The 72,089-nt window shown below is 30.4% G+C and overlaps 3 protein-coding genes and 1 long non-coding RNA gene across 6 annotated transcripts; 2 read left to right on the top strand and 2 right to left on the bottom strand.

The window, feature by feature from the left end:
• The first annotated feature begins 3,591 nt into the window (after window positions 1-3,591).
• Window positions 3,592-7,186, top strand: LOC114177380 (axial regulator YABBY 5). The gene is made up of 7 exons (XM_028062698.1): window positions 3,592-3,890; window positions 4,851-4,970; window positions 5,937-6,057; window positions 6,219-6,267; window positions 6,357-6,432; window positions 6,516-6,584; window positions 6,910-7,186. Exons 1-7 carry the CDS (start codon window positions 3,813-3,815, stop codon window positions 6,955-6,957), a joined length of 561 nt encoding a protein of 186 aa, XP_027918499.1. The 5' UTR covers window positions 3,592-3,812; the 3' UTR covers window positions 6,958-7,186.
• Window positions 7,187-43,838: 36,652 nt separating this feature from the next.
• On the bottom strand, window positions 43,839-49,861 carry LOC114177932. Of its 3 annotated transcripts, none has more exons than XR_003603245.1 (4): window positions 49,584-49,861; window positions 48,357-49,355; window positions 47,906-48,086; window positions 43,839-44,427 (listed from the first exon to the last, which is right to left on the bottom strand). It is a non-coding gene; the product is annotated as an uncharacterized LOC114177932 (long non-coding RNA). The 3 variants fall into 3 exon arrangements; XR_003603246.1 differs by having other exon boundaries at window positions 43,839-44,450; window positions 48,357-49,340; XR_003603244.1 differs by having other exon boundaries at window positions 48,357-49,340; window positions 49,584-49,860.
• Window positions 49,862-55,717: 5,856 nt separating this feature from the next.
• Window positions 55,718-57,711, top strand: LOC114179498 (equilibrative nucleotide transporter 8). The gene is made up of 2 exons (XM_028065855.1): window positions 55,718-56,216; window positions 56,773-57,711. Exons 1-2 carry the CDS (start codon window positions 55,718-55,720, stop codon window positions 57,468-57,470), a joined length of 1,197 nt encoding a protein of 398 aa, XP_027921656.1. The 3' UTR covers window positions 57,471-57,711.
• A 2,584-nt stretch (window positions 57,712-60,295) lies between these two features.
• LOC114178914 lies at window positions 60,296-62,601 on the bottom strand. Its single transcript, XM_028065061.1, has 3 exons — window positions 61,640-62,601; window positions 61,381-61,553; window positions 60,296-60,644 (listed from the first exon to the last, which is right to left on the bottom strand). The coding sequence occupies exons 1-3, from the start codon at window positions 62,120-62,122 to the stop codon at window positions 60,503-60,505; spliced, it is 798 nt and encodes a 265-aa protein (XP_027920862.1). The 5' UTR covers window positions 62,123-62,601; the 3' UTR covers window positions 60,296-60,502.
• Window positions 62,602-72,089: the final 9,488 nt, after the last annotated feature.

Genomic DNA, 72,089 nt, shown 5'->3' with positions numbered 1-72,089 from the left:
TGTCTATCTGTATATGTGAGAGAGAGATTTTAGATTTGATTTTGAAGTTAATAAATCCCGTATTTTTTACCATGAGTGATTTAGAATAGAAAGATACATAAACTAGACAAATATCAAAATTTATTAACTCCTGGGATGAAACAAAAGTCCAAAAGAATGTGTTGACAGTATCAGAAGCTAAATGCCAGAAAAATAAGAGATAAAAAATATGCATTGTAGACAACACTTTGATTAATTGATTTAATTGATTATTACAATAAACATTGAGTTATTTTACAAAAAGAAATTCAAAGTGTTATGAGAATTGGGGCTTTTGGTGACAGAGCTCATGGTACGTTGAGGAAGGAAATATGAACACTCCTATTTATATTAACATGATAAGATCCAGGAGTCAATGGGAAAAGACATTAAGAAAAATGAAAAAGATATATGTAGGTTAGCATTTATCAATAATTACAAAAGGAGGTGATGAAGCAAAGCAAGTTAAGTAGAATTTATTACACCAGACATGGAAAGGGACCGAAGCTAAATGTGCAATGGAACAGCGCTCTTAACATGGCTAAATCGACAAAGAAGAGATCCTAATAATGTTGTGACTTTCTCATCTTCTTCTGTACCTTTATATTTTCCAACACTTTTTCTTAAATCTATATATTAATTGTGTTTTACAATAATTTAGTCTCAAAAGAAGCATTACTTTTTTTATGAATTACCTTATAGCTATCACATTTTAAGTTCTAAAAGTTAAATCATCATATAGGGTCAGAAATCAAAAACAATTTTATGTTACCGATCGATACGAAGCATTCAACTGCAGAATGAGTATGGTTTTATAGCTAAGTCTAATAAGCACTAGTGTAAATCACATATGGTTCATCTTTTTCAATGAAAAAAAAAATAAAAACAAAAAAGCAATAAAAGCTAAAAGCATATGGGGGCAATTTTAGTGGCTCCTAGGGTTTCAACTGTCATATTTGATGTAACTGTTTTGAAGTTTTATGATTGATTTGTTTTGCCCTTGGAAACAAAAGCTGCAAGAAAAAGTCGTTTGGAGAAAATGAAAGACATCCCAGTTAACTTTTTACCACCCAAAATGACAGCAACATTTACTAGATATAGAACATTAAATATAATATGTTCCCAAAGAAAAACCAGTGTGTGCTGTGGAGTATAATCTAAACAGAATAAACACAGATATGTGATTACTATCACTATATTCTTTGACTAATAAATTCCAAATTTTATGTCACCTATCTAATCAAATCTCAAGAATGCATGTATGGACTACAATATTGGAACTTTTCAGTAATTCTTTATATTATAAAATACACTAATATTGTCTGTGTTTTCTTTCAAAGTAACCTATTCATTCAAAATTCACCAGCTGCATTTTATAAATTCAGTGAAAAATTAACATTATATATGTATAGTATACAATTATTCCTTTTTCCCCTAACCCTTTTATATCTTTTCTGCATATATGAGAATGAAGTCAGCTAAAATATGTTTACAATATTGTCAAATTACACCTAAATGATAACTTGTTAATTTATAGAGTTGTATGTAGGATTTCATTAAAAATTTATATACTAACCGTATACTAAAAAAACCTTATTCTAATAATTCTTTTTAAAACAAGAAAAGGACATTTTGTTGTCCACTTGTTACCACTACTCTTAGATTTATATATTACTCATACAATCCTTCTTCTTTTTTTGTGCTTGATGTCACATCAATAATTCTATTATCCTCTTTTCCTCTTATCTTTTGTTTTTTTTTTAAATAGTATAAAATTCACAATAAAAAGTATCATTCCTAAAAAAATTCATGTGCCAAATTCTTCAGTAAAAAAAAAAACATAAACATAAACATGTATTGTTAGAATCTCTGTAGTGTTTAAGAAAGCAGTATAGTATTTAATAGTAAATTTTTGATCGCCCCCCTCGTCCGCTGTGGAGTTGCAGGTTTGTCTGAGAATGGAGTGGTCACTCTCAAGCTATCATAATGATATAATATATCTTATTATATTGTACAGATTTGGTAATGCAGCCAAAGCCTTTGCTTTGTTCTGAACTTTTGATGCTTCAATACACTGGATTTTATAAAGTTCTATATTCAATCAAAATTACTTCAAACATAACTATATGTATGTATGGTTTTTTTTTTCAGCCTCAAAATTATTGTAGTAAAAGTTTATATTCTATATTTAACTGCTTATTTGTGACTCACTACATGATTTTTCTCTTCACAAACCATCACTTATTCTTATTAACATTTATAGATTCTTTTTTGTTTGACCACTAATTTTTATTATACTGCAGAAAAGGTAAACTTAAAAGTAATAGCCTTTTTATATATAGGTGTCACGAGTTACAACAAATCCAGGCCTACACGAATATCGTTAATCTAATTACTCAAAATAGAAGTTCACAAATTACAATTCTATTTTTTATACCCTAATATGTATACTTATTTTACAGTTGTCTCTTTTTTTTTTTTTTTTGTATTACACAGAAAATTAACTTGGTTTGGCTTATCATTCTGAATAGGGTTCCAACTTGAATTAAATTATTTAAAAAAATGTTGTCTCGAGTTCATCACCTATACTTGTATGTTTTAATTTACTCTCTTTAAAGAAAGATATTCGTCACCTATATTTTATCTTGTTTAATTCACCAAAAAGAAAAATTTAGTTTATGTTGGTTGATAACAAATTAGATTTAGAATGTAGTTTGTTTATTCATATTTTGGATATTCAATTTTTTTTTATAAAATTTCTACTCATTATGCCCAATATTAAGCTCTATTATGATGAATACTGTTTAATCCTTTTTCCCCCTTGTATGTACTTGTTACATTTTATACTTCTGAATTGACCATGTATGATGTTGTTTGTCGGAGTAGAGTACCTCTCACTTTAATTCCTAATATAACACTCTTTCTGGTCCTTTCTAGAAAAATCCAATTAACTAATTTATCTAAGTAAACGAGTTAATTTGGTTTATAATATTAAATGTCTTAAATTTATTTATTTTATCCAAAAAAAAAAACCAGTTACGACATTTAAAATTAATGTATTCCACACCAAAGAGGAACACTTTAGTTAAGTGTGTTCTCTAAAAAAAAAAATCACGATATTTTGATTTCGGTTTATTCAAACAGAAACGTCTTTTTTTTTCTTTTAATTTGAATTTTATAAGAAAAAGAAAGTAATATTTTGCCGATAAAAGTATATAATGAAATTATTATATTACATCTTGTTTTTATATTTATCAAATGAGAAACTATGGTGAATCGACATTCTGTGTTTGTAATCAAAGATATAAAAATTTGATGATTTTGAGAAATAATAATAAGTAAAGATTAGTTAATATTTTGTCGATGTGAGAGTTGCAATAAATTGAGTTTTTGCAAGAATGATTATTGGGCAGTTGAGGAAGTTTTCCAATATGAACTAAAAACCAGTTTGTTTTCCTTTGACGGACCCAGCATTCCCTGACTGCCGTGGGCACTACTAAAACTACTTTTTTACTCTCAACTTCTTCACTTTCTTTCTCTTTCCTTCTTCTACCTCTCTCTCTACTCTATTTTATACAATCTCTTCCTTCGCTTTTTACTGTCCTCATATACTTATATATACACACCCCATACACAGCTCACTATCCATCCAAGGGAGAGAGAATAATTAAAAACCCCTTTGCCTTCTTCACCTTTGCTATTGCAAGAGAGAAGGACCAGCTATTCAATTACCTTCATCCATCTTCATCTTCTTCTTCTTCTTCTTCTTTTTCATCCATCTTTTGAGATCAGCCATGACAAGCTGCGGCATCGATGTTGCGCCTGAGCAGCTCTGTTACATCCCCTGCAACTTTTGCAATATTGTTCTTGCGGTATCTTTCATTTCAAAGCTAGCTTTTATGATTTTTACTCGGAGATCTGCTTTTCGCCTCTTGCATGTTACCTAATTCATATAATATCTTCTTGTTTTTTTCAAATGCCAAACTGTTGTATTTTACACCACTCACATATACTTGGTTGCTTTCTTTTGCCTCTTCCAAGGGCAAAACAATTCAATCAGATCCTGAAAAGAAAGCTATTTTCTTTCTGTGTTTGCGCTTTTGTGAACCACTGCCTCTGCTGTTTTAATTCCCTCTTTCTTTCTGGGTTCCTAGTTGTTGTTGTTACAGTCATGTCTCCATCTCCGGACTTTTCTTTTTCTCCTTTTTTTCTTCTTCTTTTACAGTCAAATAAAAGTCATATCTGGAGGACCTCAAGAAGGTTTCACACATACACACAAAAACAAAACCATACACCCACGGCGTTTTCCCTTTCTCGTTCTGAGCAAGTGCGGGTGAGGCTAATTGTGCCAACTGTGCTAGCTAGCTAGCTGTTTTGAGAAATATTGTAGTTTCCTCTTGAAAACGCCAACATAGGCACTATATGTTAAAACTCTTGATAGGACAACTCCTCTCCACCCTTTGATTTCCTATCTCTAACCTAATTCACCTCTCTACCTTCTGCTAAAATCAACTTCTTCTGAACTACACATCCACCTGCTTTCTCAACTTTGTAAAATAGGAAAACAAAAATGTAAATCTCTTCACCACTTCTAACACATGGATCCCAGCATCTTTCAAGTTGACAACTTTTCTTTCTTTTTCAAGTAAAACCAAGCTGCACCCTTTTCTGCAAACCCCACTTTTTTTTTTTTTTTATCTTTAAGGGGACGAGATGATCCCAAATATGAAATAATTGCGTGATCTAGTTTAATTTATTTTGTTTTTCATTCTCTGGGTGTTTAATCAAGTTTCCTCCTTGTATAATGGAATATTATTGTGTTATGGACACAGGTGAGTGTTCCATGCAGCAGCCTGTTTGACATTGTGACCGTTCGATGCGGGCACTGCACCAATCTATGGTCCGTGAACATGGCCGCCGCGTTTCAGTCACTGTCATGGCAAGATGTTCAGGTAAGGTGCAATATAATAACACATAAATGCCACGTTTCCAACTAATTGGTACTTGATTATGATGAATACTCACAAGTACTAACATAACACAAATAAAAAAATAGCGTCTTTGATTTCTGGATCCTAGGGTAGGGTTTGTGGGAGTTATTCCTTTTGACAAAATCGAAGCCCCTCTGGTAGGTTCTGTGTGCTAAATCGAGTATTTCAAAGCAAGCATGTCTGTTATTTCTACCTGAGAAAGAGTACTGAAAGCCCTAGCTACCTGCAGCCGCCATAAGCAAAACCTATTCGTTTTCTTTTTTGCACTTTTAGTAGAGGCGTCAGGTTCTGTCCTAACCCATCAAGGCAACTGAAAAATCTATTTATCTCTCTCTCTTCATGGCTTTTGGGTATCGATTTGATTGACATGTATCTATGTATGTATATGTGGGAAGTATGTTATGTTAGCCTCAGCTAGGTTTAATGATTTCTTTTCAAGATCCTTGTCGTCTCCATGGCAACCACACTCCTGTGGATCAGATGACTCAATTCTCAATTTTTTTTTTAAAAATGGTATCTTGCTCGGTGTAAATCCCTAAAATCTAAGCCCTTCATTTCCACAACTGTCCATCTGGGTTTTCTGTAAGTACTTTCATTCATCTGATTAGTTGCATTTCCTGTCTTATTGCTCAGTGATATTAAAGGCACTTTCGTTTCTCTCTATGAGAGGCCATCATTATTTCTTCACGTCTGAATCACAGTAAACCCACATTTGCTGCTGCCAGATACCTAGTCAGTTTATTTATTCACCCCATTTTATTTCATGCAAACTAACTGGTCCCCGTCTCAGTTTTTTCACTCCAAAATTACTTTTCACATATTTCGATCTATATTTATTTTTATTTTTTTAAATAACATTTTAATGATTAAAAAGTAAACAATTCTTCATGTTTATCTTCCAAGCTTATTAAGACTTTCATTTTGCAGGGACCCGGGCACTGCAACCCAGAGTACAGGATCGACACTGGCTCCACCTCCAAATGCAACAACAGGATTGCAATGCGTCCACCCACCACTAATGTAACTGAGGAAAGGGTTGTGAATAGGCGTGAGTATATATATATATCTGGCTTTAACAAGCTTAATATTCAATTTCAAATTCATCATAGCCACACATATTTACTTAGTTTCCTTAAATAAAATAAAATAAAATATCCACATTGTTATTGACGATATTGATCTCATCTGTGTTGTTATTTTCTTTTCCAGCTCCCGAGAAGAGGCAGCGCGTACCTTCTGCTTATAATCAGTTTATAAAGTAAGTAAAGCTTTACGAATAACTTCACTGTATATATAAGATGTAATTGGTTGCATAAAGCCCTTTGAAACGTCTTTGTTGTCACGCAGGGAAGAGATTCAGAGGATCAAAGCCAATAATCCTGATATCAGTCACAGAGAAGCTTTCAGTACAGCTGCGAAAAACGTTAGTACCAGATAAAATTTGCTGGAATTATTTTACCCTATTTTAGTATATATCTTCTTAATTAGTGAATTTTCTCTTTTTAGTGGGCACATTTTCCCCATATTCACTTCGGGCTCATGCTGGACAGCAACAACCAGGCTAAGATGGAAAATGTAAGTACATACATAGAGGCAGATATTTCTCTTTACATGACTTATTTCAAGAGATAATAATTGTGATCCTCCATAGCAACATTTATTTGATCCTGTGTACATTAATAAAAAACCTTGTTCCTTTTCAATTTTTCTATTAAAGAACATAACACTTAGCAAAAAAGTATATCAAGAGAATTAATATTAGTTTTTAATATAGCATCAATTTTTTAACTGGAGGAACAGAAAAGGAGTGAATCTGAAGAAGATAAATAAATAAATAAAAAGAAACTGTTAAGGATCATTGCTACAAAACATTGTTTGATGAGATGATATTTGATTTCAGGTTTCTGAGAAGCATTTAATGTCGAGGGCTGCGCTAATGAATAAATGAAAGCTATCTTCATCATCATATCATACTATGGGACCTGAGTTTCGTTTGAGTCTGTCAAGAAAAAAATGTCCAACCTATAATGAGTTTTAAGGACAATCTGCACTTTTCTTTGTTAATGTACTTGTCACTACTTAATTACTACTTGTTCAATGGATGCTTTTAATTTCAAGCAAGAACGTTAATTTCCCTTGTCATCTTTTATAATAACTTCTATTTTCTACCTGTTTAAGATCAAGTATATAATGTCTTCTTGAGCTTAATAATCTATATGTATAATCCTTTATTTGGAGCACAATATATTGACATTTTCTTTAAATTATCATAGGGTAACTATTCATATAAACATAAAATTATTTTTTAAACGTATTAGTCTATTGCATCATTATTTTATTGCGAAATCTACGTTCAACAATTATATTTTAACACCTTTACCACTTAACTTTATTTGAATAATATATATATATATATATATATATATATATGCATGTATTTATTCAATTTAAAAAATAAAAGTATGATTAAAATATTAATATAATTAATTAGTAAATGATATTTTATGGATTGTTAAATTATTATTGCTGTAACTATTACATGTATTCAATTGTTAGTCATAAATTTGTTTAATTTATTTGTTAAAAAAATTGAATAATAGAATTAAGAGTGATGAAGTTAGTGTCACTAACTAAAATATACATAAATGTCATTAGGCCCTCATATTACGTCATAGTACCCGCACAATTCAATTCAAAAAATCTCTACCCTATACCCTTCAAATAAACTTGTCAAATTCAAACAAATCAGACTAAAAACATGTAAGTACTCATAACATTTTTGTTGTGGTCCTCATCGGATATTCTTGACTTCATAACATAAAATGTGTTTTTGTATTACTATAATGAATTAATTGTTTCTTTGTCACAATAGAAAGACAAAGAGTATCATTACCTAAGGTTGTTTATTAGCAAATTAAGAATGCATATGTCTTAATCTTCTTTAGTCAAATGAAATCAAGAAATTATCTCTAGTAAGTTGAGTTCTGTTGGAACAAGAGTTTCACAAAGAACACATACCCATGTATTAAATACATCTCCCACATAATTTAGTTCAATTAATTTCACATACCATTTGGGACTATGACCCTTAAAATTAACTAAATGACTTGTTGGTCAAACCCCAAATATTATATAGTTAACTATATTTATTTGCGAAGCTTATTTTAGATATAGAGAGTAGATAAACTAAGAACTCATAAAACTATGCACTATTTATAAATTAAGGAAACTTAATTAATATCTTAATAATATATATCATTCTCTCCTTTTAAATCTTAACAATCAAGAAAAAGGAATGTGTTTAAAAGTGAACTAATAACCTTTCTCATTAAATAATTTATATTCAAAACACGGTCTCATTTATCTAGAATTTGTAGTATCTCTTTTTTAAAGTCCTCTATTAACTAACTAAAAAACCACTAAAGATTTGCTTGGTAAATTGAAAAATCATAAAGGTATAAGTTTTGACATTTGTTTGTGAAATCCGCAAATATTGCTTATTGATTTCTCTTAATTTCGGAGTTTACTAATGTTAATTAAGGTATCAATATAGTAATTAAGGAAGGAGAAAAATTAAGTTCTATATAGAGATTCAACTCTGGAAGGATTACTAAACATCAGTCAATGGTGGTTTTTTGTGCAACTATTTTTATGTTTTAGCACCAATTGTCTAATTTTTGTATGTCACTCTCTCATTACAATTGAGTATCATTACCTAAAAAGTATTTTTAACTTTTTTCCGATTCGCTTATTAATTATAACATATCATATGTGCTTTAAGAGCATTAATCAGTTCCTTTCGAAATTAATTTTTCCTTTATAAATATTACTGTTGGATAATTAATAACACTGACCTACCCTAACAAATCAAAGCATCTGTTTGTTTTGGATTCATTTGAATGTCAAATAATGTTAAAAGAAAGGTGGAATGCACTTTTTTTAGTAGCCAACTTGCCATCTTGGGACAACAAAATTCTAACGTTCACGGTCTTTAAAATCGAAACAAACATTTAGTAGCAAACGAGAGAGTTGAGGGAAAAAAAAAGCTTTTTTTCTGTCTTTTTTTTTTTTCTCTTTAGGTTATATATAACGTAATTCTGTGAGTGTGAGATGTTTTATGAAATGGACGGGTAAGACTACAAAATATATGTTTCTTTTTACTTTTGAAAGTAAAATATCTAAGACAAGATTTGGTCCAGTACCAAGCACATCCAACTCATAAATTAACAAAGGCCTTTTCGAAAAGGAATTTTTGGACCACCATTTTGGCATTATGGCATCCCCATCAAAAACACACAGGAATCTCCATGAAAGCACTAAAAATGAAGCAGCTACTTTTGCAGGCTGCTTCAAAAATTTGGCTACAATTTTTATCACTATTGAGTATTGACCAGCTCGTGTGTTGTCCCACTTAGAAACTACTCACGGACAAAGGAAAAAACAGATAACACAAAATAAGATCGCCATTCACGGTCCCAAAAATCACTTAAAACTAGTGCAAGAAAAGCTGTGAAAAAGTTAAAATTAACCCCATTGGCGGAATAGAAGAAACATGCTTCACACTAGGATAAGTTCTACAAGCATCTTATGTATATAGATTCTATGGTATACTAGGAAAAAGTTTGACAACTATAGAGTTTCTTTTACAAGAGTTGTTTGTTGTAGAGTCTATGGTGGTCGATATGAGAAAAATACAAAATTAGATGTTTATTTGAAAAAGTAAGGTAGGTTAGGTATAGGAGTTGAGAGGGAGAGGGAGAGGGAGAGTGAAGTGAGATAATGTTGTTAGAGTAAGAAATGAGAATATTAGGGTAGACATATATATAGTTTTAAATTTGATTATAGTATTTGGAGAGTTGGAGTATTATAGTATTATAGTATTAAGTTATGTCTGACAATGAGAATCTGAAACGTCAAAGTCATGTCTGTTAAGCATTGATTTCTTTTGAATGTCATTTCATGTCTGACTTTCTCAGCCCACCACTTACTGCCATAGAGAGCCACAGCAGAAGCAGAACCCTTCCTTTTCGCACTCGCCCTTGCCTTGAAGTTAATGCCATTTTTGTCTTTCACTATTTGCTTCGCATCAACTTCAAACCCATCTTAATTCATACCATTTAATGCTTCATGCCTATTTATTATCGTATTTAATCATCAATTCTAAATCTATGTATTTACTGTGAGACATGGTAAGGAATATAATAAAACAAATGTTACTGTCTTCCGTTCCAAATCTACATAGTTTTACTTTTATAAAAGTTAAACCAGTTCATAATTTTTTTAATGAAACAGCAACTTACTATTTTTATTTTTAACATAAATTACATCATTGTTTATGTTTACAACAAATAAAAGTAATAAACTGATTTGGAGAACAAAGTTGTTTGGAGTAATTATTTAAATAAATGATATACTTTTGTTGCTGTTTGAAATATGTAAGAAAAACCTTAAACTACATTCCACTCACTTTTACGACAACGTAAGTTTTGTTTTTTACATATATTAAGAAACAAGTTTTAACGTTTACTAAACTATTCTCTCTTTCAAAAAAAAAGTGTATTACTTTAATTAAGACAGAGGAAGTAATTTATTTGAAAATAAATTAGAATTAAAAAAGGAATTTGCGAAAGATGAACAAGTCAATCGATTTGAAATTTTCTAAAAGACTAAAATGACTAGTGTTTAAAGTTACTTTTCTATTTATTTCATAAAGATGTATAAATTTAAACTAATCATTTTAAATAGAAAAAATTAAAAATATATTACATATAAGTTTAAATTAATCATTCTAACGATGGAAAGATTTGATATTCAACATATTGCAAAAATATTTTGGAATCAAAGATTTTTAGTAGCACCAGAAATAATGAAAATATACTGTGTGTGCTATATTATGAGATAGAATGAAAAGGATTGATTGAAATTTTTTGAATGGCAAAAATTTTATTTTTCAATATGTTATGCATTATCAATTTAGTTTAATATATATAAATGTAAAATAATTTTATTTTATCTTCCAAAGTTTAAGTCATTATTAGGCATGTGACCATTTTATTAAATGTTTACTTAAATTAAAAAAATACCCATTACAATTTTTTTGTCTCGTATTTCAATTTGTCGTTCTTGAGACGAGAGATCAGGCAGAGAAAGACTACATGGACCCAAAGCCTAGCCCATAGGGGCAACAACCTACAATCCATGGTTAGAATGATCTATTTAATAAACATGGTTGTGGTAAAAGAAATTGTGTTCTTTTTTTATAGATATGTTAAAAATCACTATCTCTTAAAATATTATGTATATAACTTCAAAAGTTTTCTTAAATTTAAAATAAGTTTTAATGATCAAATTAATGTAACTAAAATTATTTATGTGAGTAAAAAAGTTATACGAACAATCATTCATCATTTTCTTTTTCTTTTTTTAACACATTTTTTTTAAAAATGCTTGCAAGTAAGACAGACTACTAACCTAAGAATGAAGTGCTTAGATAGTTTAATAAAATTCTAATTTGTTAAGTATTCAATATATCATAAAAATATAAAAAAAAATGAAAGATTTCAAAATTATCACATACTTGAAACTTAATTAAGTCTAAAATTATTATTAAGTTATTTAAGTTCTTATTTATGTAAAGAATCTTTGTGAGGAGATTAACTTTTCGGATAAATCTTATCTGTACAGTAAAATTAATTTTTAACTCGGTGAAATGATACCATTGATAACGAAAGAAAATATTATTAGCTTATAGCATATTTTATTAATACAATTGTGTATGCATTGTTTTAGTGAATTTATAGTAAAAATATTTATTTTCATTTTTCGAAACTAAACAAATTTTAATATACAATTATATGACAATTAAATTTTCTAGTAAAATAATATATATTTAGAATCTATAGACTATTTTTTTAGATATTTATAAAAGCTTTTTAAACAATGATTTAATGTTATTATTTTTAACTATTGATATTTTTTAAATATTGAGATTGAGTTTAAACAATTACAAATTTAGGTTGTGTTCTTTCGGAAGGGAGGATTAAAAGGATTGAGAGGAAGGATTAGAAGGTGAAGTTAGTATTGTTTCCTTTAAGAAAATTGAAGATGATTTTAGAGTAGATTAGAGAGTAAAATTTGTAAAAATTTGTAACTGACTTGACTGATGTGACATATTAAAAAAAAATTTAATAGATAAAAAAATTAAATTATCAAAATGTTCCTAGTATTACAAGTACTATAAAATTATATATAAATGATTTATAATTATTTTTATAAATTTTATTGAATGATTGAAGATATAAAAGAATTATTTATAAAAAAATGAATGATACAATATATTTTGAATGAAAATAAATTTAATATATAAGGTGAAAAATAATTTATTTACATGGAGATTTTTTTTTCTTTTTAATAATAATTTTAGAAGTAATAAATTTTTATTATAACCATAATAAATTATTATTTGCATTACTAATTTTTACTATGTTATTTTTTCATAATAAGAAGAATGAATATAAGCAAAGGGATAATTTTGGTAAATCCGATAATATCGTCCTCGAATCTCATTATGGATAATGGAATTGGATTTTCAGTGAATCCCTCTAATCATCTCTTTTCATCATTTTGTATCACTTTCAAAAGAACATGTTACTTATCTTCTAATCATCGCTTCATATTTTTTGTGAAAAGTACATCCATCCAAAACAACACATTATTAAAGAGACAAGTAACGAAGAATATCAAAGATATGCATTCAAAAGAATAATAGTTGAAGGATGTTTAATTGTGAAATTTTTTGGGATTAATTACTTTGTGACTAATTACTGGAAGAGTGTAAGAATTACATCTTTATAATCAACGAATAGAGAAAATATTTACTTTTGTCGTTAAGAAAATTAACCCTTCTCCCCCATTTCTTTCCTGTATAAATTTTTAAAATACATTTGCATCATGTGGGAACATGAGAATTATTACTTCCAAAATTATTGTCCAATTCTTTTTTCCCGCTATAGATAGGTATGGATAACTAGATTTGTATAACATGATTTTAATAATATTTAAAAAGGAATAATGCATATAAAAAAGTGCATCTTCTAGAAGATAAGACATGCAAAATAAGGTATCTACTAGAAGCCATGATAATATTTTATATTTTCGAATTTTTGAGAGCAAAATTTGAATTAGTCTCATCATGAACAAATATAGGTCCCTTATGAATGGGGCATCCCTTATCTCGGGCAGTTCCGGGCATGGGAACATGCCATTCAGTCTGTTTTTTATCAAGAAAAAGAAACTTCTGCCCTACATTTTTGTTTCCTTCACTTTATCCGATCTAACATTAGAAAATAATGCATATCGCTGTGTACTATAAGAGAAGTACATTGTAAAGCAATTATAAATTGGTGCAATTGATTTTTATATTACGTAGTGATTATCGAGGGCATGACAAAACTATTAAATATTTAAAATAATCAGATTTAATTGAAAATTGATTTAGAAACTGATAATCAATTAAAAATATTTTATTTAATTAATTTAGAAACTCCCTGACATAGGATTTAATTAGTAAGTTCATACTCGATCAATGAATATGCATAATTCTATAGAAAGTCTAGTTTATGCATTCCAATAGTATTATAGATGTTAGAAACATACTAAACTAAATTTAAATATCATCATCAATACTAATTGATTTCAAATGATTAAACACAGATTTAACGTACTAGAATTATACACATCAATAATTTACCACACAAATAATTTAAACCATCAAATTAAGATAACCACAAACATGTAACGTCAAACTTATTCATTCTAGAAAATCATTAGTTTCCCTTACCTAAAACATTACTCCAAATGTTCAAGGAGTATCAAATTTCCCTTCAAGCTATTACCTGAAATATTTATCGGTAAGTTTTTGTTCTTTATAGTTTTTTTTTTTTATCTTGATAGTGCATAAAAATAAAAAAAATAAAAAAAGGAAAGTGTTTACAATGTATTTTTTTAGTTATCGTTAGAGATTGGCTCGTTAGATAAATTCATTTTGAACTGATAATTAGACTATCTCCTTCAAAAATATTAAAGAAGTTGAGGACTTAAAAGGTGACTAGCCTATTGCAATAATGATCATAAAGTCTTCCGCTTGGTGTTAATTAGTTAATTTATAAAATCTCATATTTGTTAACTTGTAGGTTATTTATCTTGTATTTTTCATGTCAAATATATTTCAAAGTTATGGCAATGTAGAGTGTGTACCAGGCGATGTGTGTTCTTACAATTTAGGTTAAGTCAAAGTAAATCTACTTGAAAGATTGGAGGAAGTATTTAGAAGCAAGGACTTAAAAATTCTAGAAGGATTTGTTAGTTAAGAAAACATAATAGACTTGTGTTGAGATTTTCCAAATATTACCACAACATAATCATTGATTACAAGTTACTCAATTGCCAAAAATAGACCAAAAATAGCATTAGTTTTAAGTTTGACTAAGTGACAATGACTAATAAACTTGTTTGTGTTACTCAAAATTTATGAAGTTTTTGAATGATTTGAACTGTCACAGGATGGTAAAAATATGAAAAAATAAAGTGACTATCATTATTGACAGTTCAATTTTTTCTTTTTCCTAAATCATTGTCACTTATACGCAATCTCATCATTGCATATAAAGTAACCATACAAAAACGAGAAAAATAAATCAAAAAGGGTAGGGAAAATCATTACGACAGATCAATCGATACTATAACATTGCCACCAATCATCATTGTACAACTATTTAAAAAAAAAAAATGAGAAAGAGAAAAGGGATAAACAGAAGATTTTAATTTAACTAATTAAAAAGTCTTTATAACCGGATACAGTGGAGCATTGTTTTAGTTTTGAATTAAGTTATATGCAAAAATTAGGTAGTCGTTATATATATTTTAAGCATGTGCTTAATATATTTTAAGTTATATGCAAAATTTAGAATGATAAGATGGGCTACTCCGTATGATTTATTTATTAGATGAGTTCCTGAGTTGTTGTAAAAAAAACATTTCCATCCCTTATTTTTTTTAAATACTTTTTAATATATATTTTCAAAATGTACTTAACTTTATAAATTTTTTAAGTTTTCAATTTATAGTTATTTATTATCTTAAATATTATTGTACATGTATATTTTTAAATAACACATAAAAAATATAACAATTTAAATAATTGTTTTTGTAATAAACAGAAAAAGCATATAAGTCCATCTAACTTCACCTATGAACTTTTGACCTAGCAAGTCAAACATATTTATGTTTAGGAAAAAATCAATAGCATCACACAATAAATTTAATGTATTTAAATAACATCGCAAAATAAATTTAATGTGGTTTGTTGCTCAACACAAAAATGTTATTATTCAATTTTTTTTTTAAAAGTCGCAAATCTTCGTACAATTTTTTTTAGACAAATTTGCAACTTTTTTTTTTGAGAAACCGGTAAATTATTCTCATGTGATTTTTTTAGATAAAATTACAAACTCTCCTGAGACAATTTCTCTGGAAAAAAGATGTAAACCTTTTGATGACAGACAATTACTACCAAGTCCTCCATATACTTAAAAGAGATATGTTGAGTCGTGGTGAAACTTCAAAAAATAAATTCTTTATTTGTATAGTACTTCTTTGTTGTTCTCTTTTACATATTATTTGATGTGAGACTTTGGTGAACATCCACTAAAAGAATCAGTGTATCTCCTTTTACCAAAAGTCTCGATGCTCTAAAACAAATATTTGGCATGCTAACAATAGATTTTCTTGAATCACTCTTACCATTGGTAATCTACATAGACTCATTGATGATGACAATCTTTCTCCATGATCAACCCTCACTGCCTTGCACATCAAATTTATTGTCGGCTACTCCTACAAAATTGTCACTAACAACTCACTAATACTCAAGGTGAAACTCAACACAAAAAATTGGATAATGACCAATTTTAGTGTCAAAAAATAATGGGTTACATATGTTTTTGGTCATTCAACTTTTAGTGAAAATTGAAATTAGTCCCTTTTGAAAACCTTGAACCAATTTAGTCCCTTATTTTTAGAAATGTGTGGATTTAATCCTTTAAACCAAATTTTGTTTAAGTTTATTTGATATTTCAAGCACGTTTCTCAGCTAACATTGAAGCAAACATGTGTTAAACGGTGTAAACAAACTAAAATACTATAATAATATGTGTTTGAAACATCAAATAAACTTAATAAAATTTGGTTAAAATGACTAAATCCACGCATTTGCTGAGTCGAGGGACTAAATTGGTTCAAGGCTTCCAAGAGTGACTAGTTCCAATTTTTACTAAAAATTGAAGGACGAAAAACATATTTAACCCAAAAATAATTAGTAATTAGTTATTATAGTGACCAATTTAGATACTAATTTATAAACTAAAAATCATTGGCAACTAAAATAGTTCTAAAAAATTATAATTTGTCCCTAAATTGGTAACTGAAATAATTTATATTATGAATTGGTCTATACATTGGTCACTAACATTAGTTACCGAGGTTTTGGCTACCAAAGAAATTGGTCTCTAAATTAATCTCTAATTAGGAAATTGGTCTCTAAACATTTTTTTTCACTAAAATTCGTCATTATGTAAGAGTTTTCTAGTAGTGAAAAGTCATTGCACAAAAAAATGATTAAAATTATTGTCTCTCCAAAGGTTCAATAAGAAAGGAAATCACGTAATAATAAAATAATCTCTTCAAGCGGACAAATAAGAGCATAAATTTAAATAAAATTGCACAAAAAATTTAATGTGGTTTAACACCTTAAGACTTACATTCACGAATACTCAACAAAAATATTATTACTCAACATACAATTTTTTTTGGCAATCATCGCAAACCTTCATACAATTTTTTTGCAAAACAAAATTGAAACTCTTATCCTATATTGGACAAAACTACAAACCCTTCTCATACAATTTTTTGTAGACAAAATTGCAAACCCTTTTTTACAATCTATTATGGACAAAACTACAATTCTTTCTTAACGATTTTTTTGAAATAAAATAAAATATTTGATTTAATATCTATAATAAAAAAATCAAAATACCTAATATTTGAAAAAAAATTAAAATACCTATTATAAAAAAATTCAAAATTTTTGGGGACCATGTCCCCTGTCACCATTATCCTCCTCCATTGTCAATGTGAGACTTTGATAAAAACCCATTAAAATACCAAACAGGTTTGTGATGCCTAATAAAATTTAGGATAACAATAATTATGAAACTAATAAAATTAAAAAATAACTAAAATAAAAACTACAATTTTGAAGAATAAATTTAATTACCATAAAATTATTACATAATTGACTTGGTATTCTTTTTCACATGTTTCTATGGTTTTTAGATGATATAAGTATTTCAAGTAGTTAATAGTTGCTAAGTCTGAAGTCCTTAACAAGTATAGTTCTATATAGTGAACTCTAAATCTCTCTAAGGTAATTTGCTAAATTTGATAAAATTATTAAAATCAACAAAATTTCAAATTAAAACTAATCAAAGATGTTAATTTCCTAATTGTGATAAAATTTATTTTATTTTATCACTAATCACAAACAATTTTTAATTTTCAAGTGTCAAACTATCCTTAAATGAATAAATGTTAGCCGAAATAAAATATTGGGATAATTGAAACAATTTAGTTGTAATAAAAAATTTTTAGAACATACCATTTAAAATACTACATCAATCTTCTAACTACAAAATATTTAGTACTACATGATGTAAAAAATATAATTCAGTAATATTAGCCTTGACCTTTTTATCTAATGTGTATTATAATGTACACGAAACAAGAAAGGGAAACTTTATTTAGAAATGGACCAATTTCATTATCCAGTTTACAAAGTAAAAGGAATTATAATCTAATTGTCTTACATATATCAAAGATAAAAAAACCAATGTATATTAAAGGGAACTAGAAAGATAAAAACAGAACAAGGGTAAAAAAACTACTATTTAACAAAACAACTAACACTTAACCTATAAGGCCTTTATAAATATTTGGTTCAGGTGAAGGATCTCCTGGATTTGAATGAAGTTTAGCATTTGGCATCATAGAAATAGAATAGGGTTTGCAACCCACCATACCACAATCAGCAAGAATAGATAAAACATAATGGTTTTGGCACATAAAAATGCCATGCTTTGATCTAGAAAGCTCTAATCCAATAAAAAACTTTAGATTTCCAAGATCTTTTAATTTAAAATGAATGTGAAGCGTATTAGTAATAAAATGAGTAAGAAGATATTGGGACTCACAAGCACAATGTCATCAACATAAACCATAACAGCTATAAAATTGCAATCAGTCCCTTTAGTAAACAGAAAATAATCATACCTGGATTGAGTGAAACCTTGAGAGGTGAGAGTAGAACAAAATTTGTTAAACCAGCTTCTACAGGCTTGTTTAAATATAGACTTATTCAATCTATAGACAAAAGGTTAATTAGTGGGAAAATAACAATTATGATGATAACCTTGAGGAATATGCATAAAGATTTCTTCACTAAGATTACCATATTAAAAAAGCTTTGTTGATTTCAAGTTGAGTAAGATTTCAATTTTCAAAGATGGCAATAGAAGAAGCTTAAAGGTAGTAATCTTGGCAACAGGTTAAAAGGTTTCTTGCAAATCAATTCCAAATTGTTGAGAAAAACCAGGAGAGACAGACCTAGATTTATGTTTTGCAAGAGTCCCATTAGAATTTAATTTTAATTTGAACAACTATTAGTTCTATTCAATCAGGTTTGGTGTTGTCACTATTGTTGAATTTATGATGTCACTCCTATCTACTATTTATCTTTTTAGAAAGAAATGGGGTAATTATGTAGAAAGGTTGTAGTTGGTAATTGGGAAATTTGGAGAGAGCTAAATAGCGAGATGGAGTATAGGAGGAAGAAGAAGGAAAGGAAGCAATGGAAAATGAAGAGGAGTGTGGCAGTGGCACGTGATTCCTTAGCTTTGGGGTATGGCATCCCGTTCCTATCGCAGGATTGCTTCCTACCTTTAATCCAAATTCTCCATTTTGTGATAATCACACCAACGCGTGGATGCTGTCTGTCAGGACCACTCAGATGCTTCTCAACCGGAATCTGCCTCCTCCACATTTCATTCTTTCTCATACTATTATTACACTTCTAATTGCTTTCTATACATCTAACACATTTTAATTCTTTATATAATACTTCCATGTATTACATTTTTATATGTATATAATTATTGTTGGACATAACTTTGTGTAATCACTGATTCTGACAATGACAATCAATCATGTGACTCCAAATAACAGTTTTCTAACGGGAGTTTCTTGCAAGAGGCTCGTAAACCATTTATCTGTCATCCCTGCACAACTTTTTCTCGTCTCCAATGTTATGTCATTGTTGATAAATTCACTCTCAATCTTTATGTCATGCTTAAAATTTTCAACTGTTACTTTTTTTTACTAAGTTATATTTCAAATAATTTTTTTTTTAGATTTTGTTTAATTTGTCCAGCTGGAAATTTGTGTTCTACTTTTAAGGAATTATTTTTATATGATTTTTTCTTAATTTGAAAAAAACTGGATGTGTTAAATGGGAGCTCTTTTAATGATAGAATTATTTTTTCAAGATAAGAAACTCATTATTAAAAAAAACATAGACATGTTATTAATTGTTCTGTGTACTAGAGAATTCTAGAGGACTTTCCTACAAATACCTCTCATTTGAGTTATTTTGAAATTTTAACAAGTTGGCTTATGTAAATACTAAAATAAAAAGGATAATGAGATATTTATGGTCCATGCATCTTATTCAGCTCAACCCATATTTTTTTTCAAATGTGTGATATAAATAAATATTAAAACTATATTTAATTATATAAATATTATTTAATTCAATAATTAATATTTTTAATTAAATAAATTAAAATAATAATTCATTTACATGCTAAATTATTATATTATAACTAAAAATTTAAGTTTAATTTATAAATATTAATAATTTAAATTTAAATTATCATATTATTTATACATTTTAAAAAATATAATATAAAAAGATAAATTTTTTAAATTATTTTAATTTTAATTTTTAAATTAAAAGAAAAAGACTATCGGACTAGTCTGTCCTCTAACCCACAAATTTAACAAATTATGCGAGTCGAGTCAAAATGGATTAAGTAGTTTAAAATTTTAATCCAGCCCACTTTTTTTTGCGACATAACAGACTGATCCGTAGACATGATCCATTTTGACATTATATAAAATACTGACAACTCAACATTCCAAAGAAAACATATAGATGATTAAAAAAACTGTATAGTATTTAAAAATAATAAATACGTCTGAAAGAAGAAAACAGATAGGTGATTAAAAAAAACTATATAGTATTTAAAAATTTATAAATACGGGAGCTTTTTTAAAAGACACAATTAAATTAAAAGAAATAAGTAAAGCCGTAACAAAAAAAGGAGTAAGATTTAAAAAATATCAATGATTTAAGATTATAATCTGCTGAGTTTCGAAACGGTGAAATAAGAAATCTTAATATAAAAGCGTATAAATCTTGAATTAAACAAAGACGACATGTGATATTATGAGTAGATTTTGTATTATAATCTCCTTTTCTAACGCCTGTTTTGGTACAGTTTGTTGTTTTAAGTGGTCGTGTTTTATCCCAGTTGAATGTTCCATTTCTAATAAACGAAATGGAAAAGATGAGTCAGCAGTTCACACAGAAACTACGATTTCTGTCTTCTCTGTTCGGCTTTGGCCACAACCTAATAACGAAGCTTGAAAACCTGCGACTTCATCACGCCCACAACGCACTAACGTTAGTGTCAAATGTGATTGATTGATACCAATTGCACGTGAGTTCATCTTTCAATGGAGGGAATTCATAACATTCCACTTCATTCATACTCTAAATAGTACTATGTGAACAAAAAAAAAATCACCCATTAAAATTCACTTTTCCATATTGTCAATGCAATAACTTTTTGCTCTCGAAATGCAAAATTTTGCTGTTTACATCGTTGTAAACCCTCACCGTACTGTTGCAAATATTTAAAAATCACAAAAGATGAATAAAAGCCCAGTATGAAATTGGACCATCATAAAGTATTATCACACCTAGAACAAAGTTTTATTGGACCATTCATTCAAAAACTAATTTAGTATAAATTTGCACTTCACACTATTCACACTATAGGACTGTCACTTACCCATAAATGTCAACCACAAAAAAAAAAAAAAGCAATTGCTTCTTTCACCTCATCAAATTTCTTCTCCCACCCCTCAAAACGTCCGGAAAATGCTTTCCGTAAAGAAGGGAATGTTTGACTTCCAAAAATAAAATTTCAGAACTGTTTATTGTGTTCCGGAAAATAAATTCCAGAAATGATGGAGTGCCGGAAGTAATTACCTAAAAATATACTAAGCTGCAAGCTCATCATTATCAGACCTAAATTTGTTGAGTTTTCCATATGCTCCGTTCTATTCGACCCTGATTTTTTTTTTCTTCCTACATTCCATTGTCTTTGTTCATTGGATATTTTTGGAAGCCCCTGTGCAGCTCCATACCATTTGTGAATTATGATATTTCCCAACAGGCTACAGCATAGCTTTCAACATTAGGAAACTTTTCATTGAATTAGTTTAATAACTCCGCTAATCGTTTAGGCATGGTCACATCTGTTATCTGCACAGTAAATGCTTTTCTTCAAGACTAACACGACTAATAAAAGCATGTTGCACTTGAAGCTATTCCTACACCCAAGTTAGGAGAAAACGAAAAAGAACGATAGCAAACAACTTATCACATCAACAGAAAAGCATTCAGAACTGCTCCGGGGTTACAGGGTATCGCCGATCTCATTAGTGCGTGTCGTTTAAGACTACTTAGATGCCTCAAGAGGCCAAAGGATAAGCACAATCAAATGTAAATATTTTATATGCAGAGGAAGAAAGAGGGCCAAGTCCTTCTCTCAACAACTAAAAAAGCTTAAATATACATTTATTCCTATTTTCATTATTTTTATTCAATTTGATTTTTATTTATGTTTTGTATTTAATCAGATCCTTATTTTCGCCAAATTTTGGTCAATTTGATCCTTGTTAGTAACGTGGTTAAATAGTTAACGTTTTTGAAAAGTACATACCACCAATCAGTTCCTTTTTTTCTTCTTTTTTTAATTTTTTTAATTTTTGTTTTAATTTTTTAATTTTAAAAAAAATATCCACGTGTCAAGTCATAATTGTGTCACGTGTCAATTGTGGTTGTGTTATTTTTTTTCTCAATTTAGTCCTTATATTCATTTTTGTTCAGATTAGTCCCAGTTTTAATTAAAATAAATCAATTTTGTCTCTTTCAAATTGACACAAAATTTAATATCTTTTATAAAAATTATACTAATATTTTTTCTAAAATTGACATTTTTATTAATTATTTCTAAAATCAGTTGGGCATAATAAACAAATAAGTACGGATTTGTGTATTACTTCTCGTACAATGTTTTACAATTTATTAATCAATCTTTTTTATCATCCAATGGGATGTATCTACCTTATTGCTTGCATTAGGTGGTTGGTTTGAAGAAAAAAAAAAGCAAATAAAAGGGGCACAAGAAACAAATAGGTGGAAAGATTTGTATTGTTTTTCGTACAATATTTTAAAATTTACAAATCAATTTTTTTTTATAATCATATGGGAGGTACCTCTTATGTACCCTGAATTTGATTATAAGTTATAGAAATCAACACTTATATTATTTGCACTAGGTGCGTGGCTTGAAGAAAAAAAACATGCCAAACTTGATAGGCAAATAAAAAAGGCACAAAAAACAAATAGGTGGGCAGCTTTGTATTATTTTTCGTACAATATTTTAAAATTAGCAAAACAATCTTTTTTTATCATCACATGCGATGTACCTCTTATGTACCCCGAATTTGAATATCAGTTACAAAAATTAACCCTTATTGTTTGCACTAGGTGGGTGGCTTGAAGAAAAAAATAGGCCAAACCTGATAGGTAAATAAAAAGGACAAAGAACAAATAGGTGGGTAGCTTTGTATTATTTATCGTACAATATTTATAATCTTACAAATCAATCTTTTTTTTATCATCATATGAAAAATACCTCTTATGTACCCCGAATTTGTTTGTAAGTTATAAAAATAACCCTCATTACCCGCACTAGGTGGATGGCTTGAAGAAAAAAATTGGCCAAATTTGATAGGCAAACAAAAGGGCCCCAAAGAACAAATAGGTGGGGAGTTTTGTATTGTTTTTCGTACAACATTGTAAAATTTGCAAATTAATCTTTTTTATATCATCATATAAGATATACCTCTAATGTATCCCGGATTTGATTATAAGTTACAAAAACTAACCCTTATTGCTTGCACTAGGTGGCTGGTTTGAGGAAAAAGTTAAGCCAAACCTGATAAGCAACTAAAAGGGGCACAAAGAACAAATAGTTGAGGAGCTTTGTATTATTTTTCGTACAATATTTTAAAATTTACAAATTAATCTTTTTTTTATCATCATATGGGATGTATATGTATGCCGAATTTGATTATAAGTTAAAAAAAAATCAACCCTTATTGCTTGCACTAGGTGGGTGGCTTGAAGAAAAAAATAAGCCAAAGTTGATAGGCAAATAAAAGGGGTACAAAGAACAAATAGGTAGGGAGCTTTGTATTGTTTTTCGTACAATATTTTAAAATTTACAAATCAATCTTTTTTTTATCAACATATGGGATGTACTTCTTATGTACCCCGAATTTGATCATAACTTATAAAAATCAACCCTTATTATTTGCACTAGGTGGTTGGCTTGAAGAAAAAAAATAGGTCAAACGTGATAGACAAATAAAAGGGACACAAAGAACAAATAGGTGGGGAGCTTTGTATTGTTTTTCGTACAATATTTTAAAATTTGCAAATCAATAAGTTTTTATCATCATATACCTTATGTACCCCGAATTTGAATATAAGTTACAAAAATCAATCCTTATTTCTTGCACTAGATGGGTGGCTTTAAGAAAAAAATAGGTCAAACCTAATAGGCAAGTAAAAGGGGCACAAAGGTGGAGAGTTTTGTATTGTTTTTCGTACAATATTTTAAATCTTACAAATAAATCATTTTTTTATCATCATATGAGATATACCTCTTATGTACCCCGAATTTGTTTATAAGTTATAAAAATAACCCTTATTACTTGCACTAGGTGGCTGGCTTGAAGAAAATAATTGGTCAAACCTGACAGGCAAATAAAAGGCGCACAAAGAAGAAATTGGTGGGGAGCTTTGTATTGTTTTTCTTACAATATTTTAAAATTTGCAAATCAATCTTTTTTTTATCATCATATGGGATGTATCTCTATGTCCCCGAATTTGATTATAAGTTAAAAAAATCAACCTTTATTGTTTGAACTAGGTGGGTAGCTTGAAGAGAAAAAAAAGGCAAAGCTGATAGGCAAATAAAAGGAGGACAAAGAACAAATAGGTGCGCAGCTTTGTATTATTTTTCGTACAACATTTTAAAATTTACAAATCAATATTTTTTTTATCATCATTTGGGATGTACCTCTTATGTACCTCGAATTTGATTATAATTTATAAAAATCAACCCTTATTATTTGCACTAGGTGACTGACTTGAATAAAAAAATAGGCCAAACATGATATGCAAATAAAAGAGACACAAAGAACAAAAGGTGGGGGAGCTTTGTATTGTTTTTTGTACAATATTTTAAAATTTGCAAATCAATCTTTTTTTTATCATCATATGGGATGTACCTCTTATGTACCCCGAATTTGATTATAAGTTTAAAAAATCAAACCTTATTGCTTGCACTGGGTGGCTGGTTTGAAGAAAAAAATAAGCCAAACCTGATAGTATAATAAAAGGGGCACAAAGAACAAATATGTGGGGAGCTTTGTATTGTGTTTTGTACAATATTTTGAAAATTACAAATCACTCTTTTTATTATCATCATATGGGATGTACCTCTTATGTTGCCCGAATTTGATTATAATTTATAAAAATCAACCCTTATTATTTGCACTAGGTGGCTGGCTTGAAGAAAAAAAAAAGTCAAACATGATATGCAAAGAAAAGGGCACAAGGAAGTAGCTTTGTATTGGTTTTCGTACAATATTTTAAAATTTACAAATCAATCTTTTTTTTATGTAGCCCGAATTTGATTATAGTTTCTAAAAATAACCATTATTATTTATACTAGGTGGCTGGCTTGAAGAAAAAAAAAAAAGGCCGAACATGATATGCAAATAAAAGGGGCACAAGGAACAAATAGGTGGGGAGCTTTCTATTGTTTTTTGTACAATATTTTAAAGTTTGAAAATCAATCTTTTTTTTATCATCATATGGCATATACCTCGAATTTTATTATGAGTTAAAAACCAACCCTTATTCTTTGCACTAGGTGGCTGACTTGAAGAAAACAAATAAGTAAAACCTGATATGCTAGTAAAAGGGGCACAAAGAACAAATTGGTGGGCAACTTTGGATTGTTTTTCGTACAATATTTTAAAATTTACAAATCAATATTTTTTTTATCATCATATGGGATGTATCTCTTATGTTCTACGAATATGATTATAAGTTAAAAAAATTAACTCTTATTGTTTGAACTAGGTGGGTGGCTTAAAGAAAAAAATAGACAAAAGCTGATAGGCAAATAAAAGGTGAACAAACAACAAATAGGTGGGGAGCTTTGTATTGTTTTTCGTACAATATTTTAAAATTTACAAATCAAACTTTTTTTTATCATCATATGGCATGAACCTGTAGCCCGAATTTGATTATAATTTATAAAATCAACCTTTATTATTTGTATTAGGTGGTTGGTTTGAAGAAAAAACCACGCCAGTGATATGCAAATAAATGGGACACAAGGAACAAATAGGTGGGGAGCTTTGTATTGTTTTTCGTACAATATTTTAAAATTTGCAAATCAATCTTTTTTTTATCATCATATGCGATGTACCTGGAATTTTATTATAAGTTAAAAACCAACCCTTATTGTTTGTACTAAGTGACTAGCTTGAATAAAAAAATAAGTAAAACCTGATAGAATAGTAAAAGGGGCACAAAAATCAAATTGGTGGGGAGCTTTGTATTGTTTTTCGTACAATATTTTAAAATTTGCAAATCAATCTTTTTTTATCATCATATAGGATGTACCTCTTATGTAGCCCGAATTTGATTATAATTTATAAAAATGAACCTTATTATTTATACTAGGTGGTTGGCTTGAAGAAAAAACATAGGTCAAACGTGATATACAAATAAAAGGGGCACAAGGAACAAATAGGACGGCAACTTTGTATTGTTTTTCGTACAATATTTTATATATTGCAAATCAATCTTTTTTTAACATCATATGGATGTACCTCGAATTTTATTATAAGTTAAAAATCAAACCTTATTGTTTGCACTAGGTGGCTGGCTTCAAGAAAAGAAATAGCCAAACGTGATATGCAAATAAAAGGGGCACAAGGAACAAATAGGTGGGGAGCTTTGTATTGTTTTTTCGTACAATATTTTAAAATTTGCAAATCAATCTTTTTTTTATCATCATGGGGATGTACCTTAAATTTTATTATAAGTTAAAAACCAACCCTTATTGTTTGCACTAGGTGGTTGGCTTGAAGAAAAAAAATAAGTAAAAGCTAATTGGCTAGTAAAAGGGGCACAAAGAACAAATTGGTGGGGAGCTTTGTATTGTTTTTCGTACAATATTTTAAAATTTACAAATCAATCTTTTTTTTATCATATCATATGGGATTTACCTCTCTTATGTAGCCCGAATTTGATTATAATTTATAAAAATCAACCCTTATTATTTGCACTAGGTGGCTCGCTTGAAAAAAAAAAGGCTAAACGTGATATAAAAATAAAAGGGGCACCAGAAACAAATAGTTAGGGAGCTTTGTATTGTTTTTCGTACAATATTTTAAAAGTTTCAAATCAATCTTTTTTTTTATCATCATATGGGATGTACCTCGAATTTTATTATAAGTTAAAAGTAAACCCGTATTGTTTGCATTAGGTGGCTGACTTGAAGATAAAAAATAGGTCAAACATGATATGCAAATAAAAGAGGCACAAGGAACAAATAGAACGGGAACTTTGTATTGTTTTTCGTGTAATATTTTATATATTGCAAATCAATCTTTTTTTTATCATCATATCGGATGTACCTCAAATTTTATTATAAGTTAAAAACGAACCCTTATTGTTTGCACTAGGTGGCTGACTTGAAGAAAAAAATAAGTAAAACCTGATAGGCTAGTAAAAGGGGCACAAAGAATAAATTGGTGGGGAGCTTTGTATTTATTTTCGTACAATATTTTAAAATTTACAAATCAATCTTTTTTTTCATCATATGGGATGTACCTCTTATGCAACCCGAATTTGATTATAATTTATAAAAATCAACCCTTATTATTTGCACTAGGTGACTGGCTTGAATAAAAAAAAAGGCTAAACGTGATATGAACATAAAAGGGGCACCACGAACAAATTGTTAGAATTATGGTGCTTGATTTAGTCCCACATCGCTTAGAATAGTGAGATGTGGTTCTCTATTTTACTATATAAGAGACTCTACGTAAAGCTTTAAGATACACCAGAAATACAAATACTTCCTAGTGTAGTCGTGGACGTAGGCATACACATTGTACACCGAACCACGTTAAATTCTATGTGTCTATTTTTCTCTCCTTTATTCTTTCCTTTATTGCCTTGTTCCTAACAATTGGTATCAGAGCCATTTTTCTTAGTATGCTCTGTGGTTGCAGCATTGTCTGATCTTCCACATCAGAAAAGATTTGGTTTCTATTTTTTTTCTTGGGGATCTCAGTTTAGAGAAGTAGTGGGAGCTTTGGTCAAAAGCCGCAGCAGGAGCTTTGGTCAAAAGCCGCAGCAGGAGCTTTGGTCAAAAGCTGCAGCAGGAGCTTTGGTCAAAGGCAGCAGGAGCTTTGGTCAAAAGCAGCAGGAGCTTTTGTCAAAGCAGCAAGAGCAATGGCATTGGAAGAAGGGAAGGTGAGGATTGAGAAGTTTGATGGCAATGACTTCGGGTTTTGGAAGATGCAGATAGAGGACTACCTGTATCAGAAGAAGTTGTATCTACCCTTAACAGGGCAGAAGTCAACTGACATGGAGCAGGCGGAATGGGATTTGTTAGATCGGCAGACACTCGGTGTGATCCGGTTGACATTAGCCAAGAATGTTGCATTCAACATCATGAACGAGAACACAGCCGTAGATTTGATGAAGGCATTGTCAAATATGTATGAGAAGCCATCTGCAGCCAATAAAGTGTATTTGATTTGCAGACTAGTCAACCTAAAAATGGGTGAAGGTAACTCGATTACTAATCATATTGGTGAATTCAATACAATTATTGCGCAGTTGACATCAGTGCAGATAACATTTGATGATGAGGTGAAAGCATTAATTTTATTATCATCTCTTCCAGAAAGTTGGAGTGCAACTGTTACTGCAGTTAGTAATTCTGTAAGTAATAGTAAGTTGAAGCTTGATAACATCCGTGACCTGATCTTAAGCGAAGATGTTCGCAGGAAAAGTTCAGGGGAATCTTCCAGTTCTAGTTCCGGTTCAGCATTAAGTACTGAAACTAGAGAAAGAAGTAGCCAGAAAGGTCGTAATCAAGGCTGAGGCAGATCAAAGTCTAGAGAGAAATCAAAACCAAAATTCCGGAATGATATCACTTGTTGGAATTGTCAGAAAAGGGGTCACTTTACAAATCAATGTAGGGCTCCAAGGAAGAACAACAAGAGGCAAGATGATGATCAATCAGCAAATGCAGCAACTGATGAAATTGAAGATGCACTATTATGTAGTCTAGATAGTTCTATTGACTCATGGATTATGGATTCAGGTGCGTCATTTCATACTACACCTTCCTTAGAACTATTATCTAACTATGTTCCAGGAAAGTTTGGGAAGGTCTACCTTGCAGATGGGAAATCTCTTGATATTATAGGAAGAGGTGATATCAATATCAGAACCTCTAATGGAAGTGTGTGGACTTTGAATAATGTCAAACATATTCCTGCCTTAAAGAGAAACTTAATATCTATAGGGCAGTTGGATGATGAAGGACATTACACCACCTTTGGAGATGGACACTGGAAAGTAATGAAAGGTAATCTTGTTGTTGTTCGTGGAAAGAAGCGAGGATCTCTTTACATGATTGCAGATGAGGATATGATATCAGTTGCAGAAGTTGGCAACAATTCCTCTTTGTGGCATCAAAGACTTGGGCATATGAGTGAGAAAGGAATGAAGCTCATGGTCTCAAAAGGTAAAATACCTAACTTGAAGCATGTTGACATTGGACCTTGCGAACATTGTATCTTTGGAAAGCAAAAAAAGGTTAGCTTCTCCAAAACAAGTAAGTCGTCTAAAGTTGAAAGACTAGCACTAGTGCATACAGATGTTTGGGGGCCAGCTCCAGTGAAATCTCTTGGAGGTTCACATTATTACGTAACCTTCATTGATGACTCTACAAGAAAGGTATGGGTTTATTTTCTTAAAAATAAATCTGATGTGTTTTCTGTGTTTAAAAGGTGGAAACAGGAGATTGAGACTCAAACAGGTTTAAAGATTAAATGTTTGAAGTCTGATAATGGTGGAGAATATTACAGTAATCAATTCAAGGAGTTTTGTTCAGAGAATGAGATCAGAATGATCAAGACGGTTCCAGGAACACCAGAACAAAACGGTGTGGCAGAAAGAATGAACAGAACCTTGAATGAAAGGGCAAGATGTATGAGAATCCAGTCAGGATTACCCAAGGTATTTTGGGCAGATGCAATAAGCACAACAGCCTATCTCATAAACAGAGGACCATCAGCTCCTTTAGGCTATCAGTTACCTGAAGAAGTATGGTCTGGAAATGAGGTAAACCTTTCACATCTGAAAGTTTTTGGTTGTGCTTCATATATTTTGTTGAACTCTAATAGTAGAGATAAATTGGACCCTAAGGCAAAGCGATGCTATTTCATTGGCTATGGATCTGACATGTATGGCTACAGGTTTTGGAATGACCAAAACAAGAAAATTATCAGAAGTAGAAATGTTACTTTTAATGAAAACATGTTCTATAAGGACGGGACTGCAGAATTTGCAAATGCAAATAAAAAGCTAGAGCAGGTATCATTAGAAGAAGTTTCAGAAAGTGATGTAGCCAACAGAAGGCAGAATACAGAAGTAGAGCCTGAGTCAGAGCCCGAGTCAGAGTTTGGGTCAGAACCTGAACAGATAGTAGAGTCAGTAACTCCTGAATTACCGACTAGAAGGTCTAGCAGAACAATTGTAGCACCACAAAGGTACTCCCCTTCATTGCATTACTTGTTGTTGACTGATGCTGGTGAGCCAGAGCATTTTGCTGAGGCTATGCAAGGAGGTGAATCTATTAAGTGGGAGCTAGCAATGGAAGATGAGATAAAGTCTCTTTAGAAGAATAAGACATGGTCTTTAACCAAGCTTCCAGAAGGAAAGAAGGTTTTACAAAACAGGTGGGTCTATCGGTTAAAAGAAGAACCAGATGACAACAAACGATATAAGGCCAGACTCGTAGTGAAAGGGTTCCAACAGAGACAAGGAATTGACTTCACAGAAATTTTCTCTCCTGTTGTCAAGATGACTACCATCAGAGTTATCTTGAGTATAGTAGCTGCAGAAAATCTTCATCTAGAGCAGTTAGATGTGAAAACTGCATTCCTATATGGAGATCTTAAAGAAGAAATCTTTATGGCACAAACAAAAGGTTTTGAAGTACAAGGCAAAGAGAATCTTCATTGTTGTTATGTGAAGAAATATGTTGACAGTTATATCATTCTTGCCTTGTATGTTGATGACATGTTGATTGCTAGTGCTAATATGACAGAAATTGAAAGGTTGAAGAAACAATTGTCAGAAAATTTTGAAATGAAGGATCTTGGTCCAGCCAAGCGAATTCTTGGTATGAGAATTTCCAGGGATAGATCTAAAGGTATTCTAAATTTATCTCAGGAAAAATATATTGAAAAATTGCTTAGCAGGTTCAATGTTGGAAATGCTAAAATCAGGAATACACCTTTGGAAACTCACTTAAAGTTCTCAAAAAGGCAATCTTCTCAGACAGAGGAAGAAGAAAATCACATGTCTAAAGTGCCATATGCATCTGTAGTAGGGAGCTTGATGTATGCTATGGTTTGCACCAGACCTGATATAGCACATGCAGTGGGAGTTGTGAGCAGGTTTCTATCCAATCCCGGAAAGGAGCATTGGGAAGGAGTGAAGTGGATATTGAGATATTTGAAGGGCACTTCAAAGATGCATTTGTCCTTTAAAAGAAGTAATCTCACTTTACAGGGGTTTTCTGATGCAGATTTGGGAGGTGATTTGGATGGTAGAAAGAGCACAACAGGTTATATTTTTACATTGGGTGGCACAGCTATCAGTTGGAAGTCCAAACTTCAAGGAAGAGTCTCCCTTTCAACCACTGAAGCTGAATATATAGCTATCTCAGAAACAGCAAAAGAGATGATATGGTTGAAGAATCTTCTAAAAGAATTAGGAAAAAGGCAAGATGAACCTTCATTGTTCAGTGACAGTCAAAGTGCCATTTGTCTTGCTAAAAATCCAATTCTTCACTCCAGATGCAAACACATTGAATTGAAGTATCATTTTATCAGAAACTTGATAAATGATGGAGATTTGATTTTATTGAAGATTCCAGGTGCAGAGAATCCAGCTGAGATGTTGACCAAGACTGTCACAACAACTAAGTTGAGGCTTTGCATTGCCTCAACTGGCCTTCGAGAAAATTGATGATGAAGGCACTACACTAGGTGGTAATGTAAATCAAACCCCAAGTGGAAGAATTGTTAGAATTATAGTGCTTGATTTAGTCCCACATTGCTTAGAATAGTGAGATGTGGTTCTCTATTTTACTATATAAGAGACTCTATGTAAAGCTTTAAGATACACCAGAAATACAAATACTTCCTAGTGTAGTCGTGGACGTAGGCATACATATTGTACGCCGAACCACGTTAAATTCTCTGTGTCTATTTTTCTCTCCTTTATTCTTTCCTTTATTGCCTTGTTCCTAACACAAATAGCTAGGGAGCTTTATATTGTTTTTCGTACAATATTATAAAAGTTGCAAATCAATCTTTTTTTATCATATACGATGTACCTCGAATTTTATTATAAGTTAAAAACAAACCCTTATTGTTTGCACTAGGTGGTTGCTTTAAGAAAAGAAATAGCCAAACGTGATATGCAAATAAAAGGGGCACAAGGAACAAATAGGACGGGAACTTTGTATTGTTCTTCGTACAATATTTTATATATTGCAAATCAATCTTTTTTTATCATCATATGGGATGTACCTTGAATTTTATTATAACTTAAAAATCAACCCTTATTGTTTGCACTAGGTGGCTGGCTTGAAGAAAAAAATAAGTAAAACCTGATAGGCTAGTAAAAGGGGCACAAAGAACAAATTGGTGGGGAGCTTTGTATTGTTTTTCGTACAATATTTTAATATTTACAAATCAATCTTTTTTTTATCATCATATGGGTGTACCTCTTATGTAGCCCGAATTTGATTATAATTTATAAAAATCAACTCTTATTATTTGCACTAGGTGGCTCGCTTTAAAGAAAAAAATAGGCTAAACGTGATATGAAAATAAAAGGGGCACCAAAAACAAATAGTTAGGGAGCTTTGTATTGTTTTTCGTACAATATTTTATATATTGCAAATCAATCTTTTTTTTATCATCATATCGAATGTACCTCAAATTTTATTAGGTTAAAAACTAACCCTTATTGTTTGCACTAGCTGGCTGACTTCAAGAAAAGAAATAGTCAAATGTGATAAGCAAATAAAAGGGGCACAAGGAATAATTAGGTCGGGAGCTTTGTATTGTTTTTCGTACAATATTTCAAAATTTGCAAATCAATCTTTTTTTTATCATCATAGGGGATGTAACTCGAATTTTATTATAAGTTAAAAACTAACCCTTATAGTTTGAACTAGGTGGCTGGTTTGAAGAAAAAAATAAGTAAAACCTGATAGGCTAGGAAAAGGGGCACAAAAAAGAAATTGGTGGGGAGCTTTGTATTTATTTTCGTACAATATTTTAAAATTTACAAATCAATCTTTTTTTTATCATATGGGATGTACCTCTTATGTAACCCGAATTTGATTATAATTTATAAAAATCAACCCTTATTATTTGCACTAGGTGACTGACTTGAAGAAAAAAAATAGGACAAACGTGATATGCAAATAAAAGGGGCACAAGTAACAAATAGGTGTGTAGCTTTGTATTGTTTTTCGTACAATATTTGAAAATTTGCAAATCAATCTTTTTTTGTCATCATATGGGATGTACCTCTTATGTACCCCGAATTTGATCATAACTTATAAAAATCAATCCTTATTATTTGCACTAGGTGGCTGGCTTGAAGAAAAAAAATAGCCCAAACATGATATGCAAATAAAAGGGGCACAATGAACAAATAGGTGGGGAGCTTTGCATTGTTTTTCGTACAATATTTTAAAATGTGCAAATCAATCTATTTTTTTATCATCATGTAGGATGTACCTCAAATTTTATTATAAGTTAAAAACCAACCCTTATTGTTTGCACTAGGTCGTTGATAGGCTAGTAAAAGGACACAAAGAACAAATTGGTGGGGAGCTTTGTATTGTTTTTCCTACAATATTTTAAAATTTACAAATCAATCTTTTTTTTATCATCATATGGGATGTACCACTTATGTAACCCGAATTTGTTTATTAGTTACAAAAATCAACCCATATTACTTGCACTTGGTGGCTGGCTTGAAGAAAAAAATAGGTCAAACAGGATAGGCAAATAAAACACCACAAAGAAATAATAGGTGCGGAGCTTTGCATTGTTTTTTGTACAATATTTTAAAAATTGCAAATCAATCTTTTTATTATCATCATATCGGATATATCTCTTATGTACCCGAATTTGACTATAAGTTAAAAAAATCAACCCTTATTGTTTGAACTGGGTGGGTGGCTTGAAGAAAAAAATAGACAATATAAGCAAACAAAAGGGGAACTAAGAACAAATAGGTGGGGAGCTTTGTATTTTTTTTTTGGTACAATATTTTAAAATTTACATATTAATCTTTTTTTTTATCATCATATGGGATGTACATCTTATATAGTCCGAATTTGATTATAATTTATAAAAATCAACCTTTATCATGTGCTCTAGGTGGCTTGATTGAAGAAAAAATAGGTCAAACGTGATATGCAAATAAAAAGGGCACAAGGAAATAATAGGTGGGTAGGTTTGTATTTTTTTTTGTACAATATTTTAAAATTTTCAAATCAATCTTTTTTTTATCATCATATGGGATGTACCTCGAACTTTATTATAAGTTAAAAACCAACTCTTATTGTTAGCACTAGGTGGCTGACTTAAAGAAAAAAATAGGCCAAACGTGATATGCAAATAAAAGGCACACAAGGAAATAATAGGTGCCTAGCTTTGTATTGTTTTTCGTACAATATTTTCAAATTTACAAATCAATCTTTTTTTTTATCATCATATGGGATGTACCTCAAATTTTATTATATGTTAAAAACCAACCCTTATTGTTTGCACTAGGTGACTGACTCGAAGAAAAAATAAAGAAAACCTGATAGGCTAGTAAAAGGGGCACAAAGAAAGAATTGATTGGGCGCATTGTATTGATTTTCGTACAATATTTTAAAATTTACAAATCAATCTTTTTTTTATCATCAGATGGGATGTACCTTGTAGCTCGAATTTCATTATAATTTATAAAAATCAACCCTTATTAATTGCACTAGGTGGCTGACTTGAAGATAAAAAATAGGGCAAACGTGATATGCAAATAAAAGAGGCACAAGGAACAAATAGGTTGAGAGCTTTCTATTGTTTTTAGTACAATATTTTAATAGTGGCATATCAATCTTTTTTTTATTATCATATGGGATGTACGTCAAATTTTGTTATAAGTTAAAAATCAACCCTTATTGTTTGTACTAGGTGACTGGGTTGAAGAAAAAAAATAAGTAAAACCTGATAGGCTAGTAAAAGGGGCACAAAGAACAAATTGGTGGGAAGCTTTGTATTTATTTTTGTACAATATTTTAAAATTTACCGATCAATCTTTTTTTTCATCATATGGGATGTACCTCTATTTAGCCCGAATTTGATTATAATTTATAAAAGTCAACTCTTATTATTTGCACTAGGTGGCTGGCTTGAAGAAAAAAAAAAGTAGGTCAAACGTGATATGCAAATAAAATGGGCACAAGGAACAAATAGGTGGGGAGCTTTGTATTGTTTTTCGTACAATATTTCAAAATTTGCAAATCAATCTTTTTTTTTATTATCATATGGGATGTACCTCTTATGTATCCCGAATTTGATTATAATTTAACAAAATCAACCCTTATCATTTGCACTAAGCGACTTGAAGAAAAAAAAAAGGGCCAAACGTGATATACAATTAAAAGGGGACAAGGAACAAATAGGTTGGGAGCTTTGTATTGTTTTTCGTACAATATTTTAAAAGCTGCAAATAAATCTTTTTTTATCATAATATGGGATTTACCTCAAATTTTAATATAACTTAAAAACCAACCCTTATTATTTGTACTAGGTGGCTGGCTTGAAGAAAAAAAATAAGTAAAACCTGATAGGCTAGTAAAAGGGGCACAAAGAACAAATTGGTGGGAGCTTTGTATTTTTTTTCGTACAATATTTTAAAATTTACAAATCATTATTTTTTTTATTATCATATGGGATGTACCTCTTATGTAGCTCGAATTTGATTATAATTTATAAAAATCAACACTTATTAATCTTTTTTATCATCATATGGGATTTATCATTTATGTAACCCGAATTTGTTTATAAGTTACAAAAATCAACTCATATTACTTGCACTAGGTGACTGGCTTGAAGAAAAAAATAGGTCAAACATGATAGGCAAATAAAACGCCACAGAGCAAAAATAGGTGGGGAGCTTTGCATGGTTTTTCGTACAATATTTTTAAATTTGCAAATCAATCTTTTTATTATCATCATATGGGTTGTATCTCTTATGTACCCAGAATTTGATTATAAGTTAAAAAAATCAACCCTTATTGTTTGAACTAGATGGGTGGCTTGAAGAAAAAAAATAGGCAAAAGCTGATAGGCAAATAAAATGGGAACACAGAACAAATAGGTGGGGAGCTTTGTATTGTGTTTCGTACAATATTTTAAAATATACAAATCAATCTTTTTTGTTATCATCATATGGGATGTATAGTCCGAATTTGATTATAGTTTATAAAAATCAACATATATTACTTGTACTCGGTGGCTGACTTCAAGAAAAAAATAGGCAAAAGTTTATTGGCAAATAAAAGAGGAACAAAGAACAAATAGGTGGTGAGCTTTGTATTGTTTTTCGTACAATATTTTAAAATTTACAAATCGGTCTTTTTTTATCATCATATGCGATGTATAGCCCGAATTTGATTATAATTTATAAAAATTAACCCTTATTATTTGCACTAGGATGTTGACTTGAAGAAAAAAATAGGTCAAACGTGATATACAAATAAAAGGGGCACAAGGAACAAATAGGTGGGGAGCTTTGTATTATTTTTCATAGAATATTTTAAAATTTACAAATAAATCTTTTTTTTTATCATCATATAGGATGTACCTCGAATTTTATTATAAGTTATAAACCAACCCTTTTGCACTAGGTGGCTGGCTTGAACAAAAAAATAAGTAAAACCTGATAGGCTAGTAAGAGGGGCACAATGAACAAATTGGTGGGGATCTTTGTATTGTTTTTCGTACAATATTTTAAAATTTACAAATCAATCTTTTTTATCATCAATATGGGAAGTACCTCTTATGTACCCCGAATTTGATTATAAGTTACAAATATTAACCATTATTGTTTGCACTAGGTGGCTGGTTTGAAGAAAAAAATAGGCCAAACCTGATACGAAAATAAACAGGGCACAAAAAACCTAATAAGTTTGGAGCCTTGTATTGTTTTTTGTACAATATTTTAAAATTTACAAATCAATCTTTTTTTATTATGGTATGGGATGTACCTTTTATGTACCCCGAATTTGATTATAAATTACAAAAATCAACTCTTATTGCTTGTACTACGTGGCTGGCTTGAAGAAAAAAATAGCTCAAACGTGATATGCAAATAAAAGGGGCACAAGGAACAAATAGGTAGGGAGCCTTGTATTGTTTTTTGTACAACATTTTATAATTTACAAATCAATCTTTTTTTTATCATCATATGGGATGTACCTCTTATGTAGCCCGAATTTAATTATAATTTATAAAAATTAACGCTTATTATCTACACCAGGTGGCTGGCTTGAAGAAAAAAATCGGCCATACGTGACATGCAAATAAAAGGGGCACTAGGAACAAATAGCTAGGGAGCTTTGTATTGTTTTTCGTACAATATTTTAAAATTTTCAAATCAATCTTTTTTTTATGATCATATGCGATGTACCTCAAATTTTATTATAAGTTAAAAACCAACCCTTATTGTTTGCACTAAGTGGCTGGCTTGAAGAAAAAAATAAGTAAAAACTGATAGGCTAGTAAAAGGAGCACAGAGAACAAATTGGTGGCGAGCTTTGTATTGTTTTTCGTACAATATTTTAAAATTTGCAAATCAATCTTTTCTTTATCATATCATATGGGATGTACCTCTTATATACCTCAAATTTTATTATAAGTTAAAAACCCACCCTTATTGTTTGCACTAGGTGGTTGGCTTGAAGAAAAAAATAACTAAAACCTGAAAGGCTAATAAAAGGGACACAAAGAACAAATAGGTGGGGAGCTTTGTATTGTTTTTTCGTACAATATTTTAAAATTTACAAACCAATCTGTTTTTATCATCATATAAGATGTACCTCTTATGTAGCCCGAATTTAATTATAAGTTACAAAAGTCAACCTTATTGTTTGCACAAGGTGGCTGGCTTGAAGGAAAAAATAGGCCAAACTAAATAGGCAAATATACGGGACACAAAGACCAAATAAGTGAGGAGCTTAGCTTTGTATTGTTTTTCGTACAATATTTTAAAATTTACAAATCAATCTTTTTTTTATGATATGGGATATACGTTTTATGTACCCCGAATTTGATTATAAGTTACAAAAATCAACCCTTATTTCTTGCACTAGGTGGCTTGAAAAAGAAGAATAGGTCAAATCAGATAGGCAAATAAATGGGCATAATAAACAAATAAGTGGGGAGCTTAATATTATATTTCGTACAATATTTTATAATTTACAAATCAATCTTTTTTTTATCTTGATATGGGATGTACCTCTTATGTACCCCGAATTTGATTATAAGTTACAAAAATCAACCATTATTGTTTGCACTATGTGGATGGCTTGAAAAAAAAAAGTCAAACTAGATAGGCAAATAAGTGGGGCATAATAAACAAATAAGTGCTGAGTTGTGTATTAATTTTTGTACATTTTTTTAAAATTTACTAACCAATCTTTTTTTTTATCATCAAAATGGATACCTCTTATATATACTCGAATTTGAATATAAGTTATAAAAATCAATCCTTATTACTTGCACTAGGTTGTTAGATTGAAAAAAAAAAGGTCAAACTAGATAGGCAAATAAGTGGGGAATAATAAACAAATAAATGGAGAGCTGCAAATTATTTTTGTACATTTTTTTCTAAATTTATTAAGCCATCTTTTTATCATCAATTGGGATGTACCTCTTATTTACCTCGAATTTGATTATAAGTTACAAAAAGCAACCCTTTTTGCTTGCACTAGGTGGCTGACTTGAAGAAAAAAATTAACTAAAACCTGATAGGCTAGTAAAATGGGCACAAAGAAAAAATAGGTGGGGAGCTTTGTATTGTTTTTCGTACAATATTTTAAAATTTACAAACCAGTCTTTTTTTATCATCATATGGGATGTACCTCTTATGTAGCCCGAATTTAATTATAAGTTACAAAAGTCAACCTTATTGTTTGCACAAGGTGGCTGGCTTGAAGGAAAAAATAGACAAACCTGATAGGTAAATAAACAGGGCACAAAGAACAAATTAGTGGGGAGCTTTGTATTGTTTTTCGTACAATATTTTTAAAATTTACAAATCTATCTTTTTTTATCATCATATGGGATGTAACTATCAACCCTTATTGCTTGCACTAGGTGGCTGTTTGAAAAAAAAAAGACCAAAGCTGATAGGAAAATAAACAAGGTACAAAGAACAAAAAAGTGGGGAGCTTTATATAGTTTTTCATACAATATTTTAAAATTTACAAATCAATCTGTTTTTTATCATCATATGGGATGTACCTCTGATGTACCCCGAATTTGATTATAAGTTAAAATAATCAACCTTTTTTGCTTGCACTAGGTGGCTGGCTTGAAGAAAAAAATAGGCCAAACTAAATAGGCAAATATACGGGACACAAATACCAAATAAGTGAGGAGCTTAGCTTTGTATTGTTTTTCGTACAATATTTTAAAATTTACAAATCAATCTTTTTTTTATCATATGGGATATACATTTTATGTAACCCGAATTTGATTATAAGTTACAAAAATGAACCCTTATTTTTTGCACTAGGTGGCTTGAAAAAGAAGAATAGGTCAGATCAGATAGGCAAATAAATGGGCATAATAAACAAATAAGTGGGGAGCTTAATATTATTTTTCGTACAATATTTTATAATTTACAAATAGTAGAGAGCTGCAAATTACTTTTCGTACATTTTTTTTCTAAATTTATTAAGCCATCCTTTTTTATCATCAATTGGGATGTACCTCTTATTTACCTCGAATTTGATTATAAGTTACAAAAATCAACCCTTTTTGCTTGCACTAGGTGGCTGACTTAAGAAAAAAATAGGTCAAACCAGATAAGCACATAAATGGGGCATAAAGAACAAATAATGGGGAGTTGCGTATTAATTTTCGTACATTGTTTTAAAATTTGCTAATTAATCTTTTTTTTTTATGGTTAAAATAACTTTTTGGTCCCAATTTTCGTCATGTTTTTTCAAACAAGTCCTAATTTTGGTTTTATGTTCAAATAGGTCCTAATTTTCGTCAATTTTGATCAATTGAGTCCTTTTTTGCTAACACCGTTTAAATCATTAACAGCCATGAACACTGACTGTCACGTGTCACTTCGTGGTTTTTTTTATTTTTTGATTTTGATTTTTTTTTATCTTTATTTTTTTAATTTTTTTAATATATTTTTAAATGTACACGTGTCAACCCAGGAGCGTGCCATGTGTCACTTCGTGGTTTTTTTATGAATTTTTTATTTTATTTTTTGTGAATTTTTTTTAAATGTCCACGTGTCAACCTAGTAGTATGCCACGTGTCAAAGTCAATATTCTATATTCAATTTGGTCCCTATATTTGTTATTTTTGTTCAATTAGGTCCCAATTTTTGTTAATATTAACCAATTTGGTCCCTATCGAAGATGTGACCAAATTTAATTTTTATATCAAAGTTATAATGATGTGAATTTTAATATATTATATAAAAATATTTAATAAAAATGTGAATTTTAATATAAAAATTAAATTTGGTTTTAATTTGGAGAAGGACCAAATTGGTTAATGTTAACAAAAATTGGGACCTAATTAAACAAAAATAACAAATATAGGGACCAAATTGAATTTAGAACATTGACTTTGACACGTGGCACACTACTGGGTTGACACGTGGACATTTAAAAAAAATTCAAAAAAAAATAAAAAAAATAAAAAAAACCACGAAGTGACACGTGACACACTCCTGGATTGACACGTGTACATTTAAAAAAAATTTAAAAAATTTAAAAAAATCAAAAAAAATCAAAAAAAAAAATAAAAGAAATTCAAAAAACCACAAAGTGACACATGGTAGTCACTGTTCATGGTCATTAATGATTTAAACGGTGTTAGCAAAAGGACCCAATTAACAAAATTGACAAAAATTGGGACCTATTTGAACACAAAACCAAAATTAGGACTTATTTGAAAAAACTTGACAAAAATTGGGACCAAAAAGGTAGTTTAACCTTTTTTTATCATCAAAATGGATGTACCTTTTATATACCCCGAATATAAGTTACAAAAATCAACCTTTATTGCTTGCACTAGGTAGCTGGTTTGAAGAAAAAAGATACCCTATGTACCCCGAATTTGATTATAAGTTACAAAAATCAACTTGCACTAGGTGGTTGGCTTGAAATAGAAAAGGTCAAACTAGACAGGCAAATAAAAGAGGCACAAAGAACAAATAATTGGAGAACTGCGTATTACTTCTCGTACAACTTCTTAAAATTTACTAATCAATATTTTTATTATAATCTAATGGGATGTACTTATGTACCTCGAATTTGATTATAAGTTACAATTGTGGCTAGCTGTGGAAGAAAAAAACTAGGCCAAACCAGGTAGACAAATAAATTGGGTACAAAGAACAAATAATTAGAGAGTTGTCTATTACTTTTTTTACAATTTTATGTATCTCGAATTTGATTATAAGTTATAAAAAGGTTTAATTATACCTTTGGTCCCCATTTTGGAGTCAAAATCTCAAAATGGTACCCAAATTTTTAAAAGTCTCAAAATGGTCCCCTTTTTTGTTGAAACGTCTCACGTTTGCCCTTCCCGTTAAGTCAAGGTTGACGCCGTTAGAGGAAGTGCCACGTGTCAGTTCCTCGATTTTTTGAATTTTTTTATTATTATTTTTTTTTTTAAATTTTTTTATTAATTTTTTTACAAAAATCAAAAAATTGTCACGTGTCAAGCTGTCATCGTGCCACGTGGTAGTGACAGTGACACGTGTCAGTATTACGCCACGTGTCATTTTGTTAGTCTCAATTTGGTCCCTTTATTTTAATTTGTCTCAATTTAGTCCCAATTTTTATAAAAATTAGCAATTTTGTCCCCCTTTAAATTGAAACAAAATTTAATTTTATATAAATGTTATACAAATATTTTTATTAAATTTGATATTTGTATTCAAATTGATATTTTTATTATATATTTTTAACATAGCTAAGTTTAGTTAAAATTATGTTTCACATTCAACTTTACTTAAAATTGTTTTAAAATTTTAAATTTATATGTGTTTTATTGTAACATGAACTAGGTAATTTATGAATTTTTTTCTATTAACATTATTTTCTATTAACAACTTTTAAACCATTTTAAATAAAGTTCAATGTAAAATATTAATTAAATAAACTTAATTTGGTTAAAAATATTTACTTGAAATATCAATTTTAATGGAAATATTTGTGTACATTTATACAGAAATTAAATTTGATTTCAATTTGGAGAGGGACAAAATTGCTAATTTTTATAAAAATTGAGACTAAATTGAGACAAATTAAAATAAAGGGACCAAATTGAGACTAAGAAAATGACACGTGGCGTAATACTGACACGTGTCACTGTCACTGCCACATGGCACGATGACAGCTTGACACGTGGCAATTTTTTTAATTTTTTTAAAAAAATTCAAAATAAAAAATAAAAATTCAAAATTCAAAATTCAAAAAAAATTAATAAAAAAATCAAAAAATTGAGGAACTGACACGTGGCACTCCCTCTAACGGCGTCAACGTTGACTTAACAGCAAGGGCAAACGTGAGACGTTTCAACAAAAAAGGGGACCATTTTGAGACTTTTAAAAATTTGGGTACCATTTTAAGATTTTGACTCCAAAATGGGGACCAAAGGCATAATTAAACCTTATAAAAATAAACCTTTTATTACTTTTACCTCTTTTCATTATAAGAATTATATTCAATTTAGAGTTAAATATAATAATTTATTATTGAATTTCAAAAATAATTAATAAAAATGTCAACTTAAAAAAAATATTGGTATAATTTTTATAAAAGATATCAAATTTAGTGTCAATTTTAAAGGAAAAATTGATTCATTTTAACAAAAATTGGAACTAAATTGAACAAAATAACGAATATATAAACTAAATTGAACACAAAAAATAACACAACCATAAATTGACATGTGACACTAACATTGACATGTGGCAAAATTATGATTTAACACATGGCACAATTATGATTTAAAACGTGGGCAATTTTTATAAAATTAAAAAAATTTTAAAAAATTAAAAATTTATAAAAGAAATGAAAAAAGATTTAAAAATTTAAAAATTTAAAATAAAAATAAAAAAAACCAGACTAACATGTGACATGTATTGTTCAAAAAGGTTAACTATTTAAACATCGTTAGTAAAAAAACTAAATTAACCAAAATTTAACGAAAATAAAGACCTAATTTAACACAAAACAAAAATGATGATCAAATTGAATAAAAACAACGAAAATAGACCAAGTGTATATTTAAGCCAATAAAAAAATTACTTCTTGGCAAGGCAATATAACCTTCGTAAGAGGGAAGAATTAGATACAATATCCAACACCAAGTACTTAAGACACTTTTGACAAAAATCGGAAATTAGACAGAGCTCGTATCAATAAATATGAGCTTTAAGAAAACAAAGAAAAGAAATGCAAAAAAAGAGTGCACCAACATAAAGGGCTTTAAGATGAAGAATATTATACAAGAAATTATTGTAGAGAGAAATGGTACGCATCCGTGAGATATAATCTCATTGCCTTTTTTAGCGCAGCTAAGGAACATAATACATGATATCATACATCCGTCAGATAATCTTAATGATTTTTTTAGGGCAGCTAAGGAACATATATACATATTATCATACAAGTCATCACATAGGGATGGACCCAAGCCTATATACAAAATATTGTTTAACACATTTAAAACTTCCCTTGAAGCACATAAATCATATGCACCAAGTTTATTACATAGATAATAAATCATAGGGCATTGCAACAATTTAGAGAAGATATTTGTTAACTAATCATTGAAATTAACAGACCCAATAGTAATGTCTCCAAATGAAAATTATCTTTTGTGGCAGGAAGTGACAAACAACTGTTTGAGTCAGTTAAGTTCACAAGATGCAGAAGTCATCACTCTATACTCTCTTTTGCACTAGATTTTGCCGCTTTCTAGTTCTTGCTTTTCGAGAAGATCAAGTTGTTAAGAATGAAGACACAATATCCGGAGGTGCATCTCCCGTCAATAGGTGAGTCTGCCAATCTGCATCTAAGTATTCTGTGACTCAAGTATGACTAGTGTGTCCATATAACCAACAATTTGCCAGGATATTTTAATGTACTTTAGAATGTTAATGACTGCATTCCAATGCCTTGCAAATTAAGGATTAAGAAATTGATTGACCATACTGCAAAAGAAATGCCAAGATGACTGAGGTAATTCAGTTTACCAACTAATATCTTGTATCTCTCAAGTAGAAGTTTAGCAAAGGGATCCATAGGTGTATCAATGCGTTTGGAATCCATTAGTCCATCCTCTTTTAAAATATACAATACATAAATGAAGAAGGTTGTACCATCCAATGGTTGATAAATTGAATAAAAAAGATGTAGCAAACTAGGAGAGATATTATATGTGATGTGAGTGCATTTGATTAGACAAAGAAGCAAAGGAAGCCAACAACATTGCTCTAGCTCAACAAAGACAACAAATAAACAGAAATGTGATAAACAACAATGAAACGATTTATATAACAATCAACTTATATCTATGAGAAAATAATGTATTAGGGAAGAGAAGTCTTCAAAATGCCCATGTCTATTTTGGCGACAACTGTCCATTTTGTTGGGTTTTTAGTCTTTTTAGCTAATGAAATTCCATAATTATTCCTGTCTATTGTGTCCACATTGTCCATTTAATTGGTTTTTCTGTCATTTATAGAGGGCCTCCCACTGTTGAAGGGGAAATGCCGCATGTTCCCAGAATTGTGCTTTTGTTGTTTTTATTGACTTTTCATTTGTTTCTCTATACCTGTATTTGACCTGCTGCAGAGTTCTTCTCATTCTTTTTGACACGAATACTATTGATGAATGACAGTGATTAGACGTCTTTGAAATAGTATAATAGAGCTTACGTATCGTACTGTTTTGTTTTAATTTTAGTTGGTGTATCGTACTGTTTTGTTTTAATTTTAGTTGGTGTTTATATTTCATTGTAGGGTTTCTTCATCAAAGACGAAGACAATCGTTTAGTGTTAGTTGAAAGGTATGATTTTAAGTTTTGGGGTTTTGTTTCGTCCATTTTTGTATGTTTTAGGTATGTTTTTATGGTTGGTATGTGTTGTTAGTTTATAGTACCCCTGCAGGACCTTCTGCATTCTTCTTCCTTTGCAAAGGTCGGTTTGTAGTGTTTGTGGTTTTGTTTGATTATCTAGCATGTGTTGATGTCTTTTTATGCATGTCTTACTTTTTTTATGGTTTTAATTGTTACCTAAAGTACATGTTTACCTTTGTGTTTCTGGAAAGCTTTTGTTAGTGTTGGTAGTAGTGGTTATGTAAGTTCGTTGCTTACCTTTTATGTATGGGAAATAGTTTGCATTGGTGTTGAGATCTTCATATTCATTTGTTACTTTTGTTTTATGTTTTTTAAATTTACCAGAAGTATATGCTTTTCATTTTGTAATCATCTAATATAAGTTTATTTTGAAGTGTTTCGCTATGGGAAATAGTTTGGATTGGTGCTCTGTTCTTTATGTGCATGTCTTAATTCTCTTTTTAGCTACGTTTTTAAATGTCCAATTTCGTTGGTATGTGTTGTTTATGGCCCTGCATGACCTTCTGAATTCTTCTTCAGCTTTTTCCTTTGCCATGGCCAGTTTTTATGTTTTGGGGTTTTTTTTATTATCGGGTGTGTTGATATCTTTATGTGCATGTCTTACTTTTTTGTATGATTTTAACTGTTACCTAAAGTATATGTCTACCTTTGTAATTCTTAAAAGTTTTTGTCATTGTGTTGGTCATAGTGGTCATATAAGTTCGCTGCTTAGCTTTTTGTATGGGAAATAGTGTGCATTGGTGTTAAAGTCTTTATGTGCATGTGTTACTTCTGTTTTACGCTTGTTAGATTTACCTTAAGTAGATGCTTTCATATATAGTATAGTCATCTAATACAAGTTCACTTTGTAGTATTTTGCTATAGGAAATAGTTTGCATTGGTGCTTTGTTCTTTATGTGCATGTCTTGGTTCTATTTTATTGTTGTTTAAGCTAACTAAAGTAGTTGCTTTCAATTTGTTATATGTACAGTTATTGTTATAACTTTTGGTAATTCTTACTCTTTTTTTTTTCGCTGTTTGGTATGGAAATACTTTGTATTTGTGTTGAAGTCCTTATCAGCATGTTACTTCAACTTTTTGGTTTTTAAAGCGTGTTTTCAATTTGGGGTTGTTAAAAGTTTTGGTAATTCTTTTTGTAGTACTTGATGTTATGATTTGGTCTTCTTAGTTATGCATGTACAATATTTTCGGATTTTGTTTGCACAATATGCTTTCTATGAGTATTCATGTTTTACTGTGGCAGTTTATTTACTCTGCAGGTTATGCTATGTTCAAGGTTATGGTTGTATGGTTATCAAATTTAGTCTATGCTATGTTCAAGATTATGGTTGTATGGTTGTCAAATTTAGTCTATCTACTGTTTAGGTTAACTTGGTATTAATATCCATTAATATGCATGTCTTGATTGTTATATTCATTTTCACTAGCAAATCTTAATTGTATATATTATTATGTATGTTAATTTAGTAATTATGTCCATGTGTACTCTGGTTGTTGATTTCATTGATTGATTTTTTTTTCTATGATGGAAGTTGAAAATCAATCGAATTTCAAAGATTATTGCAATTTAATTATTGGAATTTTTTTTAGTTGTTATATATTGTACAGCATGGCCAAGAAATTTGATATCATAAAAGATATTGATGGTAAGAGGGAGACAATGAAGCTTGGTGTTAGAATCAATCAATGATTCGTGGTTTGTTGAGAATAGGGATTGCAGTAAGCATATTGAGATGACTCTAATGGATGATAAGGCATATACAATATATACTGAGTTTTTTGCGCTTAATCCAAATGTATTGATTATTCTACATGTATTGTATGATGCTATGGTTAAAAAGGAAGATTTAGCTACGTGGAAGGGTAAGTTGTAAAGGGTGAGAGCTATGTCATGCACAACTTCAAAACCTTAAATAATCAGAGGCAATATCGTGGAAGGATAAGTTGGTTAAGGATGAGATAATACTTCAAAATCTTAAATAATCAGGGGCAATATTGTGTATGTCAGCATCCTTATAAATTATTGTTTATTAGTGCAACTGTAATAATTTCAATCTACTCCCGCTACACCTTTCAAAGTATACAACTTTAAAAGCGTCAAGGATATCAAGGATGGAAATTTTTGTATTGATATGTTGATTGGTATGTTGTGTTGCTTATTTGTTGGTTTACTAAAATTTTGCAAAAATTTTATTCAAAGTAATTATTCTGTAATTACTTTGAATAATCTTTTTGCAAAAATTTAATAAGCCAACAAATAAGCAACACATACATATTTGCAAAAACTTCTCAGAATCACAAAGGTAAGCATGTACTTTATGTAACAGATAAACCTGTAAACAAAAGTAAGACATCCACATAAAGACATCAACACACACCAGATAATCAAACAAAACCACGAACCCTAATAACTGACCTTTGCAGAGGAAGACGCAGAAGAAGAATGCAGAAGGTACTACAGGGGTATAAACAAACAACACACACCAACCATAAAAACATACCTAAAGCATACCAAAATGAACGAAACAAAATCCCAAAACCTAAAATCATACCTTCCCACTCACAAGCAACCATTGTCTTCGCCTTTGATGCAGAAATCCTGCAATAAAAATGTAAACAGCAACTAAAACCAAAACAAAACAATACAAAACGCAACCTCTACTATACTATTTCAAGGGCGTCCATCACAGTCATTCATCAACAGTCTCCGCACCAAGAAGAATGAGTAGAACACTGCAACAGATCAAGCACAAGTACAAAGAAACAAAGGAAAAGTTAATAAAACCAACAAAAGCACAATTCTGAGAACACTAACATGTCCTAACGCGACATTTCCCTTCAGCAGTGGAAGGAACTCTCTAAATGACAGAAAAACCGATTAAATGGACACATGTGGACACAATAGGCAGGGGTAATTCTGGTATTTTAGTAGCTAGAAAGACCAAAAAACCAACAAAATGGCCAATTGTCGCGAAAATAAACATGGGCATTTTGGAGACTTACCAAGTACATTGTTTTCTTATAGATATAGTTGAAGTTCCGAGCCATCCGGATGTGCTCACTGCTCAGTTGTAAAAACATTCCTTAAACCAGGAATACTAATAACTGATAACAGTGCATTCACCATGCTTGTTCTCCACGGCATAACACCATATCTCTCATCAACGTTTAGCCAGTGCCATCATAATGTACATTAAGACAATAAGCCAACAGTTGCCGAAGAAGCATGTCAAAATGTTAGATTTCATGACCTAGTTCCATTTCATCCACAAAAATACCAATGTTTTAAAAATCAAAAGGTACTACCACTAATTCCCAATTTATTGGTGAAACCATGATTGAAAGTAATAACTGATCATATTTCATGTCCTGGAAGATGAGAAGTCGTCCACAAGAGGCTGAACAATAACAATTCATTCCAGGGGCACTGGACCTTAATCTGGCTAGATAAATATTTCAGATTGAACTCAAAATTTAACATTCTCCATTATGATCTATTCTCACAGATTCGTTGATGATTTTAGGATTTTGGGTTGAATTGACTTGAAACCTATCTAGTAAACCACTTCATCGGTTGAACTAGTCCAGTCCGGTTTCTTAATCAACAAGAGATACTAATATAAATCCTGTGTGTGATGATAGAGAAGGGAAATAATGCAGAAAAATTAATTAAAATGAGGAACGTTAGCAACTATCTACTATCGGTTAAACTTTAGCGGAAACCACACACTCTGGTAAGTCCCACCCTCCACCTCATTTACCAAGCCTCTCACCTGATTTAGAAGTGAGACCTACCAAAATTTGTAATTTCCTATAAATTTCAACCAATAGTATAGAAAGTGTTAGCATTCCTCAATCAGAAACTAAAGAAGTTATACAAAAAGAAAAGCAAGCAAAAAGGAAACCTCTACCATGATGCTGATAAGTACACCACAAATTAGTTGAGCAGAACCACTAGTGATGAAGGGATGCACCAATTGGCTAACCCTGTTTCAACGCTAACTGTTATCATCAGTGTAAAATTAGAAAACATTTAAAAGTTAAAATATAGTATGGTATTAGTAGGAGTTTGTTCCTTAGTAAGGATGTTTAATCAAATACCCACTTCTCATTACAGGCCAAGAGTATAACACAAACAAACAAAACAGCCGATTCATGAACCAACTAAAACATTAATACTAAGAGTTCTGAAATTGAACATTCAAATTGATAATGGAAGTGAGACCTAACCAGTATTGATCTTCTGGCGGCAGAACAGAAATAGAGGCGGTAAGAGTGGGAGGAAGAGAGGCAATGAGGACCCATAGTCGAATTTATTGGCGGCGGTTATGCCCCTGCACTTCTCCCTTCCGATTCGACGGGCGATGAGATATTACGGCGGAAAAGAAACAAGGAATTATTTTCTCATCGCCATTTTTTTTTTCTATTGAAGAAATTGATTCTGACAGACAGATGTTATGTTAGTGGTAACATAACAGCACCCAAGTATTTCATATTTAGTCATTTCTTCCTGCACCAATTCAACCTACCTAGGTACATAAATTTTTATATTTTGAAATATATAATTTAAAATATAATATATTTTAATTACATAACTTAGAATATAAATATATTTTAAATTATAAAATTTAAATTTGTATTCCAAAATATTAAATAAAAGACACATTTTAAATTATATATTTTAAAATAGAAGATTTACATCTTAAATTCAACAATTTGACAATAATTTATGGGAGTGCAAGAAGAAATTTATGAAAAATATTATAAATTCAGGTTTCCATTTTTTTGCAAGTTATATAAAAAAAATAATATTTAGCTTAATGGGCTAATACGTAAGTAACCATGACCCATGTATAACTCTGGCGTATTGTACTTTTTCCGGACAATCTATCTTAATTTTAATTATTTACAATTTTTCAAATTTTAATTTTAAAAACTTTAACTGCGATACTTAATATTGACTAATTACATGGATTAAATAAAGTAAGACATATTTTAATTCATTACATATAAAAAGAAAAAAATACATGTTTAAGAACTATATTGTAAACGTACATAATACTTTGACTCATTTATCTCCAACCAATTTAGTTTAAATTTATCTTTTTATTCAATTTGAGCTCAATTATTCTTAAAATAAAATGAAAACTATTGATTTTAATTTTGGATGTTTGGCCAACTTGTCTTCATTTGGTCAAACATATTTCAACCTTCAACTTAGAAAAACTCAACTTAACCTTTCTGTCCGAATCTATTTAACTCGATTTTTAGCTTGAATGGACTCAACTTGAACTTCAGCTTTGACAAACTAGTCTATATTGTTGAAAATAATTCAAGTGTGAATCAAAAGTTCCACATTTGATATAATAGACAAAGTTAAACACTATATAAGAATAAATGTTCATAACATCATTGTTTTAAGGTTTTGGAGTAAAAATTGTGCCAAATAACTTATATGTATAAGACCAATGTCATATATATATATATATATATATATATATATATATATATATATATATATGACAAATAACTTTTATATATATATATATATATATATATATATATAACCATAATCTCTCAATAACTATAACTAAATCATATAAAAAAATATATCCCAACATATATCAAGACCAATTGGACTCGATTTTCGTCTTAGACCGATTCAGTTCAATATTCGCTCCTTAATTAAGTGTATTTGATTTAAAATACAAAAACATGAATTTCGATTTTAGATAAATTGATTTAAATGGATTGAGAGCAATATAAATTTAGATTATTATAGATTAAATTTTAAGATTTGGATTTTACATACCTTAAAAATAATATTCTCTCTAACAAAATTTATTCTCAACCCGAATACTTGCCATAATTCTTTATTAACTAAAGAATAATTTTTACCAATTCTCTAAAATACCTTGAAATTAACCTGGAAATAAAATAAATAAATAAATAAAAGAGAGAGTAATTACTAATTTAATAAATAATGTATTAACTTGATCTAAAAATTAAATCATGCAGTAACTTTCTTTATTAACTTGATCTATTTTCATATATGCATTATAACTTAGCACGTTGGAGCCAATTTGAATGAATAGTTTGTCATGAATCATGATTTAGTGCATAGAAAAGTATTTATTAAAAACCTAAAATTTTAACTGAATTTTCATATTTCAAAAATTAATCATTAGCTCTCAATGGAAAATGCTTGAGCAGTGGTGAAAGATATGATGATGAGCCAAAGTTTTGGAGTGGGTTCCAAGGTTTGTTTTTTCTGAAGTAAAGAGAACTGCGTTTAATTCTAAAAGAGCATAATCACAATGCTTATGCTGAGTCAGGGCCACGAGAAAAGGGGAGGAATAAGATGAAAGTGAAAGAAAAAGAGGAAGCAGTTTTCAGAATTTTTTTAAGACAAAACAAAACGCTATCTTAATTTCTCAGATCACGACACGTATAATCTTGGAAACTAAATGAGATATTGCTGACATATTTTTTTTCGATTGAATGTATTTACAAAGGAGGATAAACATTGAACCACGTATATAAATTTATTGTTTATCTTTTTAAAAGTTAAAATTCTACAAAATAATATCATTTTTTTCAAAAAAAAAAATAGGCATCAAAGCAAAGCTCGTTCATCTGAAATATGATAATAAGAATATTAAGGCATAAATTAATAGAATTACTTTTTAACTTAAACTCGACTAGTAAAAATAATTTTATTGAACTGTTTCATACAAACAAAAAATTATCTACATCACATGAACTGAGATTATAAAATATTTTTTAAACAACTTAAATAATTGTAATAATTCCATTATTATTATTACTTTAAAAAAATAACATCAACTAACATGCACATGTATATATATATATATATATATATATATATATATATATATATATATATATATATATATATATATATATATATATATATATTTACTGTACATCAACTTACATAATCTGAACACAGTTATCTAAACAAATGAATTTTACAAAAATTAAGATATGAACTGAGCGGTGATTACCAGGTGATGTTTGTTCCAATAGAACAAGAAGTAGAAGAGAATGCTGTTGTAGTACGTGTCGAATTTCATCCACCCAAAATGCACAGGGGTTTGCATAAAAACCAGAATGAGTAACCAAGGAAACCAAGAAAGATTCTGTGTGTTGCTGAAACATTCTGCGTTGACAGAGAACGTCAATTATTTGTTGGTGGAAGCTAGCTTTAGTAGCAATTAATTTGACTAAGGAAGAAGGTGCTGAATTTGGTACCCCAAAACTTTCCTATACACAAATAGAACTTCGCATTTTGCTATTATACTGTAGAAATTATGCAGAAGTGAACATTTTAGAAGCGAGACAAAATGACACCCTTTTTTCAGATGAACTAGTGGGTATCCACAAAGTTAAACCACAAACTCAATTGATTCGTAAGAAGTGGTTGGTTACTCTCGTTCTCTAGTACACGCAGATTTCTCTTTCTTCTTTTGAGCTTAAAGGACTTCACTCCAAACATGGGACATCATTCTAAGTTTGGCTCAACCAATAATGTATTTGTACCAAAGAATATTCTAATTCACCGGCCAATGATGTGTTGGCAGATATGTGTGTAACTATGAGATAAGAATAATTGGGATTTAAAAGGACAAGGGGAACTTCCTTTTCACAACATGGCTCAAAGTTACTTTCCCTTCTGCACTCATTCCTCCTTGCAAAATGGTTCTTAAAAATAATCACCAACAACATGTTTATCCTTAGATTATTATGCATATCTATCTCTACCTTCAAAGTTTACTAATGACTTCATTTACTTTTGTGCATATTTGGTGACATTTCTAATACTTCAGCAAAAGGCTAAGAAGCAAACAACCATTATTGCTAAATGCTAACAACGTCAATCCAATCAAAGTCAGAGTCACAGACTCACATCGGACATCCTAAAATCACGCCACTAAAAATCTTCATGGTAAAGCTCATTTCAACTTCACTGTTTTAAATGGTTCATCGCATGAGACAAAGGGCTAAAAAGCTTTGCCCTCTAACATAATCCCAGTCGGGAAAATTACTTTTTTTATCTGTTTCTTAGGCCCCATTCTCCTTTTCAACCATATTTAGTAATAAACTGATAGAAAATACATGAATGGTTACTTATGTTGTCATTTTCTCACCCAAACCACCTATAGTACCAATCCAATAATACAATCTATTGTTGCAATCAACATAAATTTGGCAGTTAGCACTTCAAAAATGTTGGGTTTGGGTCTCTTCCAATCCAATAATGGTAAAGCTCCAAGCCATTATTTATAAGCTCCGTCTTTGTGGACTCGTCAATGTTTTCTACTTTACCTTTTTCTTACTTTATTAATTAATCAGTTATATGTGAAAGACATTACAATGAGAATTTGATACTAAGAGACAAGAGGTTGGTGTCTGGAAACGCCCTAGAATCACGTGATTCTCACGCATGGTTGTGTTCCCCAACATAAGGAGATGGTATATATCTTCCATTCTCTTTTGTTTTCAAATCATTTTCTACAACTACCATAAACTTGTGCCTCGTTTGTTAATAATCCATTATTCTGTATTGATAAGTCACTTTCACATGGATCTAGTCACAGTTCTGACTTGGACTGTCATGTTTCGGTAGTAGTACTAGTGGTCAGAGAGAAGTGTTGTTCCCTGTGTTCAGTTTTGAGATGTAATTTAGACACTAAACCCAAATACCTCTCATACTGAGAATTCGTTTTCCCACAAACACTTAAGTTGAAATCATATTTGAACCCAAAGAAAAGAGTCACAGTGAGTGCGGGAGACCCCATTTATTTAGCGTGATGGTTACTTAAGCATGGGAGATTGGCTATCCAAACTTTTTGGTATAAGAAATGTTGTGGAAAGTTTTTATTTTAGGCCAAGCACATAATATGAAAGCAGAACGAGTTATAATATTTTAGGTTGATGACGCAATTATGACAGAAATTTCAGCATCTAACATGAAATCAAGTTATGACCCTAATTGGGTGAATAATGGATCACTGGACCTGATGATTCTGCTACAGGTGCAAAACACACATCATTGTCTAAGCCAAGCCACATTATTTTTAAGGAATATGACCACGTAATGATTGCTCTTTCATTTTTAATTTATTTGAAGTTGTATTGGAAAAAACTAAAGTCAAACAAGGAAACTCAAAAAATGGTTAAACTTGACTCATGTTAGATAATGCAATATGGAGGGCACATTGCTACTGCTTTTATAGTTGATAAATTGTGTCCATCCAGTTTGTATTTGCACATCGTTAGGTTTAAGTCTCTTGGCAATCACTATCATCGAGTACTGGTTTGTCTCCTCCACTGACTAGATGAAATAAAGAAAAGCTCCACATACTATGACTCATACAATTAACCAAAAAAATTGATGGCTGTTACTGTTTGATGATTTAGGTAACACAGCACTTCATGTTAAACTCCCTTTTCTTTTTCAGTGTATGTTGAGGAAGTGCTTTATCTAAGGGTGATTGTGAGTAACATGGACCTCAAGAAACCAGCACCATGTGAAAAAAGGATAAAAGCCTGGAATAACGGCTAAGTGACATACGTCAAGCTGGGGGTGATTAACCTGAACTGTATAAATTCTCTGAAACAGTATCAAATTCTGCTGAGGTAAACTAGCAATTAACCGAGTGACACGATTCAAGGGACCCTTTTCTTTTGTGAAATGTCATGCTTGACAAGCCCCTTGTCAGTTTTATCTCCATGATTTCATTGACTACTCTCACTATGAGTGAACACAACCGTTGGTTGGTGGCATATTATCATCGACTTATTACACTGCTTTTAACTGAACATCTTTTGCAACTTGTGGATGGATAACTCGGGAGCAAGAAAGACAAGGCTTTTACTAAAAGGATCATTATCATGAATATCAAGCATCCAATTTATGTTAATTGAGGGTCAAGTACCAGAGATTGCAACGACAGCTTACCCATGTGTGACCGTATGACCAAAAGGTATATCTAATATCACCCATTCGTTGCTGTCCCCACAGAGCACAAATTTTCTTATTCATACATTAAGCATATCGATTCCATGTCCAACTCCATCAATCAAATGCGTGCGTCTCTTTGTGCCTTTGCCTGCCTCTCTGCGTATATATACGTATGAAGCCTACCAAAGCTGTCAACTAGTCCCTCCCAAACTAGCTCTAGCATAAGTAGAACTACCTCACTGCCTATATCAACCACCACTTCCTCATATAGTTCTCATCCTCTCACTCTAATCAAACAAACATCATAGTTTAGCACTTGAGTTGGTATAGTATCAGGTATCAACCACGAATGTCCACAAGGTGAGAAAAACAAAAGATGGAAGCTGTTAAGTTGGTGTCTAGTGATCCAAGTGAGAGACAAGATACCTATCGAGTTGCTTACATAATTCATTTCTTGCTTGGTGCTGGTAACTTGCTTCCCTGGAATGCCTTGATCACTGCAGTGGATTACTTTGCCTACCTCTATCCCACCAAACACATAGAGAGGGTTTTCTCTGTGGCTTACATGATTTCTTCTGTGGTGGTGCTCCTTGGGATGATCGGTTGGGGAGGTTGGAGCAAAACAACGTTGAGGTTGAGAATGAACTTGGGGTTCTCCATGTTTGTTATGTCTCTTATGGTAGCCCCAGTCATAGACTGGACCTCAAGCAGCACCAAGCTCAATGACAGACCGAGTGGTGCCTATGGTTTGACGGTTGCAGCAGTGGTGATATGTGGTTTAGCAGATGGCTTGGTAGGTGGAAGCTTGATAGGGTCAGCTGGGAAGCTCCCAAAACAGTATATGCAAGCAGTTTTTGCTGGAACTGCTTCTTCAGGTACCAAGACAATTCATTCTTTGCTCCCCCCCAAGTTCAATTCACTTTCATTCCCCATTGGCAGATTATGTTTTTCTATTTTTGACAAATTCTTAGAAACATAAGAAGCAGTTTATTAGAAGTATAGAAGTTTTAAACAATACCTGATGTGTACTTTTATTCTTGTAAGGATATACATGCTTTTAAAGGGTGGGAGAAAAACTAATGTAGATTCCTTGGTCTCGTTTTCTTAGTTTTTTAACTGGGCAGTGTATCTGCGTGACAAGATCTTTTTTTCGTATTTAGCATATTCTTTTATCTATAATCGATAAAGTAATCCTATCCATCTGGTAATAGAGCTATACTATTACCCACACCAAGTGTCTCTTAAATATTAAATACTTCAGAGGTTTGAAACTGTAACTGATACTGCTGCTGTTCTCGCTTAAATAAGTTGTACTTGGTCGGGCTATAGTTTTCATTTGATGTTTGAAGTAAAATTCAACTGCTAGTTTGATATCCAGGTGCTGTTAAAATTTGGACTTACCCAAATAATTTTTTTTTTTTTGGGTGACAGGTATTATAATTTCAATCTTGAGGATAATAACCAAGGCATCACTTCCACAAACCCCCAAGGGTCTCAAAATAAGTGCTCACTTGTACTTCATGGTTGCCACCATTTTTCTCCTACTTTGTATTGTGTTTAGCAACTTGCAGCACAAGTTACCAGTGATGCAGCAGTACCGTCAGAGCGTTCATCAGGAGAGCACCTTATGCCCAGGGACAAAATTTTGGGCAGTGGCAGGGAAAATCAAGGGAGCAGCTTTCGGAATTTTCATTATCTACATAGTGACCCTATCTATTTTCCCAGGATTCATTGCTGAAGATCTTGAATCCAAGCTTCTAAGGGATTGGTATCCTATTTTACTGATAACAGTTTACAATTTAGCTGATCTAATGGGGAAGTCATTAACTGCCTTCTATGTTATTCAATCCATGACAAGGGCTATATGGGCTGCCACATCTAGGCTACTATTCTATCCACTCTTTGTTATTTGTCTTCATGGACCAAAGTGGCTGAAAACAGAAGTACCTATGGTGGTTCTGACTTTTCTGCTAGGATTTAGCAATGGATACCTCACTAGTGTCCTCATGATTCTAACACCCAAAACGGTGCCCTTGTCAGAAGCAGAGTTTTCTGCTATTGTGATGACAGGGTTCCTCGGGTTTGGCTTAGTTGGTGGTTCAGTTCTTGGCTGGTTCTGGATCTTATGAAGGTCTCCTTGTGCTGTAATAAAATGAGCAAAAGGTAGTGGCATTCGTTGTAAATCGTGAGCCAAGAAAGCCATAGTTACCTTGCCACCACTAGGTTGTTTCTTTATTTGTTCTCTAATGTTGTGAGTGCCATATCTTACCATGCCAGAACATGAGAAACCTCGAGATTATTAGGAAAATAGTAGGTTAGATATGTATTGTAAGAATCCATAGCCTGAATGGAAGCTAAGATCTGCATTAATAGAAGCATTATCTTCTCGACACAAATGCAAACAAGTTTCCTCTTCCACAATTAGGCATTTCAAATTCAATTGATTCAAGTTTTGATTCTAACCTAACTCAAACTTTAAAATTAACTGTAACCAAACAACTCCATAATAAGTACTAAGTAGCATACTAAACCTAAGAACAAGAACAACCAGTAAGACAAACTATTATTTTATTTTAGAATCTAAACTAGACCTAATTCAACCCAGAAACTAATTTTCTCGCTAGATAATATAGAATCTCTTAAACTAACAATTTTCAGAAATCGAAACTTTGCAGCTGTCTTGCGAACAATCTAGGATCTATCACAGCAATTTGACAAAATGAAACACGAGAAAGGAATGCTCCATTAACAAAAAAAAAAAAAAAAGCACATGATAGCACACACCTGGGGATTTTGATTTGTCCCTACGTGACATTGTGCCAGCTGTCTAAAAATCAAAATCTATCATGCCACCTATCCGCACGTGTGAATAATATAACTCCAAAACTGTACAACCAGCGCCATTGTTGGACATAATACAAACATGCCAGATGAGAAAGATTTGACAATCAAAGAGAAAAGGGGAAAAAAATGTCCCTCATTGGTAAGATTTGTGAACTGTCTCAAAACCTTCTAAAGGCTGAATAGCAAGGGTCTGTAGCAGCAATTTCACAAAAACAAAAACACTAGCCACGAAGGCTCCATTAATTAACATTAGTAATAAGCACAAAATTCCACCTATTACACCTCTGGATTTTGTTTTGCACGAGGAGATTGGGTTTCGAAATTTTAAATTTTAACCTATCAGTATTAAGTAATTCTAGTTTATTCAGATTTTTCGATTTTTTGTAGCAACTCAAGTCAAGTAAATCATATTTGACGTGAGACACTTTTTTCATGCAGAAGACTTGCGGATATTTTTTTTCTTTTCATTATTATTGCAATATATGGATGTAAATTATTTTGAGGTGAATGTATATCTTATATTAAGTCGTAATCATCATTATCATTATCATCTGCATAATAATAATTCTTTACTTTTAAAAATAGTTTATATTTCGAAATATCATAACAAAATAAACCTAAAAAATAGGAAAAAAATAAAATAAATTGAAGAAGAAAAAAACTTATTCTCGAGTTAACATGATAATTTATAATAAGATATAAAATTAGAAAACTACTAGGATTAAAATATAAGTATAAATTGTTTCTGAGTCAAAATTACATATCCAGATTCAAAACCCAAATCAATTACAATTATAACATTGAAGATATAATAGCAAAATCAATCGAAAATTTGTCTTTGGACTTGGTATGAGTTGATTGGATGGAACAGCCTAATGGCAGCTGTATAAAAACCAAAATCTGTGACCTACCTCCAAATGCGGTTCAAGCGGCATTTTTCTTGGACATAGTGCCACAAGAGAAAGATTTCAGATTTTTTTCCAGAGCGGTGCACTTTCTTTTAATTTTGCCCAATAGAAAAAAAAAGTCAGAAAAAAAAATCAAATTGAAAGTCTCAAACTCAATTTCTTTATATTAAATTTTTTAACCTTTTTATTAGATCCGTATTTCGATTCACGAATTCAGTTTAAAATCATAAATTAAACTATAACGATATAATTTTAATTTGTTAAAAATGAAGAATTTATTCTCTTTACAAAATCTAATACCAGAGATAGGTCTTTAAAAAAAATCGTAGAGAGATTCAACAACATTAAAATATGAATCAACTAGTTGTTTGAATTATAGTTAAAAATATTAAATTTAGTTGAATAAAATTAAAAATATCATTTAAAGGAAAAAATTTATAATTTTACTTTAAATACAATTCACATTTGAAGTTCAACAAGACAAAATAAAAATTTATCAAACATCAATTCGGACTTTCAATACAACATAAATTTAGATTTGAACTCAAAAACCGAAAACTAAACACACACTAATACCTTAACTCAACTTTAAGACATTGCCACAACGAGTCATTTATTTTATTTAAAAATTTGTAAAACTATATTATTACTATTCTCTTTAATTTTAATTTTATTAATAATAATAATAATATTATTATTATTATTATTATTATTGAGTTGCAACAATTACATATGTCAAATTTATAATCTCGTTAACCCAGACCTCACTTTTACCTTTTCTTCTCGTACACATGAAGGTGGATAAAAAAAAACAAGTAAAAATCACCTAGGCCTTTCCTTGCCCACACCGAATCCAAACTCTCGTCACTTTTCTTTCCACAAAAGTACTCAAGTTGATTCAAAAACAGCAGAGAACAAAAATAAAATGACAGTCATGAAATCATAGACGACCTCTATCAAATAAAAAAGTTAAAGTCGTGTGCAATAACGCAAATTCCCAAAACAGCACAACTTTAAATGAAAATAATAATACTAAACTCGTGTATCAAGTTCTATTTAACCAAAACAGAAATTATTTTCAGAAAGACGATTTAACACTTGAATTGCGTGCTTTGCAGACTCTACTCATTTATCTCCGGAATATTATAAATTTTGTCGAAGAAATTTTTTAAAAAGTAAAGGCAAGATTTGACAAATCAATCAAAATGCAAAACAGAAAGGAGAATAATGTCCCCCCATCTTTTATTCTCCTGTATGGCTACATCAATCTACATTAATGACAAGGTGGACAATAACCATTTATCATTATGACTGTTCTCATCGGCCAAAAACATTAGAAGGTTAAGGTCGTATAAACAAAAGGTTAGAAAGTTATATTATATGAAAGCCAGCCACCAGTGGAAACAACCTTAAGAAGCAGCAGCTAAAGGAGGAGGGGGTGGAGCATCTCCATGTAAGAAACCGCCAGATTTTTCGCAGGAATCTTCTTCAACTTCATCTTCTTCTTCCTCAGCATCCCAAAGAAAATGAGCATAGGATGCCAGAACATAACTACAAAACAAAGCAAGCGTTTCATAAATTCACAGAACGAGTTAATCATATTACGACAAACACATTCTTAATTTCTGATCTAGGGGCCATCCCTCTCCAAATTATTGAACCAAAAATTGCTGTTTTTCTATACCAGCGGTTTTTATTGATAGGAAAATCGCGTCAGCCAGAAATTTTATTATCCTCACAAAATTCACGAAAGTAATACTTATTTGTAATATTCAATCCATGCAATCATCTCATTCTAAATAAGTTTCTTCAATTAAACACTAAGCACTATTTACAGTCCATCAATAATCAATTAGAAACTACATATATGTAAAAGTTAAAAAACTTGTAATATTTTAGTAACTGGATTATAAATATAATTAACAATAAATTATAATAAAAATCAGTACTTGTTTAAATAAGTTTCTTTAAAAGTAACTTTAAGATGATTACTATTTCATAACAATAATATGCATGAGAAAAACTTAAACGAATTATAAATTACAAATTTCTGGTACTTATTTTAGGTATAATTTCAAACAAGCCTTAATATGCAAACACTATGTTAAACAAGTGAAATTTGTCCGTAATTACTACAAAAAAAAGTTCCATACGTGTCCATCTACTGATACACGATAATATGAAGCCACAAACATGCCACACACGTACATACATATTATTAACGAATCATATCAGTGAATCAAGCATAAAAAAGAACAAAAGAAAGAGAAGATTTGATAATTGTTACCAGTCATCAGGAGCAGCTTTAACTGCTTGATCAAAATAAGTCTCCGCACGCGAAGCATCCTTATGGCTCTCCCAAATCAAATCTGCATACATCGACAGCACCTTCCCATCATTTGGATTCGCCAATATCGCTCTCCCACAGTACTCCTCTGCTTTCACATAGTCCCCAAGAACCTGCCATCAAATAAACAACTACACATATTCTCATCGATCGCTTTACACAGTATACAAGCCACTCAAATATTCGTCAACTCACGTACCTCTTTCAAGTACCTCGCGTAGTTCCCAAGAAGCAGAGGGTTCCCTGGATTAGCTTCGATCATCGTTCGGTAATACAAGTCCGTGCTATCGTTCCCGTTATTCGAATCCCAAAACCCCGACCCTCCGCCGTCACCGTTGTCCCATCCGCCGCCGCCGCTACTTCCGCCGTCTTCAGTAGACGCACTCTCTCGTTCGTCAGACTCGGAAAACGAAAACAGAGCGGAGCCGAACGACGCCGTTTTGGAGCGCGCGGAGAGATCCGTCTCCGACAGCGCCCGCGTCATTCTGCTCGGGGAAGCGTCAACTGGCGACAGCGAACTAGACGACGCCGACAACGTGAGGGAGCGCGTCCGCGGGATCCGGTGAAGGATTTCGTGTTCGTGAGGTGAATCCTTGAGGCTTGGGTTGGGGTTTGGGTTTGGGATGCAGGAGTTGAGAATCGGCGTGGACGAGCTTCGCAGAAGCATTGCGGTTGTTGTCATGGGTGTAAGGAATGTCGTTCTCGTCCTCTCTGAAACGGTCAAATGAAAAGCAAGAAAGCCTGGTTGATGACGGAGAAGAAAAGAAAGTGGAACACTCGCTGACTCGCGCGTCAGAGAGGTGAGGATGGTGGAGGAGAATGGCGACGGAGCTTTATAGAAGGAAGTGATAAGTGATCTGGGCCGTTGATTTTTATGGAGTGGGGTCCTTACATGAGGCCGGGGGTTTCACGTGAAGTGGGACCCGTGACGGGATTTGGAGGCGTTGGATCTGATTTGGACGGTGGGGATGGTGCGAAGGGACGAGGTGTGGTGTGGGGTGTTTGCAGTGATGCAGATTTTTTAAGGGTGACCGGTGAGGCTGGGAAACGTTGGGGTCGCATTCGTCGGGGCCTCTGCTTTGGATCTATGCTACGAGTCTTGGTTCAGCCGCGCCGCGAGAGATTGTTGTGGGTCCCGCTTTATGGAGTAGGGTTTTCTTGTCATTTCACCCTTCTTTGTTGCGTTGTGATGTTTTCCTATTGTCAGATATTTATATTTTTTATAATTGTTTTTGCTTCCTTCTAGTTTTAATCATTTGATCTGATATTTCTCCTATTAAGACTCATTAACTCCGTCAAATTTCTCAATTTTTTAAAATAAAATATATTTTTATCAATTGAGACTGTACAATAATTATCTTACTTTCTTTGTATGACCCACTTGCATCGTGATCGACTAATTTGGTCATGATATACTTTTTCTTAAAAATAAAAAATAAAAATCTTCGACAAAAACACTCCAATAATACAAGTTGCACACAATAGATTCTTAACAAAGTATCAATTAAAGTGATTAAATTATCAAATAACACAGTACTAGTTGAGTTAAATATTCTACTTTCCTTATGTTTCAATGGCTTTAAATGTAGTTTCAGAAAATTTTCCTCTTATTATCTTCTACGTGCTTTTAAATAGTGACAGACAATTAATTTAAAATAAAAAGACTACAATAAAATTAATCTCGTATGAATGAATTGAATTAATCTAACATAGTTGTTCCTTCAAATATAAGTACAAGTAATGATTTTTACCTTCTTTATAAGGCAAAATGCATCGTTAGATGTTAGTCATCATGGAAAGATATAACACGTGTTGTTATTCTACCATCATTGTAACACATTTATTAAATTAAAAATAATTAACGTTGGAATATGTATTTAGTTATTTCAGTTTTAGTAGCGACTTGATACTTATGCATTTTTACTTCCTTGTGATAAGAAAAAAACAAGTTAGCAAATACGTAATGAACAAATGTAAAAACAAAACAAAAAATAATATTTTTTTAGATTAAAGTAAGCAATTACATAAAAATAAATAATAAAAAAACTTAGTTTGGGAGTAGGTAGGGATGGATTGCTCATTACAAATCAAACATTTAATATTGAACTTTTGTAGATAAAATTGTATTTTTCTTTCCTTGATTTTTCTAATTTTAATTTTCAAGTAAGTGGATAAATTTTTCATAACAAAAACTTATGCTTTTAATTTCATCATTGAATCCAAAAATTCACTAAATACAATTACAATATTACAATCATCCCAATATTTCTTAAATTTCATCACTAATCATTTTATCTCATTTCCAAACATGGAAAAATAGATTGGGCCTGAAATTTGGTTAGTCAGGCAATAAATTGAGTAAGGGATGTTAAAATTGATTTATTAAAAAAAAAAACTCTAATTTAAAAGAATTACAATTTTGTAATACTTTAATAGAAACATCGTCCAAATTGATGAAAAAACTTATTTCTTATCCTCAATCTTGCAAAAAAAATATTTTCTTAAATGAATCAAAACTTCTATGAGGGGGCGTATGATATGACGAAAGTTAAGAAACTTATAATTTTTCAATTCAGGATGACAATAAGGTTTGTCAAAATTATGGAAAATTCAATATTATTATATGTCTATAAATTAAAAGTTAAACAAATCATACTATAAATGAAAATAGACAATTCCTTAATCATAATATTTTCTAGGTAGTTTATAGAAGCTAAAATTACTTCTAGACACAAGTAGTTTATTTAAGCTCTACATTTTAGGTACTCAACAAATTTATAAGTCAAATAACACCCAAGAATTAAACAACCATTTTCGATGTATTATTACTTGAGTTATTTTGATTACATTTTTTATTTTTGTTTTTATCACATTTAATCACGTGAAGATATTTTATTCCACCAATTACACATATTTTATTCCATCCATAAATATTTAAAAAAATCGGCTATGCTATATTTTTTTTCCTTTTGTTTGAAGTTGAATAATTTTCATTCATCATCGCTTTCCTCAATTACTCCTTTACAAGGAAGAGGCGATTGATATCCTCCTAACCTATTTTAATTTTCAAATTATTAACAAGTTACAAGTAAAAATTAAACAATTAAAATTAAAAGAAAACCTCCCAATTACAAATTCAAAACAATATGTATAATCTTTGTAAACCAAAAAAAACACAATGCGATATCTATATTAAATCCAAATTCTAGAAACTAAGTATATTGGTTCAATAACCAAGAGAAATTTTTTCTGAAGTGTTGAAAAAATGGCCATGGGCTTGTTCAATATCATAAAACATCTCATCAAACAACTAATTTTAATAATAAAAAATTGTTAATTTATAATGACGAATTTATATATCAATTTATTAAAAAAAAATTATTAATTACTAAAATAATCATTATTATGAATAAAAATTTATAATTATTTTTTAAATTGATCAGTAAATTTTAACTACCAAGATTTTGATTACTAAAAAAATTAGTTTATAAATTGGTATCAAAATTTTGATTACTAAACAAATTAATTTATAAATTAGTCTCTAATTAATTAGTGATTAATTATAATTTGTATTTATAATAATAATTATTTTAATAATAAATAATTTTTTATTTTATAAATTAATCATTATATTTATTAACGATCTTTTATTACTAAAATTAATTATTATTTAAAGATTTTCTTTCTGCTAGTTTCCTCGTGAATGTTATGTGCTAAAGGTAGGAAGAAACGAAAACCAAGTGTGTACGTGTGTTTGACGATGAAAACTGAAAAAAAAAAAGTATGCATTAAACGAGTAAGGAATCAGAAAGATTGTGAGGGTTTGTTGGATTCCCTTGTAGTCATGCTTGAAGGGAGGAAGGAACAAAAACCTAATGTGGTTGAGGAGAGGAAAGGAATGGAACCATGAAGAGAAGAATAGTAAAAAAATGCATTTTTTAAAGTGTTTTTCCTCAAATTGTGTGCTTGACCAAGGAGGGAACAATGAAAAACCTAGGCCTAATGAGTGTTGCATGTTCAAGAAGGAATCTATGTCATGCATCATGTGTAGTAGTGCAGAGGAAAGAATGGAGTGCGTGTGTATCACGTGCAGTGTATACATATGATTTTTTTACTATTTCTGGACACAATTTTCCGTTATTTATTTCACATTTCTAGCAAACACTATATATGTTTTTAATTAATAATAATAAAATAAAAGATACACATTTAAAAAAATGTCATTTTTGCTGGCTCATAATATCTTGGCATTAAATAAAGATTTAGTGAACACAAGAACCACAAAGCCCCAATCTACTTAAAGATGGTTTGTTATTGGCTATCAATCAAATTCAAACACCAAAAGCACTAGCTCATCGACATGGACAACTAATACAAATTTCTAAAATGGAGTAAAGAGAAGGAACACGTCAAATATCTTATTCAAACGTGATTAACGTATTTACTATTTTTTTAATAATTCATTCCATTGAAGAACTTAATTAAGTAACGCGTACATTTTTTTTTATCAAAAAAAAAAAAGGATTTGAGATATTACGTAATGAATCTGAACCACTCAAACTAATAACATATTATAATATCATTAGTGTGTCTTGGCCCTTTCGATATAAAAGCTAAAATACAGTACCAACCTAGATAAATAAATTTACTTCTTAAATTCCTGAAAATTTAAAATAAAAAACTGTAGGCCAGTTATATATGTATTCGTTATACAATAATATCTCTTTAGAAATCAAGTTATGCAATATGAATTATTATTATTATTATTATTATTATTGTGTGTTTATATATTGTCTTTTTTCATCTCAAGACCTTACAAAAGATGCGTAATGAAAAGCTGGGAAAAAAATACGTATAGAAAGTGTGCTACAACGTAATAAAAGTGTAAATGAGTTACGTTTTTTTATGTATTATTTGGATCTTACTTGTTAAAGGTTTAATCAATGGTTTTCCTAATTAGAAATTAGTTTAAGCGCAAGATCGCGTTCAAATTATTTAAGCCTGTTAATTTTCTTTTCTAAAAGGGAGTATGCTGGTTTTAAACTCTGTAAACTTAACATTACTGAAAAATATGTAAGCATTATTTAAAGGGGTAAATTTTTATTTAGAATAAATGATGATAAAACTACTTGAGATATTTTTAAATTAGCTTTTTTATTTGTGATATCTTATTTAATAGATAAATCTAATAAATAAAAATTCGCTTAATCATAATAAACCAAGACAGCAACATATCAAAATTAACCTTTTACAGTTATTCAAAATATACTGACCAGAAAAACTAAGGCACAAAACACATGTCATACACAGAATTTAAACACATATTAGTTTAAATTGGAAATTTGCTCATAAAGAAAACTATAAGATAACAGTACTTAAAAAGGGACTCCATGAGCAAAACCCAATGAGCATAACTAAATTGCAGCATCTCCATCATTACTACGATCACCGTGAGCAGTGACGGATCTTGACCAAAAGTGTTGGAGGGGCCAAAGTAATATAATTTTGAGATCATTAGATTCAATCATTAGTATAATGTTTCAAAAAATGACTTCTCTAACTGAACATTTTTTTATCATTAGTATAATGCTTCAAAATATGTGAAGAGGTAGAATCTATCTTGTTTTAGTCAATAATTTTCTTTTCATCCCTCTTAAACAATTAATTTATTCTTTTATTCTTTATCAATATACTTTTTTTGTAAATAATATTAAAAAAATGATCATAATCTAATAAAAATTGAGACACGTAATTATTAAAAGAAAAATATATTCATTATTATTAATACATAATACACTGTTAATTTTTCTATATTCATAAAAAAAAGAATATACAAAAAGGTCATGAGATAAAAAAAAATAATGTTTTCATTATCAAGTAAGACAATAGACAAGAAAGGAAGAGGATAAATGAGAAATATAATGAGTTTATGTCTAACTTTTTTTCTTTTAAAACAAAAAGAAGACATATGAAAGTGAGAGATTATTACAATTTGTGAAAAACTAAAAAGACAATGAAAAGGAAAATAAAAATTGTGTTAATAAATATTTGGTTTAATTACTCTTTTGATTCATGTTTTCGTTTAAAAATGTTATCCTCCAATTTTTTTTAGTCTCAATTTAGACCCGATTTTTGAATTACATCAATTTCGTTAAATTCCTCGAGACAAATTAATGATCTTTTCATTAAAATTGAGACTCTTAATATGAATGATTTACTTTATTGGTGTAATTAACCTAATCCTGGTGTCAATTTTTAAATAAAAACAAGGACCAAAAGAAAAATTAAACCTGAATATATATATATATATATATATATATATATATATATATATTTATAATATTTAATTTTATATTTTATTATATATTTACATTAAATGTTATGTTTAAATATAAAAAATAAAAAATTTAATTTTTATTAACTTCTAATATATATTACCTACAATTTAAAAATTTTAATAAATTTTAAATATATTTTCATATTATATATATATAAATAAAAAAGTAAAAATTTGGGGGGGTCAGGCCCCTCCCTGCCCCCAAAGAGCTCCGCCCCTGACCGCGAGCTCTCACATCTGCTCACACCAAATATTTGGTTATCATTGCAAAAAGAAAAACACCTCAAGGAACATAACACAAGTAGAGAAAGGGTAAGCTAATTGCAAAAAGAAAAAGAACTACATCTATATACATATACATACATACATACATACATATATATATATATATATATATATATATATATACAACACTCAAAAGAATTGTAGAACAACGCAGCACCAATTACACCAAGCTAAGCAATATCAACTAACCCATCACACAAAATGACACTCTAGACTCAATTATCCGGATCTAGACATTGATGTATGATTCTTGGTGGTTTTTGCACTTGTGATGGCCTTTACTACCTATATAGTCATTGTCAATGAATTTCACCCTACCACACAAGGTTAATCCCTTTAACTGTCATAAGAACTTAGGGTTGTTCTTAAAGACAGGACCTCTTGCCCCTCTCACCACTTGACTCATTCCACTTTACATGAGTTTTGAATGAACATTAGAGTATTAAGATAAACCTCCAATACTGATTCCTTACATTAATTAACACACTACTAACTAAATCAAATAGGATCTCCCCCATGGGATCTCCTATATTCTCACACAAGCATTTGAAAACACATATTAAAAGCCATATAACATATGTCTCTCTTGGAAAATAACTAATTCTTTTAATTTTTATCCAATCCAACTTAACAACACATTATGCAAACGATTTGGGATTTTAGAAATAAAACTGCAGCTTGTGTAAAGCTCCAAAAATTTTGTATTTATATTCAAATTAAAGATGATTGAATCAAGAATCAAATGCAACAAGAACCAAGTTAATTGAATAACTTTAAAGAAAGTTATGCACCAAACAAGCAACAAAGGTCAATGTTGTCAACAACTAACCACAAGGACCTTGCGATAAAAAATTCTCTCACTATAGAGCTCTGATTCAAGATCCGACCGATCAAAGTCAAGAACTATGTGTTAAGGATCAGCTGTTAAAATTTCAGCTCGATCCAACGGTTAAAAAAGTATAACCTTCATTTTACAAAAAGTGTGCAGTGTAGGAAAATGAGTAGCGCCTCACCATATGCTTCTTGGTTGTGAGATTTTGACTTGTTCCACTACACAATTTGGTATCTTGCACTTTTATCTTCTCAAACTCATTTATAAGTGGTTTGTAGATGATATCAAACTGATCAATTGCAACAATCAATATCTCTCATTCCAATTGCATTCTAAACTACCTAAAATTCTCTAACCCATAGATACCCAAACATGGAATTCATCCTCATTCAATGCAATCATCAATCAAACATACTCAACACATTTCAGAACGAAAATAAGTACACTCTATTTCAAAGAAAAATAATGAATTATAGCTTCCCTTACCTTGACAGGTGTTAACCCAATAACAAGCCCCAAAAGAATAGCACTACGACACAATTACAACTTACAACTTACGGAGCTGAAAAACAAAACCAAAGGAGGTGAAAATTGATACCCTAACAGAGGTTAAAGTGGAACTGAAGCTTCCAAACAGAAAAGAAACAAAAGGAGCATGAGCTTAGAGTTCTACTTACGCGAAGGATAACGTTTAGTAAGCTCAAGGGAGGATATTATTGTACCCTAGCATAGCTATTGTTTTAGACAAGGAAGAAAAGAGATTGACTATTTTTGGAAAGGAAACAGAAACGAGAGTTAATGGCTTAAAAATGAAGTTCTGGAAGTCCCTAATTGACTAACCCTAAACTCTTTAGTAAGGCCAGACCCAAAGTCTTTTCAAATTCATAAAAGGGGTCTTACATTATTTCTTTCTACTATAATGGTTTCCTATGTGCTAAAAAGAAAAAAAGTTAAGTTTAATGATTTTAGAATTTAAGGGAATGTATAATAAAAAAAAAAACAATTGATATGATATTTTTAAAGATATAGGGATTTTATTTAACATTTATAAAAGTTAAATTATTAGACTATTTTATTTATATATTATTGCAACCTTATTTATAATTATCTAGTACGTATATATCACTTACTTAACCTAATTTTAAAGACTTTTTAACAAAATTTTGATCAACTATTTTTTAAACAAAAAGGGTTACATTTCCGTTATAAAAAAATTAAAACGCATATTTGTAAACACCTCTTCAAATCTCTTGAATATGTTTAGTTAGAAATGGAGAATAAATTTTATCAATTGTATTTTTTGTTCTCATAATTCAAACTTCAAAATAAAGTTTTCGTTTGCTTCTTTTTAATTAGGCCTCTTTTACATAATTTGAATTTCGTGGGTTAACATTGGATTCACATGCATAATTTGCTTTGATTTATATTTTTAAAATTTAATTATCAAAATTTATATTTCTTTTAACCAATTTACTCATTCATATTCTTCATTAATTAATACAAAAGTAATTCACTCATTTATATTTTCAAATATGCTTGTACTTAAAAATTAAAAGTTAAAAATTATAAAATTATTTATTTTAAACAACAAATTTATAAAAATTATTATTACAACTAATTTAATTAAATGAAAATAAAGTTATCAAAATCTTGCACACTAATATTATAGATAAGACAAAAGTTACAAAACAAATAATTTTTTACGTAGACCGAAGGTCGGCCTGCAAACTCGAAGATTGAACAAAACAGGTAAAAAAATTAATCAGTATTTCTCAAGGGGTTTTTCTTCCTGCACCTCCAATTTTTCTTTTTGCACCTCTAAATTTGACCGTGAAGACCATTATATCCTTCAAAAAAATATATTTTGTAGCCCGCACCCCCAAGAATTCGGTACGCCGATTTTTGAAAGTCGGTAACATCGAATTCTGAAAACTAGTGAATTTATGATTTATGTATCTTAAATTTATGATTCTCCTATGATATTTCCTCCAAATTAAGTTTTACCCAAATTAGTATGAACCCTAATTATGATTTTAGGAATTCTTTTATCAAATTGGCATGAACCTTAATTATATTTTTACCCAAATTAGTACAACCTTAAATTATGAAATTTAAAGGTTGTTGTGTTTTCTACTGAAATGGTAAAATTTATGGATATATCTTAGGTTGCATTACAAATTCTGCTACACATAATGAATTAGTTGGATAACCTTGATTTGGAATAGAAATTAGAATATCTCTGTTGCGTGAATTCAATGATTTAGAAATATTAGAAATTGAAAAGTGCATACGTGAATCAATCTATGAAAATGGGTTAAGTAAAGAAAATGAAGAATTTTTTATTTAACCAGAAAATTAATTTGTATATAAAAAAATTAAATTTGGCACTTCTAAAATTTTTATTCATGTTTTGCCATTATTCGTATCTTGAAAATCGATAAAACCGAATTTTGAAAGCCAGTAACACCGGGTTCTGAAAGTCGGTAACTCTAGTTTCTGAAAGCAGGTAACTACAAACCAAAAGGGTAGCATGGAATATTGGGGGTGTAGGAAGAAAAATTGAGGGTGCATGAAGAAAAACCCTTCTCATGTGGATTGACCCATGTTATCATTCCTACTGTATACTCAAACTTTTTCCCCCAAAATTATCTTTTATCTTTAACTATTTCTTCCACGTGCATATAACTATTACTATTTTTTATACAATCCTTTTATTCAATTTTTATTTTTCAAAATCTTTGTAAGTGATGAAGACAATTTAAAATACAATTTTAAAAATTTATTTAATTATACTTTTTCAATTACAATATTTAATAATAACTTAAGTTAATTTTATAATTTTCAAAAAGACAATATTTCCTTTTTTCTATAGCTTTTTAATAACAAATTAAATTATTTTTTTAAATCCAAAAAGTGCGAACACAAAAAACGTTATATATTTTAAATATATAAAATATCTCAATTATAAATTTTATATTAAATAGTAATACTTATATCTATTTTTTCTATATTTGTTTTTTAACTTTATCTTTTAAATATATATATATATATATATATATATTTTTTTTTTAAATTATAACAATTATTATATTAATTTTATCCTTTCAATAATTGTTTTTTTTAAATTAAATTATTTTTGCAATGTTACCATTTTTTAAATTTAATTATTTTTAATTAAAATATTATTTACAGAAT

Source organism: Vigna unguiculata, chromosome 3 (assembly GCF_004118075.2).
Source record: "Vigna unguiculata cultivar IT97K-499-35 chromosome 3, ASM411807v1, whole genome shotgun sequence".
In the NCBI taxonomy this organism is placed as follows: domain Eukaryota; kingdom Viridiplantae; phylum Streptophyta; class Magnoliopsida; order Fabales; family Fabaceae; genus Vigna; species Vigna unguiculata.
The sequence above is the reverse complement of the archived record's forward strand: the minus strand, read 5'-3'. Positions and strand labels throughout refer to the sequence as shown.

Bases quoted from the DNA above. Each gene is read 5' to 3' on its own strand.
- LOC114178914 (XM_028065061.1), bottom strand. From the start codon at position 62,122: ATGACAACAACCGCAATGCTTCTGCGAAGCTCGTCCACGCCGATTCTC. The intron at 61,554-61,639 runs GTACGTGAGTTG...ATTTGATGGCAG, and splicing joins ACGCGAGGTACTTGAAAGAG to GTTCTTGGGGACTATGTGAA. The intron at 60,645-61,380 runs GTAACAATTATC...TTTGTTTTGTAG, and splicing joins AAAGCTGCTCCTGATGACTG to TTATGTTCTGGCATCCTATG.
- LOC114179498 (XM_028065855.1), top strand. From the start codon at position 55,718: ATGGAAGCTGTTAAGTTGGTGTCTAGTGATCCAAGTGAGAGACAAGAT. The intron at 56,217-56,772 runs GTACCAAGACAA...TTTGGGTGACAG, and splicing joins TGCTGGAACTGCTTCTTCAG to GTATTATAATTTCAATCTTG.
- LOC114177380 (XM_028062698.1), top strand. From the start codon at position 3,813: ATGACAAGCTGCGGCATCGATGTTGCGCCTGAGCAGCTCTGTTACATC. The intron at 3,891-4,850 runs GTATCTTTCATT...TTATGGACACAG, and splicing joins TTTGCAATATTGTTCTTGCG to GTGAGTGTTCCATGCAGCAG. The intron at 6,058-6,218 runs GTGAGTATATAT...TTTCTTTTCCAG, and splicing joins GGAAAGGGTTGTGAATAGGC to CTCCCGAGAAGAGGCAGCGC.